Source organism: Chenopodium album, chromosome 6, assembly GCF_948465745.1.
Source record: "Chenopodium album chromosome 6, dcCheAlbu1.1, whole genome shotgun sequence".
NCBI classification, from domain to species: domain Eukaryota; kingdom Viridiplantae; phylum Streptophyta; class Magnoliopsida; order Caryophyllales; family Amaranthaceae; genus Chenopodium; species Chenopodium album.
Window position 1 is genome coordinate 68367609 of NC_137839.1, and position 61559 is coordinate 68429167.

Genomic DNA, 61559 nt, shown 5'->3' on the forward strand with positions numbered 1-61559 from the left:
TTTTCTAAAACTAGGAGTTAGGTGAGATCTCATACTAACTACGGTCACGGAGTCGCGCCCGTGGTCGTTGGATGTTTATTGATGTTTCCGAAAGGAGGCATGGGGTTTTTCTTTTATTGATGTTCCAAATGGGACATGGGTTGGACAACCTTGTCTATTGCTAAATCCAATGAATTAAATAAATGAGTCAGTCAATATCAATTAGTGAGGTCTTAATAAATTTAATAATCGAGTCATGAATTGAGTCTGTATTTAATGATGTTTGTGCTTGACTATTAGTAGCATGTTAGGTATTTTCTTAATTTATTTCGCAGCTTGTATGTACTCAGCTTTGCTGACTGCGTGCTTTTGTGTGTGTCTTTCTTTGGTCATGGCCTTCGCCTTTCAATGACCCTGTGACGATCCAATTTTTACACTTGTAATATTGGGGAGCAGAATAACCACAGGTTCTTACACATGCAGCATTCATCAGGGTTGTGGGATCTTGAGTAGAGAGTTGGTTGTTTGCATTATATTTCTTTTGCAAGTTTGAATTTATTTTAATTCGATTTTATTTGACACTATTTCTTTTGGGTTTGAATTTATTTGAACACTGAATTTAATCACTTACTACTTTTATTGGGTTTTGAATAAGGGCCTTAATGGTTCCAACTTGTAATACTTATTTTGATTTAATTCCTTTGTTTTGAGGTTTATTTAAAACTGTTTTGGTTTTCCGCTACTAATTTCTGAGATAGCCTTAACGTTTGAACACGTGGCGGTAGCACGCCAGTAATTCTCTTGAAATTGTTCAGGTTATATGCAGGTTTCTCACAGGTTTTTAAGAGAGAATTATTGGGGTGTTACAGTGAGAAAGAGAGGAGAGAGAATAATGGAGGAAGAGGGTGGGAATGGGTTTTTGGGCACCGAGAAATATGAGAGGAGAGAGAAGGAGGCTTGAGAAATAAGAGAGGAAAGACGTGAGAAATAAAAGGGAGAGTCATTTACTCATTTTGGGTTTTAAAGCTAATGGCAAGCGGTTCAATGTCCAAACCGCTTGCCATTTACAATTTTGCAAGCGGTTCACCTTAAAACCGCTTACCATTTGCTTGTTTTTAGGTTTTTTTTTGTTAGGTGTTTTTGGAAGCGGAATTTGTAAACTGCTTGCCATTTTGGGCTTTCCATTACGTTTTTTCTACTAGTGTTTAAAAGTCTATGACCATATTTATAACAATATAATCATTAACCCTATGGAAATATCTCCAAAATGTTTCATTCTCATATTGGGGAAGGGAAAAAATTGTCATTTATTTCAATGGAAAAAAAAACCCCAAAATAAATAAAAATAAAATAAAAAAAAGAGAAGAAATAAAAAAAAATATGTACAAAGACCTAGACTCATCAAATCAATACTTAGCCAATGTCAACCGAAGTCCCTGGCAACAGCGCCAAAATTTGATAGGTCGTCATCGTCAAGCCTACCAAAGATAAAAACCTAACTTGGTCTCTCTAATGGGTAGAAAGGGCAAGTAAGGGTCGATCCCGCAAGGACTAAGAGGAGAACTAACAAATATCGATTTGTGATAAGCTAAGTCAAGTCTTTTTGAGTTTTGAGTAATAAGGATCTTGGGAAGGTATTCACCAATTAAGTCATTCACAAACTACAATTTAACATACAGAACATAGCAATTTAAGGATAAATTAGGGGAAGTCATCAAAGGCACTCAACTACTCTCTCAAGCTAGAGGGATTACTTGAGTCATGAATATATCCTACTCTCGTGGTTACAAAGCATAAAACAAGTATTAAAGCATAATCACAATGACATGAACATTCCCTTGATTGGAAATTTTTATTCTCATGGCATTTGAAGTCAATTAAGTATAAGGGAGCTAACTCAAGTACATCTCTCGATCGTTCGTTGAGAAAGCTTAGATAAATAGTTCTAGCAATGGCCACTTACAAGAATTAACAATGAAACCACTTAAGCTCAACTAATTAACATCCAACAATTATCAAATTAGCACATGCAACAAATATTTGTGAATTCATCAATGGTTTAAACCATCCCAAGTAAAAGAACTACTCACAAATCATTATAAATTGCAAAACTAAAGGAGTTAACAACTAAGAACATGAAAGCAAACACTAAGGGCTTGTTTGACATCATTTTTGGTTTTCAGTTTCCTTTTTTTTTTTTTTGAAAACCAAAAATAGGAAACAAGAAAAAGGTGTTTCTACTTTTCTGTTGTCAATTTTCAAAATTATCATGATTTTAATAAGTTTATATAATTTTTTATTCATTATGGGGCATATATCATACATTTTCAAAAAAAAAACAAAAAAAATAGAAAATCACAGCAATGCCAAACAAACCCTTATTTAACATAAACAAGTAATAAAACTAACAAAGATACAAAAATAAACAGTTAAAGCAATAAAATAAGTGAGAGAGTAAGAAATTCTCATTGATATTGCAAGAAATAATCAAATCTTCAAGTCTCCTTCCTTCAATTCTTCATATTCCAAGCTTTCAACAAGCTTTTCCCACTTTCTCTCTCTAGAAAATGAGAGTTTTTCTCTTTCTAAAAACCCTAACCTAAGCTAAAACTACACTAAGAAGTCCTTCCCCCACCACAATCGGAGCTAAGAATGTATTTATATTACCCCAAATAGAAAGGACGGAGAAAACAAGAGAAAAGCCCAAAAATAGTCTTGCACTGACGTGCCAACTTTGGCACGGACGTGCAAGAGAGATAAAAATGAGGAAGAACCTACTGCCAAGTCTAGAGCAGGTCTTCACGGACGTGCATAATTTGGCACGGACGTGCAGCCTTGCACGAACGTGCCATTTTATTGCACCCCCGTGTAGAAACCCCTGCATGAACAACTTGACTTTGAGAGGCTGTAACTTATTCGTTTCTTATTGAAAATGGACTTGTGACCAGTCGTTGGAAATCTCTTAAGACGAAATTTAATCTCCAATTTTAATCACTTAAAAAAGTTGAGTAGAACAAAAGTTATGGTTTGTTGAAGTTGACTCTTGTGCAAACAACCCTTCAAGGCCTTCCAAAAGCTTTTCATTTCTCTTTAAGACACTCATCTTTCTTCCTCCGATCTATTGCTCTATCAACCAAGATTTCCCTTCTCCTTGCTCACTCATGCTTGATCACATCTATAGTGATAAAAATAGCTACATTACATCAAAAACACAAACAACCCGTGAAACATGGATGATACAATATTTGCATAAAAATAGGATAAATAATGAACTTTGATGCCGAATAATAACAAAAACAAGGTTCAAAAGTACCCTAAAATGATACCAAATAACAAGTTATCAAAAGGCGCCGCGGAAAAACCCTAAGAAAACACCGCGGCACAACACGAAGTACCGTGACACGGTGTAGCATACCATGACACGGTATATATGCCGTGACACGGCAGTCAGGTTTTCCTTAAATTGTCCAAATTCATTTATTCTTTGATTAACAATTAAGTACGTGATATTTCAAACGTCGTTTCAACTATTCCGGATTAATTTCGAGCTTAGGGTTTTTATTATTTTTTAATCGGGCATAATTAATAAATAACACGAAATGAATTAAAAGGGGTTTGGGCTAGGATATGGGTTGGACTGAGTTTGAATAAATGGTTTGATTGACTTGTTGAGTTAATATGTTTGACTGAATATGGGTTTTAAGCACTTTCAAGATTAAATACTTGACCCGACCAATAATAGCGGGGGTTGTTCATAATCCGATTTTGTTTCGGGGAAACATTTTTAGGTGTATACAATAATAAATCATTTAGGACCAAAATTAAGGTGGAATACTCATATATTATAAATTTTTATTCAATTTTTTAGCCACATATGTGCATATCTCTCTCTCTCTCTGCAGTCTGCACACACACACACACACACACACAAGATTAAGGCGGAATATTCGTACATGCATATTGTAAATTTTTATTCAATTTTTCAGTCCAAGATTGAGTATCTCTCTCTCTCTCTCTCTCTCTCTCTCTCTCCTCTCTCTCTCTCTCTCTCTCTCTCTCTCTCTCTCTCTCTCTCTCTCTCTCTCTCTCTCTCTCTCTCTCTCTCTCTCTCTCTCTCTCATTTTAAAAATACAAAGTACTACAAATCAAACAATGTCTCACGTTATTGAAATAGTATTATATGTAAAAAAAAAAATGCATACAAGATTTTAAGTGCAAACAACATAAAGCAAAAAAGGTAGTATATTATATATTTTTGACATAGGCTAGCAAAAGAGTACTCGATCGTACAAGTTATTAATGGTGTGCTACTGCATAGACCCTTGTAGCATCACTAGCATGCAAATTATACGAAATAAAATGTAACATTCAAATAGAATGCATATTAATTTCATGACATTAAGCTACTGCGAAAAGTAAGATGTAAAACTCATAAACCAAAATGAAAATTAAACCCAAATAACTATTACATATTATACTTATGAGAAAATTTTTTTCTAATTACTACCACCATTGCTCTCAATGGCTTGAATAACAATTTCAGTCAAAACACTTGAATCCATAGCTTGAGTAACTTCAATAACAGCTTCAATTTCAAAGCCTAGACAGCGTGACACATTAGCATATTTGAAACTTATCTCCTTCTCTTCTAACGCCCCCATAATAAGAGCCAAATAGTTCTTTCCGTCCTCACTGGCACTCATTACATTTAATCGAAATTGATTCATCCCTTGCTCTTCTACCTTCACTGCCTATACAAATTTTTAATTAGTTTTATTAATCACGTGAAAAAACCAATATTGATGTTTCTAAATCATTTTGAAAACTAAATAAAATAATTTTAATCACTTTACTTTTCAAATAAATAAAATCAATTTGGCTCGACTCATTATCACCTCAAAGAGACAAAAAAGAAAAAGAAGAGAGATGAGAGTCTAACAAATGAATGTGGGTGATGCTCAACATGCTGCATGTTGTTCATGGTTTCTAATTCCCTAGTAAGTTCCTCGATCTGTTGTTTAGTGGTTGATATGCAGTGGAGGGCATCACTAAGGATTGTTGTTGCATTATTCTGCATTAAATGCAATAAAAGAGCAAAAGTTAAGAAGAATAGCAAAGGAATGTAATTCTTTAATAAATAATTTGCAATAAAAAAATAATAAATAATCAAAACTATGAGATCTACAACAATTACTTTTTTAAATCATTATTTTGTTTAATGATTTAATTAGAATGTAGCAATAATTTTAGGCGAATTCTCGATCAACGAATAAAGTTTATTATATGATCCCTAAAATAAGGTGTACCGTACCCCCCCCCCCCCCCCCCACACACATGAAATACCCCACGTGCTCATTTGTAAAACATGTGAATATAGGAAATAATTGTAAAGAGGTGTATCTGGATGTAGTGGAGTGCATACTAGATTTTTCGACAAAGTGATAGCTTATATACGGATTATAAGTCATCCTCAAATTAAAAATAAAGTCCTACAAGATTTGGAGAAAGATACATAGAAATAAAATAAAAACTAAAAAGAAACTAAAAAAATAAATATATTCACCGTATCACTGTTGACAAGATTTCGAAGCTTGCGGAGATTTCTGCGCAACTCTTTCTTTTTTTGCACCTTATCAGCTTTGCTAAGACATTCCATTTTTGGGGTTGGCTTAGCTTTCTCTCTCCAGAAGAATTGTTTATGAAGTGAAAAGATGAAAATAATTGGAGATATGGGCTGCCTTTTATAGAGAAAAAAGACTAGAAAAGCATATCTTCATATATGGAAGCATATATTTGGTACATGCATAACCTGCATGTATGCTGGTGTGAGCAATGTGACTAGAGGCGTCTTATATGGAAATTAAAAAGTTTCCTTTCATTGGTCATTCAAATTTGATTTTTACCAATTTATTACTCGTGCTAATGCACAAGATGTTTACAATATTAATTTTCAAACACTTTGACTAACTAGAACACTGATGTTCATTGTGTAATTATGAAGAGTGCAATGTATTAACTAGTGTTTCCTTTCTTTAAGCTATACGAACTTTGACTAAATTTAGTTGAGTTTATCAAAACTTAATTTAGTTGTATACTTAGCTTCTTGTTCTAACTAGGGTACCTTAGCAAACTTAATTTAGTTGTATACTTAGCTTCTTGTTCTAACTAGGGTATTTCTTATTCTAACTCTATACATGAACTTATCTAATTAACTAGGGTTTTTCTTGTTTTAATTCAATATATGAACTTATCTAAATTTTTTTTTTTTTTTCTAAAACTATATCACCCTCCTAGCCTAGCTTTTCTTTTTTTTTTTTTTAAAAAAAAAAAAAAAAGTGAGACGGGTGAAATAGGGCTCAAATTACTTACAATGAATATACAAGGCTCGATCTAGTTCATAATCTGATTCGTATATTGAAAATTATTACAAAAGCATCCACATGCGTAATTGTAAAATAACCCCTATATTCATTATCTAATAAATACTTTTTTTTAACATGATATTATAACTAAATTATTTTTTGAATATTTATTTTACTTCGTATCTTGATTGTGCCATGGTCACTATTCATATTGATTGATTTAGATTTTTAAATAAAAGAAAATTCTTATAGAATAAAAATCTTAAATAGGAATTGATGAGCTCAAACTGAAAGTAATAATTTTAAAATTTATTAGAATAGTTAATTATGAAAAGATTCTTTTTTAATTTTATTTTATTAATCCTTTATTTCTAAAATATGCAAGAGTGTGTGATGAATCTAAAGAGGTAACATAGTTGTAACTCTGACATAATCTAGAATAAACATATCATTGCATTGTAAGAATTCTGATATTGCTCTGGTTGTACGACTTAAGAGTTTTGAATTCTGCTATTAGTTGTAACTCTAACATAATCTAGAATAAACATATAAAATTTAAAATATGGTTTGATCAATCATGATGATAAAAAATTTAGATACAAAATTATGTTCCCTTTTTATAAATGTTTTCCTCCTACAACTTCAAAATTTATATTTGTATAGTTTTTATTCTTCTATTTAACAAAAATTTAATACTCGTAATATATTTGTTGCCTTCATGTTTTCCAACGCGCAGCTTTGATTATTAACATATTTAATTATACATTAATTTAAAAAAATTGTAAAAGTTAATACATTGACTTTCTACATTAAGAATAACCTAACAACAACTATATATTAAAATGACATTTGTTTATCATACATATACATGTGATACACTTTGGTGAAATTTTATTTAAACATAATATACAAAATCAAAATATTGTAGGTACAGAAACAATAATGAAACTACAAGAGCGATTAAGTAACATTTTTCAAAAATTATAAGAGTGATCACATAATATTCGGAGATATTGAGCAGTGGTACGTCTAGCTTTATTTAATTCTTCCTTTTCTTGCGCACATAAGAAAGGATTTTGATGTAATGAGGGTTTGGATTGATGAGGAACTTCCTATGAGTGCCTTTGAGGATATAAACTTTGATATTTTGAACATTTCTTAATAAACTGGTTCCCGTTTTCGTCAAAAATTCTTTTTCTATTTCTTTACAAAATCCTATGTTTTATAATGGGTTGTTTATATTAAATTTTATACATTTTTTAATGTACATATTTATTCATCAAACATAATTAATAGTAAGGTTACATTTTAAACTACTTATTGAAACGGAAAAATATCTTACAAAATTGAGTAAATATTTAGGAAGTGAGAACTAACACTATCTAATAACTTTTGTCAAATCCCACCGGACCTAGTAAATTATATTATCCAGATTTGGTCTTATCCAATGCACGCACAACATGTTTTTCATTATTCTCTATCTTATGAATAAAGACCCTTTGTTAGTTGCATGATTTGCATAATATAATTTCTTTCAATGCTTATTTTTAATTGTACACACGTGACTATCAAATTATTTTTGTTTATTAACATGGTACTTACACCCTACAAAATTTATTATTCGCATGACATTTACGGTTGTATGTACATAATTTTTTTTTTTTTGAAATATTTTTTTTGTGATTTGATTTCAAAAAATATACGTATGTACCTTTTTTTTTTTTTTTTTTTTGAAATTGTTACCTCCTATTGTAGGTGGGTATATACTAATATACGTATGTACCTCATATTACTATTTGAGTTCTAGTGATGTATATTTAACGTAATAAAAATTGGCAAATAATAAAAGATATACTACCTTCGTTAATTATTATGTGCAACTTTGAAATATTTTATATTTCACAAATAATACCCCAAAGTTGCACATAATAATTAACGGAGGTAGTATATTTTTTGAGGTACATATATACGTATATTTTTTTTATGTAGTGTGTAAACATGTGAGGCAAGAAAATAAGGAGAATGTCTCTTGTGATCACTACCTACCTAAGCTAATCTATTCTTGGCTCTAACACTTTAAATTTTAATCCTCTTGTCTTATCCAATGCACATTTTTGCTTATGTATAATCTCTTAACAATAAAATCGAGCACTTTAAATCTCAGAATTTTTTGAGGATAATGTGGATTTTTGTCAAGAGCTCACATGAAAGGGGAGCATGCACCTACACATGAAAGGTGTACTAGTACGAAGGGCCTGTTATCTTCATTTTATTTTCAGTTCAGTTCAGTTAAGCTCCAATAAGTTCAATTTGGTTCACTTCAGTTCAGTTCATTTCAGTTCTTAATTTTCTTCTCTCATAAAATATTCAGTTCAGCTCCAATAAGTTAAGTTCAGTTCAATTCAGCTCAGTTCAGTTCAATTAATTAGAACATGCCTAAAATGAGCAAACAGTAGTAAAAAAAACCTGCAGATAAAAGTTGTACTAGTTCAAAATGGGCAAACAATACAATGAAAATAGTGTGAATGATTTATAAAGATGTAAGAGAAAAGTAATATAAATGTGGATTTTTGTCAAGTGCTCACGAGAGTATACATAAGCAAGAATGTGCATTGGATAAGACAAGAGAATTAAAATTTAAAGTGTTAAAGCCAAGAAGAGATTAGCTTAGGTAGGTAGTGATCACAAGAGACATTCTCCTTATTTGCTTGCCTCACATGTTTACACACTATATTAATTACTTTCACATACGTTTCTCTATTCCCTTTGGTATTGACCATTATATTGTTCACATGTAAAAGATATATCAAGTTAGTTATATGTACATAATTCTTTTTTTGAAATATTTTTTTTTATTTGATTTCAAAAAATATACGTATGTACCTCATATTACTATCCGAGTTCTAGTGATGTATATTTAACGTAATAGAAATTGGCAAACAATAAAAGATATAAAAAAAAAGGTACTAACTAAACACACTCGACTTTAATTAGATGAATTTGAGCTAAGTATGAAAGCGTTTTATAAAAAAACTATTGTGATAACAGTAAAACCTGTAACTCATTTTGCGTTGCATTGGTCATGAATTAAAACTCTACGTACAATGAGAATTTATATTATCACTATAAAAATATATTCATTATTAAATCAATGACATGACATGTTTTCAATGAATAAAAGAGATGTCACATGACATATACACCTTAGAAATGTATTTGATCATATCATAAGCAATATCATTTGTATAAATAAGGATGACACGTACATGACATGGACAACACGATTTAAATCTCGTTTGATTTTGTTTATGAAACATTGAATAACATTTATTAGCCAACTATACACACATATTTTCTCTCTCAATATTCATAATTTATTTATTATTTTTTTTTTTATGAACATCTCTACTCCTTCGATTATTAATCTTCAATATTAAACCTATTGAATCCAAATAATTTTCAATTTCTCAACTCAATTTTGTTTCATAATATATTTGAGGTTTAATTTTTAGGTTAATATAGAAAAGATTTAAAAGTTGATTTGAGGGCTTCATATACATAATATATATTTTTTATTTAATATATATAACTTAATATTATAAAGTATTTTTCATTTAAGCTATATAATTTTAACAATGGGGCCTAAATTTCATAGAGTTGTCATATTTTGCCTCATCCTCGACTCTTACCACTTGTTGTCTAACTAAAAAGTAAACACAAATACAAGGTATTGAAATTTGCTATTAATTGCAGATTATTAGATACCGAAGGTACTCGTGGTTGAAAAAAGTAAAAAAGTATTCTCCCTCGAAAGAAAGGGCTCCCTCTCTCAAAAGAAATTGTTCCCCCTATCTGCGGATAGCTTTCTCTACCGGATTCCGGTGGATTTCCGATTTCAATCGCTGCTCTTACCCTTGCTATGGCAACGGACGGAATTACTTACTTATGTTCTCACCTTAAAATTCAAGAGGAGGAGAACAATGCAATTGATTTAGGTGACATAAACCCTAACGATGAGGAGAAAAATCTGTCGTTGATGCTCATTGGCAAACTACTCACTCGTAGGTCTTACAATGTTGATGCTTTCAAGAAAACAATGACGACTGTTTGGGCGCCTTCCAATGGTGTGGCGATTAGGGTCCTTGGCCCTAATTTATATGCTTTCCAATTTTTCCATTGGAAAGACATGGAAAAGGTTTTGGCTGGTAGGCCTTGGTGTTTCGACAACATGCTTGTGATTTTGAAGGAAATAGATGGCAATGAACAACCGGAGGAAGTGGTTCTCACAAAATCGCCCTTTTGGGTAAGAATCAAGAACCTACCTTTTAACTGCAGGGCCGATGCTCATGTCAGGAAATTGGTGGAGGGGATGGGAGAAATTCTTGAGGTGGAAGAGGATGATTTAGGGATCGGACGATATCGGAGGGTGAGGGTTATGATTGACATAACTCGACCTTTGAGACGATTTCAGAAAATTAAAGATCGAAGAGGAAAGGACTTACAGGTTGATTTCGCCTATGAGCGTCTTCCGTTCTTCTGTTTTGCGTGTGGAATGATGGGACATTCCAAACGTGAGTGTCTCACTATAAGTGAGGAAGAAAAACAGGAAAATATTGGGTGGAGTACAAGTCTAAAAGCAACTTCGAGAAAAGGTCTATCAAAAGAGAAGGAGGAGATGGAAGGCCTACGTGCTGCAAGGAAGTTAACCTTCATCACAAAACAACCAGAATGTGTCAGGCTGGAGGATCAAAGGGGAGAAAACTCACATGGCTCTCTTGAGGATTCAAGTGTTGTTCCCACCGTAAATATAGAGGTACTTGCTGCTACACCTAGTACTCCTATGACCGAATCTGTTGCTATACATGGGGCACAATTGATTGAACATAACTCGTCTGTTAATACCACAAATGAGACTGGCCAGAACACTAGTATGCAACCACTTTTTTCAAGCACTTTTAATATGGGATGTATGACTGATGAGGGGCGTGGAGGTAGGAAAAAGGGGTGTGTCCCTCCTGCAAACAAACTGATCTCTATTCCTCAAGCCTCACGCAAACGTTCTTTAGAAGTTGATAACACTTCAAAAATAGAGTATGACGGGGTGGTGAAGCGCACTAGACAGGAGAATGCTTTACCTGAGGAAAGCAGTAACATGGAGACAAATATAGCGGCTGAGGTTGGCTCGGACCAACCCCGCCTCGCCCAATGATAGCTCTTGTTTGGAACTGCCGGGGATTGGGCAACTCCCGGTCAGTTCGACAGCTCCGTCGATGGAGCAATAGACATGCCCCCGACATTATTTTTGTGTCGGAGACAGTGATAAATAAGATTGAAGTTGAGAAGCTTAAGGAGCGTTTGGATTTTAAAAATGCTTTTGGAGTGTCAAGTAGAGGCAAGGCGGGCGGACTGTGTTTATACTGGAAGGATGAGGTGATGTTCAATTTAGTGTCTTATTCCCAAAACCATATTTGCGGGGATATTACAACTTCGGAGGGCACTTGGAGGTTTGTTGGTATTTATGGGTGGACTAAGGAGGGTGAGAAACATAATACTTGGAGCCTAGTTCGTCTTCTATGTAATGAATCCCTTTATCCTATTCTTTTTGGTGGTGATTTTAATGAAATTATCTCATATGGAGAAATTGAAGGGGGTGTTGATAGAAATAGGAGGAAGGTGGATAACTTTCGAGCTATGGTTGATGACTGCGAACTCAGGGACTTGGGGTATGTTGGCTGCTGGTATACTTGGGAAAGGGGAAGGACGATGGAGACTCGAGTTCGTGAACGTCTTGATCGGTTTCTAGGGTCCTCTTTGTGGTTTGGTTTATTCCCTGATATGGAAGTTGAACATCTTGTCCGATACAAATCTGATCACACTTCTTTGTTACTTAGAAGAAAGGGCGAAAGAAAAAAGAAGAAGGACAAAACAAAAAGTTTCAAATTCAAAACGAGTTGGTTATTGGAGGACTCTTGTGAAAGCAATATAAGAGAGGCTTGGGTGAAGTCCGAAGGATGCACAACTGTTGAGAGAATAGCTATTGTAGCTCGGTGTTTGGGGATGTGGAGTTCGAAAAAATTTCATAACTTGGACAAGCAGATTAATGATGCTGAATCTGCTCTCCATTCGGTCCAAGCTCAGAGGTCTTCAGTGGAGAGTGTAATTGAATGTGAAAGGCTTGAGAAGAAGCTTGATGATTTGAATGATAAATTAGAGTTGCACTGGTATATTCGGAGCAGAGTTGCGGAAGTACGAGATGGTGACAAAAACACCAAGTATTTTCACCATAAGGCTTCTCAAAGAAAAAAGAAAAATTTCATTAAGGGGATTTTTTATGACCAGGGTGTTTGGAGCTCGGATGAAGAGAAAATCGAGGGTATTATTACAAAGCATTTTGAGGCACTATTCTCATCTTCGACTCCTTCTGATCTTGACATTCGGGAGGCCCTTGAAAACATAACTCCAAGCATTACTCCGGCCATCAATGCAGAGCTCATGAAACCCTTTACAAAGGACGAGATTTTGGAAGCGCTGAACAAATGCATCCATGCAAAGCCCCAGGCCCAGATGGTATGCACGCGGTTTTCTATGAGATTTTGGCACATTATTGGCGATGAGGTGACTTCTTTTGTTACTAGTTTTACACGGTTTCTCATCTCCAAAGCCTGTTAACAATACTAACATTGTCTTGATCCCTAAAGTTACTTCTCCCACTATTACTGCTGAATATCGCCCTATTGCTCTGTGTAATGTCCTCTATAAATTGGTGTCAAAATCTATTGTTATGCGGCTAAAAAATATTCTCCCTGATATCATCTCCGAAAATCAGAGTGCTTTTATCCCGGGGTGTCTCATTACTGATAATACACTCATAGCTCTAGAAATTTTTCATACTATGAAGAATAGGAGTAAAAGTAAGAAAGGGATGATAGCGTTGAAGTTGGATATGAGCAAGGCATACGACAGAGTGGAATGGGGTTTTTTGAGAAAACTTCTTCTAACTATGGGGTTTGATGGTCAATGGGTCAATTTGGTGATGGACTGTGTATCTTCGGTTTCGTACTCCTTTGTGATTAATGGAGGAGTCTGTGGGTCGGTCTCCCCAACTAGGGGTCTCCGACAAGGGGATCCTCTATCCCCTTATTTGTTTATTCTGATGACAAATGTTTTTTCTAGTATGTTGCAGAATAAAGTTCGTGACAGGGCTCTCCATGGAGCCAAAGATAGTCGCAATGGTCCTGAGATCTCTCACCTTTTATTTGCAGATGATAGCCTTCTTTTTACAAGAGCCAACCGACAGGAATGCAAAGTTGTAGTTGAATTACTTAACCAGTATGAAAAAGCATCCGGGCAGAAAATTAATTATGAGAAGTCGGAGGTTTCTTTTAGTAAAGGTGTGTCTATCGAGCAAAGAGAAGGTTTGATGGAGATATTACATATGCGACAAGTTGACAGACATGAAAAGTACTTGGGTATCCCGACAATCGTTGGCCGATCAAAAAAAGTAATTTTTGAGGCTGTTCGCGACAGGATTTTGAAGAAATTGCAAGGGTGGAAAGAAAAGCTTCTCTCTAGAGCAGGGAAGGAAATTCTTCTAAAATTTGTAATCCAAGCCATTCCAACTTATCTGATGGGCGTCTACAAATTTCCGAATCTGATTATCCAATGCATTCATTCGGCTATGGCAAGGTTTTGGTGGGGTTCGAGTGAGGGTAAAAGGAAAATCCACTGGAAGAATTGGGATTATATGTGTACTCTGAAATGCCTTGGGGGTTTGGGATTTCGTGATTTAAGTGTGTTTAATGATGCTCTCTTGGGAAGGCAAGCTTGGAGGCTTGCAACTGCTCCTTCTTCTTTGCTTGTCGTGTATTCAAGGCAAAGTATTACCCTCATTCCGATTTCCTTGATTCATATCTCGGCTATGCAGGGAGTTATTCGTGGCGTAGTATATGGTCTTCAAAAGCTATAATCAAGGAGAGGGTTTTGTGGAAGGTTGGTAATGGTCGCAACATCAACGTGTGGTCGGATCCTTGGGTGGCCGATGAGGATGGACGATTTATTCTGAGCGAGGAATCTGATTCGCTGTCAAGAGGCTCTGATCTTATTAACGCTGATAGAAAAGAGTGGAAATATAATATTCTTGATGAGTATTTCAATGATAGAGATGTGCGATGTATTTTAGCAATTCCCCTTAGTGAAGGTGACTGTGAAGACGAAATTTCATGGGCATTTTCGAAGACAGGGGACTATACTGTCAGTTCCTCTTATTTACTCGGGAAGGGTTGTGATCTAGATCAATTCCACCACGCGTGGACTGAAATTTGGAAGGCGGATGTGACCCCAAAGGTAAAACATTTCTTCTGGAGACTATGTTCAAAGACGCTCCCTGTGAAGAGTATTCTGTTTAATCATCACCTCACCACGGATAGCTACTGCGGTACTGCCCGTGGTGCACTTCAGAATCCGAGGCTGTTTCCCACGCCTTTGTGGGCTGTAGACGAGTGCAGAGCCTTTGGGAAGACTGTCGCTGCTCTAAAATGTCGAATTGGGGGGGAGTTTGACTCCATTTGTGATCTTGTGGTCAGCTGGAAAGAATTGGGTTCAAAGGTTATTCGACGAAGTATGTTCCTTGCGTGGAGTATTTGGGTGGAAAGGACTTGCAAAGTTTTCCAGAACAAGACAACCCCAAACACATTCATTGTTAATCGAGTAACTAGGTATGTAGAAGAGCAAGGTAGTTAATTATGCCATACAGATTTATGGAACTGCTGGTTTACGTGCTCCTCCTAGTCCAAATAAATGGTGTGCTCCACCCAGGAATGTTGTGAAGATAAATGCTGATGCAAGTCTAGTTGATGTGGGTTGGGTCGGACTGGGAGCTGTAGCGAGGAACCATGAAGGCAGAGTTTTAGTGGCTGCTACAAGAAGGAGTCGCGCGTTCTGGTCTCCAGAAATCGCTGAAACAAAGGCCTTGCTATTTGCCCTGAAGCTCGGTAAGAGGTATGGTTTTTCTGAGATCATTTTGGAGTCGGACTGCAAAGTGGTTATTGATAGGCTGTCAAGGTCTTCGCAGTCAGTTGAACTTGATTCGGTTCTTGGGGATATCCTAGAGCTATGTACTTATTTTGTGTCGGTCTCTTGGTCACACGTTAAGCGTGATGGAAATTGTATTGCGCATAATCTAGCAAAATTAGTTCCTTTTGGTTATGAACAAACTTGGGAAAATCATTGTCCCCAAGATGTTTCTTCTTATGTTCTCATGGACTCTTTGTCCCTTGATTAATGAATGGAACCATTTTTGCTAAAAAAAAAAAGATACCGAAGGTAATCAAACAACCAATAACCTTTTAAAAATGGTATAAAAAAATAAAAAAAAAAATAAAAATAATTATGACATTAATAACTTAAGGTACTAAAGTTTGATTTTTTTTTTCCCAAAAATGTCTGTTATACACTAACTGTTGCGTTTCAAAAATAAAACTAATATATATTGCTCCATTACTTTATATATTCATCCTCATCAATTGCTCAGTCAAATAAGATCTTCTAACTATTATACTTGACGAAATATGATTTACATATCAGTTTTGTAACAAAAATTTAGAAATAATGGTAAATATACAAAATTGAACTGTTTCTCGTTAATTTGCATGTACAGTCTCTCGTTAAGTTGTCTTACACTAGCCTTAATTTCGTGTTAGATTATACCATAATATACTTCCTCTGTATCTTTTAGTTGTTTCAATCTTCTAAAGTGGAAATTACAAATTAATTGCATTGCTTTCTTTTTCAGTTAATAAACTCTCGATATCTCTCTCCTGTCATGAGTCCATCCTTTTTATTTTCTCTATCTCTTATCTCCAAAAATTTCTTAGGAGTTCGCACCTTACAAATTGATGCAACAAAAAAACAAAGGGAGTTACTACTTGATGAAAAAATACTCATAACGACAATGTTATTGACATAAATACCCGACCCCTGAAAATTTTCAACCCCTCACCCCTAATTCAATCAACCCTTTACTCCATACCAACAACACCAACACCTCCATAGCCACCCTCCACACCACCACCACCACTACCTTCATGAGCGCAACCACTCTGCACAATAATTCCACCTTCACGAGGGCAACCACCCGGTCCACCCTCCACAACACCACCACCACAACTGCTCGAGGACCACTGATCAGGGCAAGCATGATGCCGCCACCCCCATGCCTTGTCAAGAGAAGCACTAAGGGGGGAATCGGTGGATAGAGGGCTGATAATTTTTAATTTTTTTTTTTTAACTTTAAAGATGTCTCTTGAAGGCGCGTCACTGTAATCCCCCGTATTTTTAAATATTTTTATAAATGAAATTTTATTTTATTTATAATATTTATTTGTACTTTTCCAGAATTTAATTACAAAAGTTTCAAATTATTAATATTGGTCAAAAATTATTTTAGCACAAACTATTTTATGAACCTATGTTCTACAATTCATGATCATACGAACAAAGCCTAATTCATTTCATTTACCTAATTGGCCCAATAATTTTATGAGGCCCAATCTTCTTACTTACCCTACAACATTCTCTCCTATAAATACCCCATTGATCCCCAAAAATTTCCCACACAAAAAGGTTAGTCTTATTTTCTCTCTCCTTTGTTTTTTTAATTTGTATAATTATAATTATTGATTTATGGATTTTGATTTTATTGTTTGAAAGTAATTTAATTAGTATCAAGTTGTATTTTGATGATTAAACTTTATAATTTCAGATTTTATAAGTGTCGTAATTTTCAGATTTTGTAAATTTTATAACCTAGGGTTTTTAATTATTGAAAATCATGATTTTAGGGTTTTATGAACAATTGATTTAGGGCTTTTATAGTAATGATGTTTGGAAATTTTGGTGATTATAACTAATGATTAGGTTAACTTAATTCCAGATTATTTTGAACATGTAAATTCGTGTTTTAATTTTTAGATTTTCATTCGTTAATATTAATCCCGTTTAAATCCCGGTCAGGTTCTGAAATCATCCGGTTTTGACAAAAAAAAGTAGTGTTTTTTATGTGGAAACAACGTTTTAAGAAAGAAACACTACCTTTGGTAGTGAGTACTATCCTATCGTGGCCAAATTCAGTCTCTAAATATGATTTTCGGGCAGTTTTTGATTTTCACGAAGTTTTTTTATACTTAAAATATTATCCTTGCGTTTGATTAATAAAATTAATTATGTTTAAAGTTAATTAAGCATAAATATATGTTTTATTGAAGTTTTAAGTGCTGAAAATAGTTTCTAAGTACTACTTTTGATGTTTTATAAAGAGGGTTTAATCACCCATTAAAAAGGGAGATTATTAGGGGTTTTTAAATAATTTTAAGATTTTTATTAAACTTTAAACTTGTTGTAATTTCATGTATAATGATGTATTTTAAGGTTTTTATGAAGGAAATATAAAGAACTATATATAAGCCTATAATTTTAACTAAAGGGAAGGTTTTAAAGTGTTGTTTAATTGGATTTTGAAGGTTTTAAAGTAAGTTAGTATTGCTGTAAATTTGGTTGTTTGGGTATTGATTGAAATCTTATTGTTTGGTTTAGGAGAGGACTTTATAGAAGGTGATTTCTAGTTGGTTAAGTGACATACCAATTCGTTTATTCAAGGTACGTACAAGTTACGAAACCTTTCTTTTAGGTGCATGTTTAAGGACGGATCGAGAACTTAGTATCATGTATAGGGATGACTGGGTTAAATTGTTTGGTTATACATTGTGAATTTCATATGATGTGCACTATTTTATATTGCAATTATTATTTGTGCTCTAATTATGCAAGGTGCGCTTAGAGGCAAAGGTATGTGATTGGTGTAAAGATTAATTTATTACTCATTCATGATTATGCAAACAGGATGAGTAAAGGAAGAATTCAAGTCTTATAAGACGAGGTTAAGGTTTTGGGGTGCCTTATGCACTCAAGGTGTTAATACACCGAGGTAGTAAAGGAATAAATAATAAGTGTTGTTTGTCACTAATAAATCAAGAATTGAAATTGGAAACTTGTCTTGTTTGATTGAATTGTGTTTAGAATGTTTGTACTGTTATGCATATGAGTCATCACCAAGTCTAAACCTGTAAATCACGTAAAGTGCAAGATGGATGAGCAATAAAACTCTGGATTGGTGCACTTCTGGAGTAATGACAATCAGGGGTTGGGGTACACGGGGTATTAGCCGTGTACTTTTATCGAGGCCGTCTGATCTACGAGTCTCCTATTTCAAATATTTTTTTAAAACTAGGAGTTAGGTGAGATCTCATACTAACTACGGTCACGGAGTCGCGCCCGTGGTCGTTGGATGTTTATTGATGTTTCCGAAAGGAGGCATGGGGATTTTCTTTTATTGATGTTCCAAATGGGACATGGGTTGGACAACCTTGTCTATTGCTAAATCCAATGAAATAAATAAATGAGTTAGTTAATATTAACTAGTGAAGTCTTAATAAATTTGACGGTTGAGTCATGTGCTAAGTCTATAATTTAATGATGCTTATGCTTGATTATTAGTAGCATGTTAGGTATTTCTTAATTTATTTCGCAGCTTGTATGTACTCAGTTTTGCTGATTGCGTGCTTTATATGTCTTTATTTGGTCATGACCTTCGCCTTTCAATGACCCTGTGACGATCCAATTTTTACACTTGTAATATTGGGGAGCAGATTAACAACAGGTTCTTACACACGCAACATTCGCATCAGGGTTGTGGGATTTTGAGTGGAGAGTTGGTTATTATTCGCAGTTTATTTCTTTTCATAAGTTTGAATTTATTTAAGCTCTGGTTTTTATTTATTTATTACTTTTGTGGGGTTTTGAATAAGGGCCTTAATGGTTCCAAGTTGTATGATTTAATTTGGTTTTGGTTATTCGTTTTGAAACTTATTTATAACTGAATTAGTTTTTCCGCTGCTATTTTCTGAAAAAGCCTTAACGTTTGAACACGTGGCAGTAGCACGCCAGTAATTCTCTTGGATTTTGTTCAGGGTATTTACAGGTTCTAAGAGAGAATTATTGGGGTGTTACAGTCACGGTGGAGACACCCGTCAGCGACGTCGTACCCGTGATGGAGACATCTCCCACGGACGTCTACACTATGGACATCTGCATAAAATACGTACCATGATATGGATGGACATCTATAAGAGATGTCCATATCGCGGTATAGATGTCTTTGATAAACATCAATAAATTTTTTCGGTGATTTTTCCTACTATTTTTGGCAGCTATTCAACTAAACTCCAACGCTTCTCTTCCCCTCCCAATGGCCGTGATATATCATTTTGTCGTCGCATTGATTAGAGGGTGTTACCGTGTTAGTGCACAGTTGTGGCAATGGTACTGGCGATCGTGGTATTACTTGTGGTGGTAGTCTAGGTGATGGTGTGAGGTGGCGTGATTTTGTAGGTTGAAAGTGAGTATGAATTAGGAAATACTAACAATTTAAAATAAGAGTAAGATCGTCATTAATAATGTCGTTATAAGTAGAGCTGTCAGTTTCTGACCCGAACCGTTAAACCCGACTGTTTCGAACCGATCCGAAAAGGAACTGAACTGTTTAAAACCCGTTTTTTGGAAATCGAAAACTGACCCGACCTAATTTTTTCCAAACCGAAACTGAACTAAACCGAATTTGTGCAAACCGTTACTAACCCGACCCGTTATCAAGCCAAACCGTTACAACCCGAAACTGAAAGCAACCCAAACCGATTACGTTTAAACCCGATAGTAACCCGACCCGTTTTAAACCGAAAACCGTTAAAACCCGATAAAAATCCGATAAACCTAAATCGTTCCAACCCGTAACCCGTTGTGACCGAACCGGTTATAATCCGTAACCCGTTGTGACCGAACCGTTTACGACCCGTAGCCCGTTATGACCAAACCATTTAAAACCCGTAACCCGTTATGACTGAGTCATTTACAACCTGTTACCCAATATGTTTATGATCTAATCTGTTTCAACCCACTACTCGATAAACCCAACTTATTTATGACTTGACTTGATTATAACATGACTCGTTCCTACCCATTATCTGACTAATTCGACTCGATAATCATCCGACTCAATTTTAACCCGATATGATTTTGATTAGAAACCCGTTTCAAATTGGGTAAACTCGTTTTCAAACCAACCAAGTTCAATCTAAACCGATTATAACCGAAACAATAATGGTTGGACCCGATTTCACCCGATCTATTTTGAACCGAAACCCATTTTCGAACCGACCCAGTTAAACCCAAACTGATTATGACCCGAACCAATTACGACCCGTCCTGATTAAGACCCGAACTGTTTTTAACCGAAACCCACATTAAATGGGCTAAACCCGTTTTCAAACCGACCCAGTTCAACCCAAATTGATTATGACCCGAACCGACTAGAACCCGACCCGATAAGGACCCGATCCGAATAGAAACTGCAATTAAAAAAACCAAACCGAACTGGCCCGATAATTTTCAAAACCGACCCAAATCGACCCGTTATAACCCGAAACTGATAAACCCAACCCAAACCCGAACTGTTTAACCGAATGACACCCCTAGTTATAAGTAATATTTTGACGTCAAAATAGTCAAATAACAATTCATACGTAGTATATTTGTACCCTTAAATAAGCCTAAACACTAACACACCCCTTGGCATCTAATTGAAACCCAATTGAATTTTCACTCACTACTTCAAGTCTACAACACAAACAAACAGTCAAAATTGAAGCACACCATTACAGAGAAGAACTTCCATGGATACACTAGCAGAAGGTTTATGGGGATTAGCAGATTATCATGAGCTAAAAGGTGAATTTGCTAAGGCAATCAAATGTTTAGAAGCAATTTGCCAAAGCCCAGTTTCATTCCTCCCAATAATCGAGGTCAAAACTCGTCTTCGAATCGCCACCCTTTTGTTGCGCCATTCTCACAATGTCAATTATGCCAAATCTCACCTTGAACGTTCTGTATGTTTGTTCATCTCTCTCTTCTTTCTATTTCCTGAAAAGGGGTTTTTCATTTCGTAATTTTATCTTCATTTTTTGCAGCAATTGTTGTTGAAGTCGATTCCTTCGTGTTTCGAATTGAAATGTAGGGCGTATAGTTTGTTGAGTCAATGTTATCATCTAGTTGGGGCGATACCATCTCAGAAGCAGATTTTGAACAAGGGTTTGGAGCTTACGAAGTCGCTCGGTGATGGGTATGCTCTTTTTTGGGATTTTATGATGATTTATGTTGTTGCTGTTTTTGGGGAGTTCATGGGTTAAATTGAATTCCCTTGTTGCTAATAGTCAGTAATTGTGTTGAATGATTAAGAGGTTTTTGTCGAATTCGTGATGGGTATGCTCATTTTATTGATTTTAAGAATGAAAATGTAGGTAGTTATGATGCTGAAATCACGGGTTAGATTGAATTCCCTTGTTGCTAATAATCAGTAATTGTGTTGAATGATTAAGAGGTTTTTGTCGAATTCGCAATGGGTATGCTCATTTTGTTGTTTTTAAGAATGAAAATTTAGGTGGTTATGATGCTGAAATCGTGGGTTAGATTGAATTCCCTTGTAATTGTGTTGAATGATTAAGAGATTTTTGTTGAATTTGTGATGGGTATGCTCGTTTAGTTATTTTCAAGAATGAAATTTTAGGTTGTTATGAGGCTTAAATCATGGGTTCAATTGATCTCCTTTTGTAAACATCACTACTTACTGTATACTTTTAAGATTTTTCTTGAAATTGCGATGCGTATACTCATTTGGTTGGTTACTTGAATTGCATTTGGTTTCAAAATCATGGGATAGATTGAATTATGTTGCTAAAGAGTAAAGAACTTTAATTCTTGGTGATTATGACAGGTTTTGGACTGATACATATTGTTTGGTTGAAGTTTTGCAGCAAAGTTATGGTATTGCAATTTCAGTTCACAGCTTTCTACTGCTTTGATTATAGAAGGCGACTATCAAAATTCCCTTGCTACTCTTGAACAAGGATACAGCTGTGCTGCTGAATTATGTTATTCTGAATTGCAGGTTAGTTTTCAACTGAGTGCTGGCTATGAGACTTGGTGTTGATTGTAACTTTGTAATTTGTTACATTAGGTGAAGTGTGAGATCACTGAGATGTGATGATATGAGTGGTGATATAAGTGGTGAGATCACTGAAATGTGATGATATAAGTGGTGGCAATACCAATATTGTGTTTCATATGATTTTTCCCCCTTTATAAATGTTTCTGGATCTGCAATAAGCCTTATGTTCCCTGATTTTGTTCAAATGTGTAATCTAAGATCCCTTTGCTGCTTATGTGTCTGGTGATAGCAGTACGCTTTATTTAGGGTGTTAATTATATGTATTTGGTGGCTAATGTGTACTAAAACCATGTTTTAGGGATGCCATCCTTTATGATTGGATACATATATCAATGCTTTTTATAACTGGAATCCTAGTCCTCTTTCAGCATCGTTACAAGTACATCTCTCATAATTTTCTGGAGTGTCTCTGACAGACCTAGAATAACAGCCCTTTGCTCATGGTATGGGGAGAATATCAATGGTATAATCGAGGTGTTTGCACATTGTCTGTAATAATAGAAGTCTTGATGGTATTGATAACATCAAGGGAAGTGATTGTGAGTATCTAAGCAGGAATGACTTTTAGTAAATGGCTCCATTGTTTAAGGTTTTGGTATGGGCTTGTGTCGAAAACTAAATAGACATCTTGACTAGGCTTTGAGATTGTTAAATAATATGGTGTTGTGACTAGTGAGCTTGAGAGGATGACGCTGACAATGGTGAGTAAAGATGCGGTGTAGGTAATTATGCCATGTCTGTTGGATTATCAAAACAAACAAGCCCTAATAAGGATTTAGAGGTGTGTGGATAAAGTGATGAACTATTGCTCATAACTTTCAGCTTACTCCATGTATCCGTTAAAGCATCTTTTGTCCTATCTATTTGTTTGGGTGATCATCATCTGTGGAATTTAGGTAATAGCTTTTAAATAGAAGGTCTTTATCCTTTTGTCTGTATCAACTCACAGCCTCAAGAATTATTAGACTTGTTGTAGTTCTTAACTTCTATAGCTTTCCAGGATTTTGAGTATTTAACCAAGTTAAACTCTGTTTGCCTTTGTTGTTTGTACCTTAATGTAGGAATTAGGATTCAAGTATTCTCAAGTCCAGTTTCTGGATCCCTATCTATCTTTATCTTATCATTATGTTTGGTTGATGTGTAAGTAATCTTCTTAATAGGCGTCCTATATGATGTGGCTTGAAGTTAACTGTTTTTTAACTTTTGGTTTATGCCTTCAGATTTTCTATGATTCTTAAATAAATATTTTATGAAATGCAACTACCTCATCTTTCATATTTCAGTTCTTGAATCTTTCTTTTGAACCATTGCCCCTCTACAGCTTACCATCTACTTGAAACTTATCATTGAATATGTGAATCTTCTATTTTTTTTTATTTTTATTTTTCTTTATTTTATTTTTAATCAATGATCACTTTATGCTTTTTTTTTTTAAACACTCCTTGAGAAGTTCTTAAATCTTATTCTTGGCTCTCTTGTAAAGCTCCCTTAATTTTTCTTGGATGCTCTTCCTTTTCTCACTTTACTCACCTTTTTCAAATGATTATCCTGTTATGCCCTTTTCTTTATATCATGCAGTTCCTTATGATGATTCATGTTAGCCGACCTTAAATCATTTTGGGACTAATGCTTTTTGTTGTTGTTGTTATCCCTTTATGCTTATTCACAGCTAACAAAATATGTTGACATTCTTGTTTTCCTTGACCTATATGGTAGATCCTATGATGATAGATTATGTGTACCATATTCTTCATCCAATAACTTGTTTAGTATTTTCCTTCTTAATTTTTTTTTGTGGTGGTCAGATGTTTTTCGCGACATCGAAACTTCATGTCCACTTGATGCAATGGGATGATGTGGACATGGTGGAACGGGCTCTAGCAAAATGCGATGAGGTGTGGAACTCCTTTGAGTCGAATAAGGTATTTTAACATTTCGTTGTCACAAAAGTGCAGGGCTGCTGGATGAATCTTTTCTATTGCTTATTTAGTGTGATTACCTAGAATTCCTGCTACCTTTTTTTTGTCATAAAGTTACACTGTTCTATATTCATGCACCAAGCCAATCAAGCTGACCGTTGTGTTAAAGCATTGATTTGTTTCTCTTTAGCTAGAAAGGGGCTTAAAGGCTTTGTATGAGTAATATTTCTGTGCCTTGATGTTTAGATAGGTATTTGTGTTTGTTGTCGCCTTCTAGCTTGTTATGGTAGTGTATTCTCTGTGCTGTTTTACTAAATAGTTCATGCTCAGAATCACCTTTACAGCTCTATGTGGCTTGCTTAAAAAAAATACTGTGACCTTTCTTCTCTTTTGATTAATGGATGAAAAGAAGAATAATTAGCTTCTTATTAGTGGAGCTCCTTCCTCTTAATTAACACAACACATTCAGAAAATGTACAGGAGGTGGCCTTGAGTAATTATCAAGTGTATAGAATTTGGCTGGGATAATTTCTTTTCTTTCTAAGTTTCTAACAGATTGAAAGTGTTCAAGTTATTGGCTCATTTGATCTGGCAGCATTTATGAGTCCCTGATTCAACTGTCCCTCAGAGAAACGATCAAGAAATGCCATTAGTACCAGGGTTACCTTCATCCTTTCTTTCTCTCAGTCTCACCCAACAAGATAAACCACCTTATCAAAAGTAAGCATTTGGTTATCTCCTTCATTATTGTTTCATTCCATTTCCACCTCTCCCTTACAGATATCATAAGATTCCCTTTTTGTGGTAACTAGTTAGCTACTCCTTACAATGCAGTGCAAAGCAAGTAATTCTGAGTCTTCTCAGTTCTCACTATTCATAAGTACTGCTATCAGGCAACGTAATTCTTGGTCTTGGATCTGTGATTTTTCAATCACTCAATTGTCATCAATCTCGGTGTTACCATAAAGCTTCATTCTAAAATGTAAACAAAATCTTACTCCTTGTGTTCGATTTCAAGATTTTAAAATGCAACTCACAAATTGGTGAATTGTTTGATTTGGATTTAAACTGCCCTTGAGAAGAAGGATTTGACTGTGTTTTTAGTGAGACTCAAACCAAGAGTAGCTTTTAAAAAAAAAAAAGTTGCCTCAGTATTAATTCAAACATGTGATTACCTGAGAATCAAATCTTTGATGTATCATCGTATCTCAACCGCATTGTAAAGTTTAATGATCTTACTGCAATCACTATAGGCCGTGATTGTCACTGACCATTGACATTGGCTAGTGGTGTGTGGATGCTGTCACAACTGTGACCACATCAAAATTTAAAACCATGGTCACACTCACTACTCATGCTTTCATGTATGGCTCGCCAATTTTGTCTTCTACTTAACCAATTTGGTCCATCACAATTTAATTTCCACTTACCTTTAATGGGAAATCCACTTACCTTTTTTCTCTCTCACAATACCTACACCTTCAATCGTGAATTTGCCCATCCCCTGTTAGTTTTATAATATGTACACTGAAGCTGAATTGAAAGTTTAATTTGAGATGGGGAAAGTACATGATAGTGGATACTCTATCAGGTTCCAGGAGCCTTTTGATCTGTAATGCTAGAGGGAGTTTGTAGTTTGCTTCTCACACCGGAATTATCGCTGCTTTAAAGAAGAGGCTGTTCAAACTTCTCATATTTCCCCTGGGTGACTATATGTCCCATGTTACAAACTTCGTACTAGTAAGAAATATGTATCTTGTAGGGAAATATGCATTTCAATTACATGGGGTATAACATATCCCACATACTCGTTCTTGGGATTTGGTGATTAGTAATAGATGGTAAATGTTTATTCACTTGGAAAGGTCAAATACTTCGTTGTGCACAAACACTTACTCTATTTGTTATTTGATGCTTCAAATTTTAGATCTTAGGCTCTTTTTGATTTGGATTTTACATCTAAATTTGACTATCAAACTCTCTTAGGCAGTGTTTGGATACAAGAGTTTCTTCGGAATTATAACAATCAACTGTTAAATCTGAATTATGGAAATTCAAATCCAAATATGCTATTTGGGAAATACTCTCTCTCTCTTGACTTGAGAGAAGAGGTTGGGGTGTGGGATGTGGGTTGGGATTCTGTAATTACTAGTTATATTTCAATTTTTTTTTTTTTTTTATCCAAGTGCCTTAAGAACATCAAAGAATTTGGGCAAAACATTAGATTTGAAATTCTTTGGGCATCCAAGAACTAAATGAACCTAATTCCAGAATTTTGGGTGACATTCCTGCATCAACCCTCCTGACTCCACTATAGATGGAGTGCTTAGAGATTTTGCTACATGTAAGGATATGATTGAAAATTTGAGTATCTGGTTGCTTCTACGGATTCTGGAATATTTTATGGGACACACCAGAGAAGTGGGAGAATGAGGTAATGAGGGACCTAAAGTTGGTGTGAGCATTGGCAGCATTTACTGATTTGCTGTGATTTCTTTCTCTTGTGGTTGTGCTTAGTTTGAGTCTAGTTAAACTTTTTCTTTGGTTTCTCAACTTGGTCATCTTTCTTGAATTTTATATTCATATGGAAATAGCTCTGGCAAGGAAGGGGGGGGGGGGGGGGAGAGTGGAATAGGATTGCAATGAATGATATATCGGATGTCTTTTTCTAGAATCAAAACTCGATTTGTTTCTAGAGCTTTAGGACCTATTGGCCACACCTTATTGTTCCATCTCTCCTTGTTAATTGCTAATCCTTGAGAAGTACGAGTACAAATAAGGATGATTGTTTTTACTGCTGCACTTCTGGCCTCTTTTAATTTGATATATTTAGCTGAATAAGTCGTTCGGTTTATTTTGCAATTTGTGTTTTCCTTTGTCATCAATTTCTTATTAGAACTTTGTTCATTGATAATTAAAATTTTCTTAATGTGAAGCTGATGACCTGCTTTGTGTGCCCATCTTGATTTTGCCACTTCTTTGCAGACACAGCAATGTCTTGGTTTGCTTTTTTATAATGAGCTACTGCACATTTTCTATCGGTTTCGTATATGCGACTACAAGAATGTTGCTCAACACATTGACAAGCTTGATGCTGCTATGAAGGCTGACTTGCAGCAAACAGAGCATGTTCGTAAACTAACCAGTGAACTCAACGCTTTGAACCACTCTCTCTCCGAGCCTGCTATGAAGCAGAGGGATTGCTCACTACTGATTGAGAAACGTGCTCATCTTCAGCAGCAGCTCAGGACTATAACCACATCATTCAATTCCACAAGGTTATACTGATTCTGCTGGTGTTGATTATGAGAGGAGGCTATCTGCTGACAAGCTCGAGCTGGCACCATATCCTATTGATGGGGAGTGGTTGCCCAAGAATGCAGTTTATGCTTTGGTGGACCTTATGGTTGTAATTTTTGGGCGCCCAAAAGGACAATTTAAGGAGTGTGCAAAGCGGATTCAATCTGGAATTCAAATTATCCAAGGTTGGTTGTTTTTAATTTTTTTTTTTTATTTAATTGCGTCTTCAGGTTTCTTATTGTCAAAAATTTAGTTCTTAGTTTCATTGGTCATCTTGTCACTATGCTGCCTGTCTATATTAATTATTGTACTCTCTCCACTCCTTTTTGCCTATCCCATTTGTCTTTTTGCACAATCTCCCGTGCACATCTTTAAACATCAATATCTTTAACCAAGCGTTGTAAAAAATTATACAAATTTGATATTTGATTCTACAATACTCTACTACATATGGAGAATAATCAAACAAGATCCCACTTGAGACATGAATATGTTTTTACATCAAAGGTTCTTATTTACTCCTCAATGAAAATTCCAAATGGGGCAAACAATAAGGAACGGAGGGAGTACCTATTAAAACATCCCACTCCTTTAGTGGTAAGTGGAAAAAAAAATTCATATCTTTAATAATTTTTTCCTAAGATGTCTTGTGAAGCTTTCCCTAAGTATTTTTGCATGTTAGACATGAGACACTTAATATTTTACAGGAGTGGTTCACTATATTACCCTCTTAGCTAGGATTGTGACATGTAAGTAGTAGCAAAAGCATCATGTTTGATTCGATTGACTTTGTACAATTTGTAGTATTAATAGACTATTCTCTGACTGGATGCTTCACATGTATTTTCCTGCAGTTGAACTATTAAGGCTGGGAATCACAGATGGTGTAAGAGGTAAGTTGGATTAATCTCTGAAATAAAATCTGAATTATTGGCCAAAAAAACCAATAACTGAATTGTGTTAATAGTAACCTAAAGCATTTAAACAAATAAAAACCTGTGTATGACTTGGGTGTAGTGATTTCAGTTGAAATTTTAACTGTCATCTTACCTTGAAAACATTAGAGGGGAAATGAAAGGAACATATAAAGATTAGACAGTGCATTAAGCCTAGGCACTGAGGCACAAAGAAATAGTGGTCTTGTTAGATGCACCTAAGCGCACTAAGGCTCACAACCTTTTTTAATACCAAAGTTTAGAAATTTTATTAAGAACCACTTCAATGGAATCTCTATTCTAATGATTTATTATTTTTTTTCCCTTCATAATCTTTTTTTTATTTTTTTTTTATTTTTTTTTTATTTTTTTATTATTTTTTTAATAATTTTTAAAATATTGGATTCAATCTATGTTCATATAATGTTTTGTTAATTTATAATTATTAAATTTTTAAGTCGTTAATTTTAGTTTTAGTGCCTTTTTTTTTTTTTTTTTTTTAATTTTTTATTTTTAATTTTTTTTTTATTATTATTAATTTTTTTAATCTTTGATTCAGGACAAACCCTTCTTTAGATACCGCTTCCTTCATTTCTTATTAGTTGACACATTTTGACTTTGGGCATTATTCACGTTAGTTACTCTAATATCATTTATGATTTATACAGAAGAAAAAAATATTTATGTGGGTTCCTACTAGATACATCTCCATGTATATTTTACAAATGTCAATTTTATTTTTTAAAATAAGATTTTCCTATTAATAATTGAAGATATTGATATTTGAAACAATGCATTTCCCAATGTGCCTAAAGAAATGTGTCAACTAGAAGGAAATGGAGGAAGTATAGTTTTATGACCTATCTCTTTGCAAGCCATGGTGGAGCTGTCTCTATTACCTTTAGTCTGGTTAAATAAAATGATTTATCAGAAGTATTACCAAAATGAATGTAGCTTTATCCTTTTTTACAGAAGTAGATCTTCAACACTCCGCTATTTGGATGGCTGGTGTCTATCTGATGCTGTTGATGCAATTTCTTGAAAATAAGGTGGCAGTGGATCTCACACGAGCTGATTTTGTTGAAGCTCAAGAGGTGGGTTGTTAGCTTCCTATATGCACAAAGGAGATTTCCCCTGTTATGCTTATCTTATTGCTCCAGATTTCTTTTACCTTTGCCCATTTTTCTGTTTTGTTCTATAAATTGGACTTTGCTGATGGTAAAGCACACAATTAAACCTGATTGGGTAGGAAATACTCTTTTGGATGTTCAGCTCTTTTGAATGTAAATTTTTTGAATTAAAATGTGTAGGTAGGCTTGTCAGTTCCCATTCTAAAAAAATCTCTGCTGATAATTGGATTTAATATTGTAGTTTTTCTTCTACAGTACCTCAACTCGATATGAGGCAATCAGTAATTCATTTGTTGATTTTGAATCTTTCCATTCCAATGTTAGGTAGCTGAGTTTTATCACAGATAACAGTGTTCCATTTAGCCAGAATTCTAGGAGACTATTTGATTAGTACTGATTTAAAATCATATCTTTCAATTACCAGAAGGTTTTTCCATTTAGCCAAAAAAATCTACTTTCGCAGTTAAATATGTCTAACTTATCATTTCTTTTTCTCTTTTTTGAGTTTTTTCTGAACTGTTTTTCAGTCAATTATCCCACTTATCTTGCTATAGTATCTACAATTTCTTTATTTCTTTCCCCCAAGGACTTATAACTTTAATTCCATAAATGAAAAAGTGCATCCATAATTTTTGGGAACTCTCTACTAAAGTGGCTAGTTTAACAAAATTATATCCCATAATGGCTACTTATAAATTCTAATATTGAAACTAACCAAAGCCTTAAGTTGGAGGCATATACCACAGTTATTCTTTTTTTTTTTTTTTACTTTTCTTATGAACCAATCTAGGTTTGTTTTTCTCTTCGTAGGTTCATTTTTATTTTTTTTAAAGACAACCCACAACATTTCTTACCTATGTCTTTAAAGTATGTACTACTCCCTCCAAACCTATTTAAGTGCATCACTAGGTTGTGCATATGACTACTATGTTCTTTATATATGCTAAGTTACAACAAGACACATCCTTAAGAAATTCTATTTTCTATATATTTTGGTCAAAGTCCAAGACCTCGATAAGTTAATCAAACTTTCAATTACCAAAAGTACAAAGCTCTGAATGATATTACCAAAGCATTAAAACAGTGCAATAATTTCAACATCAATCAAGATTTAATAATAATAATTAAAAAAAAAAAACCACGCCGTAGTTTCTACTTTTGCACTATAGCCAGTCTGCCATTTTTCAAATTGTGGTTCCAAAGTAAGATCCTACGTCTATTTTGAGCAAAATTTTAAGGAACATTTTTAAATACTGGAAAAAAATATATTAGATACATTCATAAAATCCCATTCTGTTAATGTCATATTAATTTGCAATTGCGAGACCAATATTAAATGAAATTGGGTTTGATTTGAAAACTAGCTGTCATTAGTGAACAATATAAAACAATTTGAAATTTAGAATTATTAGATGAAATAATACAGAATTAGATAGAGTGTAAAGAGAGTGATGAGAACGGCTATGAAGAGTCTGTAATTTGGTTGTAATACTAAGCATAAAAAATTAACTAAAAATAAAATATTGGCTGGTTCTCAAGGAAAACAAAAAAGGAATTTTTTTTTTTGTTGTGGTTTGATGTAAATATGCCTCAATTCAATATTTTAGCTAATGTTGGTATTAAAATATGTAAATAGCCTTATTAGCAAACACTATTGCTGAACTAGCTAATTTAGTAAAAGATCCTAATTTTTAAAATTAATTACATTAATTATTACCTCCGTTTTGCTAAGTGTTACTTGCATTTGACGGGGTCTCCAATGTAATATTTTGATCATTAATTTCGTTGATTGTGCATTAGTAAAAATTATACAAAGGTGATATTTTGAAAATTCATAACAATACGAATCTAATAAAGATCAAACTTGATAATGTTTTTTTTTTTTTTTTTTTTTTTTTTTTTTTTTTTTTTTTGGTGTGTGTTTTGTATTTTTTTTTATTAAGATTTTTTGTTTTTAAAATTTTTTTTTTTTATAATATATACACAATTAGATGCGGTCAAATTTTAATACTTTGACCTTGTGAATAGTAGGTGGGTAGAACTTAGGAAAACGGAGGTATTAAAAGATAAACTATATGATATTTTAGTTTGTGTGATATTTCTCACTTAATAATAAACTTAAAGGAAACTTCGTGAAGACCCACCTTTAAATCTTAAAATTGCGAGATAATACTTTTATAATATTTTTGTTTATTTATTTTCTATTTTGTGAGAAAGTACCTTATAAAACCATATCTTTTAAGAGTTCAAATGATTGGCCCTCATTTTTCGTCCTTTGTGCGTGTTGCGCACACTTTTTTTAATTTTCTTATCAAACCTTCTCTTTGCTTTGCAGGATCTTCTTTGTTTAAAACTCTAAGCTACTTAAATTTACTAAGCAAAATAAATCATACCCATGATAGGATAAACAAGCACAAATGGTTCTATATAATGAATTTTCTTCCTCCTGTGAGGTAATATTCACTATAGTGAGCAAATCACACTTGCTCTAATTTTCGTCAATTAAAAAGATACTCCATTATCCAACAACTCGGACTTGAGGCTACTTAATTCAGTATCCATCAGTTTTTGGTAAAAATTTCAGTATCCATTTTGCTGCAATTATTTAGCAAGAATAATATCAATTTTGGATTTTGGTGCTCATTTTTACCTTTTGTTGAGCAAATATAGTTGAAGTTATGGGTTTGATTTTGACTATACATCTTATACTTTATACCAAGTCTTCATATATGTAAACAACTCTTAATTGCGAGATCTAATATTTACTTTTTAATAAATGGATTTTATATGATGGTTTACTTTGAACATCATTTAATTGCGAGATGTAATGTTTACATTTCATATGTAAGCATTTCTTAATTGCAAGATCTTAAAGCATAGTGTGAGTTTAGTTGTATATTAAATTTTGAGGAGTAAAGCTAATTTTTGGTATTGATGAACTCAAGAAGAATCTGTTCAATATTGGAGACCAATGAGTCCCATCTCCAAGTGGTCTTATGACATATTTCCAGACTTTTTGGGATGTATAAATAGATATGTTATGTTGTGTACTAAGGATTTTGTGGAGAAAAATGGGACTAGTTCTTAAGGTAGGGTGTTTGTTCTGGTTATATTTTCTATGAGGTGATACAGAGGAATGATTATGTTTTATATATGGAGAGGGGTAGAGTAGGGATTGTTTTTCCTGTTTGTGCTATATGGAGGTAGGGTAGAGTAGGAATCATTTGAGGAGATGGTCAATGGTTTCTTATGGTTTGAGTCATGAAGATTCTACTTTCTCTTTCTATTTATTATCAAGTTGGTTGATGTTTTGTCATTTGCGCAGGATTTTATTAAGGGGATAAACATGGAGTTCATAAGTAGGCTGTAGGGGGAGGGGAGAGGTGGTATCTCTTACTTGAGTTGATGGTTGATTTGGAGAAGTTTGTGAATACTTTTATTAATCTTTACATCTTGGGGGGATGATCTTGAGACTTGAGATTCAAGATCAGTTTACATATGTTTACCATGATTAGGATATTTCAGCCCCATTGATTTGAATGGGTTGATTTTCTGAGGTTGTGGCATCCAAATTCCTTACTCACTTAAGACTTCTGTGAAGGTGCATTTTAGAAACAGTTTATTGCTCAAATAGATGACTTAATTGCAATGTCCATATACTTGTCCTTTATTTTACCATATTAGGCAAGTACATCTGGTATAATTGCTCTCAAGAGCAAGTAAATGCAAACTGTTTCTAGATGCTAAGCAGTTAATCCTCTCAAAAACCTTTAATTTCTAAAAAAGAAATGAGAAGGAGATGCTATCTGGATGTTGAGTCATTTAAAAGTGTTATACAAAGAGTTATGAAAAGAAACACCAAAAACATCAACCAGCGATAGTTCTGAAACAACTCGATTCCTAAACACTCGCCTTGTTAGATTTTCAGGTTAACTTTTAGAGCCTTTCTTGTAGAACAAATATTCTATGAAGTGGACTGTCCATCTTTGAATTACTAGTGATACTAACATATGGCACAACTCAGTTGAGAGTAGTATGATTTATGTATGTGCTTAGCTGCTTACTGTGGGAAGGCAGCCGAGGGGAGGCAGATGAGAGGGTGTGCTGGAAAGCTTTTCAAAGGATGTCATATACAATAGTTAAGATCATTCAGCTAGGAAGTTTTTGTTTTCTGCTAACTGTGAGATGGGGATCAACTTGTTTCTTTGTTGTGAGCATGTACATGGCAGGGATTTCCTGATGTTAATAACTGGGTTGCTTCACTCTCTGTTTTTGTAATTTGATGTCCACCTGTATGAGTGTTGTGAAAAGGGCTGCAAAACTTTGTGGCGAACTGCTTTTTGCTTTTTAGTTGCTTTTATTTGTTTACTACCTCCATTCCTATTTTATTCTTGAAATTTTTAATCACAGCAATTTATGCAATTGGAGAGATGGTGTTGATGTGGTGACTGGATAGTAATCGGATAAGTAAGTGAGTGTAAGTGTAAATATTTTGGGTAAGAGAGGTAAGGTATTATATGGTGTGTGCCAAAAATGGAATGAAGTGAAAGTGTAAAGAACTTTAAGGAACGGACTTGTGGCGAAAGTATTAAGAACACATAGGAACGGAATTAGTACTGTATTTTTTTTCATGATTTGTCTTCTGATTGAATGTCTTTTAAATTATGGGATCAAGTGGTGTATTTGGCTTCTTCCTAGACTTACACTGGTAGAATTTGAGCTTGTTGTGTCTCATTCACCCTTTAACTTGGATTAGAGGGCTTTTTATTTATTTATTTATTTTTTATTTATTTATTTTTCATTTATATTTTATTTCTTTAATATTTATTTTTCCCTGTATTTCTTGATGATGCTGATCATCTGGTCCCCCTCTTCTAATACCTCTTCTGTTTTATTGATCTAATTTTTATTATAAAGTGTAGCTGTGTGTATCATTTTTTCAGCTTTGAACAAAAGCTAGCATATTGTTAGGCTGAATTATGTTTATGTTCAGCTTTCTTGACCCTGTTTTTTTTTTTTCTTCAAATCCTGAGCATGCACTATTGCAATTTATCAATATATGTAACTTTTGTGAGTGTCACACCTACAAATAGGGATAGGTTGGCTTGGGTACAAGTGCAGCCTCATTTCAGCTTGCTGAGATGCATGCTTTCTTTGAAATTGTAATATAAACTTCCACCGCTCTTAACAGCTATCTAGTTAGAAATTTAGACCAGGTTTTGCTTTTCAAGTGATTTTCATGTCAATTGTAAATTTGCATTACCTGCAACTTATTTTAGTTACATTGAAATTGCATTGGCCGACTGCTTTGTATGGAGAGGTTAGGCATGTATTGTAGTTTGTTATATGAACATGGTTGTCCTTGATGAGGATGACAAGTCTAATCTGAGTCCAGATATTGCCTATTATTATATGTTTAAATGTCTGAACGCTTATTCTGCTTCTTTTTATTCGTATGCCTTTACAGGCTTTGGTGCAGATGAGAAATTGGTACATTCGTTTTCCAACAATCTTACAGGCTTGTGAGAGCATTATTGAGATGCTAAGAGGACAATATGCACACTCAGTTGGCTGCTTCAATGAGGCGGCTTTCCATTTTGTTGAAGCAGCAAAGGTATATACTTTTGTATAATAATTTTGGTTTTTGGTAGATATTTAGTCATGATATACATAAGCTTAGTCTTTTTTGTTATTGGAACAACAAAAGAGAGATTGCTTTTTATGTGCTCCTGACTCTGAAATCATTTGCAGATGACAGAGAGCAAGTCAATTCAAGCTATGTGTCAAGTGTATGCAGCTGTCTCTTACATATGTAATGGTGATGCAGAATCTTCTTCACAGGTAATTAATTTTGTCATGGCATAGATAGAGTTTATTTTATTTTTTAATAGAAAGAGACATAGGTGATTTGTATACATTGTGCATAAAATACTCCACCTTTATTAATTTTGTTTCCTGGCAGGCTCTTGATTTAATAGGGCCTGTCTATAGGGTGATGGATTCTTTCATTGGAGCACGAGAGAAAACAAGTGTTCTGTTTGGTTATGGTCTTCTGTTGATGAAGCAGCACAATCTTCAGGAGGCACGGTATGCATTTAGAATCTTGATCTATCTTTTGCTTGAATTGGATTGCTACAGCCACATCAAATATTGTGGGTTACGTTTTAAATTTCATTTGAATAGCTATATTTTTATGAGAATGAGCACTTTTCAATTTTATATAGCTCAGCTCTTACACTTTTTGGCACATGAGCACATCACATCCACGGCTTTACAGAATATTTTGACTAGCCTTTAGAAATCATGGACAGGTAGCTGCAGCGAGATTTCGACTGGTTAGTGATGAGGCATTGCTATCTAGACAGGAATTTTTTATGAGATTTTTTGTTTTATTTGACTGCTTATTATGGTGTTATAATGGCCTACAATAACCATGATGATTGGACCTTGGGTACTAAGTGTTTTGTGAGGAATATGCATATGGAATTGGGAAGTAATTATCTAACCTTAGGATAACCATAATTTATGAGAGGGCTGGTTTTTTTTTTTTTTTTTTTTTGGCGGGGGGGGGGGGGGGGGGGGGGGGTGGGGGGGGGGGGGTGGGGGGGGGGGGAGCGGGAGGTTTGAGAAGATTGCATTGGTCCTATTCAAATAGGCTGTCTTTTCTCTCTTACCTCATTGTAAACCAATTCTTAAACAGGTTCAAAATACAGTAATCGGTGATTTGAATGGTGAATCTTATTTGGAGGTAGGGGATTATTGTTTCAAATATGATCAATGGTTTACAGTGGAGAATCCATGACAATGTAATGTGGACTTTAAGTGGCTTGGCTAGAGATAGGAGACACTAGGCTGGGCAGAAATTGAGAATTATACAATCAAGATAAGTGGATAATTATGTAAAATACTCCATCCGTCCCTTTTTTACATTCCTGTTTGTAAAATTACACGGGAATTAAGGAACTAAGAATAACACAAATAACAATAAAACAAAACACAATGGGAAGTACAAAACATTTAATGATGACTTTGAGTAAAACAAAGATAGATTAATATTTAATGATGCCATGTCATCAATCCTTTGCAAAAAAAAAAGGACCAATAACATGCTCCTAGTGGAACATTAAAAACCAATCATATTCAACTAAATTTAGGCACAAGGATTCTGAATTTTTTTAAGGGGAAAATAAGAGTGAGAATAGGAAAGTAAGAGTGATCATTAATTACAAAACAGAAAACAAGAGATAATTTGGGATATTTGATAAAAAAATACTTACTAAAAAAGGAAAGGAGGAATGTAGTTTTGGAATACCAAAATTTGAAAGCCGGAATGTAAAAAAGGGACGGAGGGAGTAGTAATTAGTGATCAGAGTAGAGTTGAAGATTTTACATGAGTGGAATGGTAAGATTCAGACCTTTCTGGGCTGTTAACATATGTTACAAATGTGGACGGTGGACTACATTCAAACTTCTATTGATGAGATGCAGGTGAAGACTGACGAGCTTGAACATTTGATCAGGCTAAAATTAGCGAAAAGTTACTATTTTACATTGCCGTTCTTGTGGCTGTCATGCAATGACGTTTAGCTTTTCTATTTCGTTTTGTGAACCTTATTTATGAGAATACCTCTTTGTACGTTATCTTATGTGGGATTTTGGTAAGGTAGAGAGAAATATGGGACTCAGAGAATAAAAAAGACAAGAATTCAATTCTGCTTTATAATTTATATGGTTTTGGCAATTGTTTGAGGTTTGTTAATTTCACTAATTTGCTTCTATGCTGCAGGATACGTTTGGCTACTGGATTGCAAATAACTCACAGTAATCTGGGAAATCTTCAGTTGGTTTCGCAGTATCTAACAATTCTTGGAAGTTTGGCCCTTGCTCTTCATGACACTGCACAAGCTAGAGAAATTTTGAGGTCTGCTTTGACATTGGCGAAGAAACTTAATGATATCCCAACTCAGATCTGGGTACTATCGGTTCTCTCAGGTTTGTCTAGAGCTTTAGTCTCACTTTAATAAGAACAAAATATCTCTCTAAGTTCAGCACACTTATACTGTTATAGACGTGTAATAAAGTTGGACACCTGAAATTTAACTTTCACAAATGATAGAATGCATCTGAGACCAAGCTTGCTCTAATTATGAACCAAGTAGAATACAAGAAATGGCGCTAAGGCCAAAAAAGACAAGCTATTAACTAATAATATGTACACTTGGTCAAGCCACATTCTGCCAATCTGCTGAAGCTTAAGATCACAGTGATAGCTGGAACTTTAGCATTGTCACACTGCTCTGTACCACCCAAAGCAAGTAAACATAAGCTGCACACAGAAAAATAGGACTGTTTTGAGCTTGCATTAGGGGTTCTGATGTGTTTTTAAATTAAACAAATTCATTGATGTTGAATGGTAGGTGATGTATAACATTTTATGGACCACCACACCATACATATCAGTAGGTGATTGAAACACCTGTTGTGTATTAATTGTCAACCTCTAATTGAAACACCATACATATCACTAGCCAAATGAGGTACTTATTTTTTAATTTTTTTTTTCAAACAAATTTGTGCAACTGCAGCACTGTATCAGGAGCTGGGAGAGAGGGGAAATGAATTGGAGAATTCAGAGTACCATAGAAAGAAGATAGATGATCTGCATAGAAGACTTGCAGATGCTTATGCATCAATTCACCATATTGAGCTGGTAAGCTTTCATTATGTTGCTTAGGAAAGATTTAATTTTTTTGGCCTTCGCTAACTAAAGCAAAAGCTGAAGGTTCATCCGCTCTTGTTTTACTATTGCAGATTAGCAAAGATAAAATTGAAGTTCACCAGCTGCTCAATTCTGATACTAAACGTGCTATGGCAAGTTCGTCGATGAAGGTTGATCTTGACATCCCGGAATCTATTGGTCTGGCCTCATCAATGCCCGTAACTTCATCCTCGCGGCTTGTTGACTTAGATTCTGGAAGACGCGGGAAGAGGAAAATTTAGCTTAGTGTATATATTTGTAACTGTCAGAACTTATTTATCTGTATATATTTATATGGCATGTATCTTGCTGCCAAGATTAGGAATATTTACCAGTCATATGCAATGAAATTTGCTTTTCTTTCTCATTCTCTAATTGTATTGTGTTTCGAATTGCGATCTGCATGTAGCAATTGCGTAAGCTAGGAAGCTCAGATCGCTTGGTGCTTAAGGAAGTTTGCCCTTCTAGTTTTCTGCCCAATCTTGAGCTATACTCCCGTAAGCTTCTGAACAGTATAGTTTTATTTTTAACTTAGGAATTGATTTAGTTAGGTAATGATTCTCATCTCGTTGTTCAAGTTTATTAATCAAACTCACATTCACAAACCAAGACCGGTATTGTAAATTATAGAGGCGTGTTAATCTTTTTGCGTTCACATCTTCATACCAATCTGAAATTAATAAAAATTGCAGATTCGTAAACATGTTAGAATTTCAATAGGGTTCATCAGTTTCAAGTTCCAAAAATCAAATTTTTTCATGTCAATTGACAATTTGACTTCATCAATCACCTTGACAAGGCAAATTTGGACAATCAGAACAAAGCAGCAGTTGAAAAATCACAACATAAAGTATGTTATGTACCATTTGTTCAGAATTGGATGAATAGTACAGCAATATAAGTGTTTGAATTAGTGACTTTGGAATTATTCATGAAAGTTGATATATTTTGTTGAACTCTAATTTCGGTTGAATTGATTGGCAGTTTCGAGAACAAAGATCAGGGTGCTGATACATTCATTGTTAGTTGCTGGTGCGGGAGGTATCGTAGAGAACGACTGAGCGAGGACCAAGGCGCTTGATTTACAACCCATCAATGTAATGGTAACATTTTACTACCATGAATCTTATCTACTGTTTTGTTTATATGGTTTGGTTCATGTTATATGCTTTTATTCTAGAGAAGTTTTATCAAAACCTTTTTAAGGTTCTTCAACTTCCATATATAATCTCTCATAATTAGCATATCATCAATTAAATTCTCAAGTTGATTCTTCACATAAAACAAAGCAACACTTTAAAATTCATAACATAAAATTCAGCAAACAAAATCAATTTCTGCCAAAAGAAGCAACTCATTGAAGCCAAGACATACAAATCAGTAATCCTTTCCTAAACGCCTTACCCTCAATCAAAAATCGATTTTCAATTTCTTACAATTGTATATCAAAGCCACTTCGAAAAATTTCCAAACAAACTAGTTGAAAATTTGAGAAATGTCACTGCCATGCCACCTGAAAAACATAATAACATTCATCAAAACACATATATCATTCATCATTTTAGTCTTTTATAGATATTTCATTGTTTGCACAATATCTTGAAATAGAACCCTTTTGGTTTCGAAACTCATTGAGATCCACCAAAGCTTGATTATGAGCACTTGTATGTCCACCAACATGTCTATCAAATGCATCAACCCTGTTCCAATATCTGAACCCCTTGTTAACAAAAGCATCCCCTCCTACCGCGCTATGTTTCTTGAACAAATAGCAAACAAAACAAAACGCTGCATCCTTTTCAACACTATACTCGAGCCAAGGTTTATACTTATCAAACCATTTAGAGCTAAATCGACGCATTTTGTTCCCAAAAGGTCTTTGAGGAAAGTCATGCATTTCAGGCTGATAAGGCTTTCTTCGAATATATTCCCTCCGAACTATATCTCTATCATCGGGATGAAAATCAATTATCTTTCTCCTTTTTCCGGGGTCTTGTTGTAGATTTATAACATCGGATTCACTTAATCTTCCCTTCTCAATCCGAGAATTCGAATGAGCTCCAACTTCATTAATTTTACCATCTTGAATGTTACTAATAGAATCTTCAGATTTTTGAGGTAAAGTATAGATTGACAAATCAGTACATGAAGGAGGAATTGGACTAGAAGCATCTATATGTATTCTCTTTGAGAAGAAACTTGAAATATCTCTTTCTTTTGTTCTCTTCATTCTGAAATTTTATTTGATACGTTAATCAATCAATTCAAATTCATTTAGACATTTACAATAACCCAAATCTTTATTTAAGAACTTAAACTAAAACATAATTAATATTTTTTTTTTAAAAAAAAAAATCGAAAATGTACCTTTGTTGATGAATGATGTTTGCTGCAATCGTGCTACGTCTAGTTTGTTGTCGCCGAAGCCGAGTTGTCGTGCCGGCCACCAATTGAGAGAAGAGGTAAGAAGGACTGTGGATGGCGGTAGAAGGGAAGGTGGGAGGGAAAAGGAGAGTTTTTATATTTCTTGTTTAGGGCGCGCGGGTAAAACGCGGGAGATGTTCAATTTTTTTTTTTACTTTCAATTTTCGAATTTTATGATTTTTATTTACAGAGGGTAAAAATTAAATGCAAAATTAAAGAAGACAATGTACTATTACTAAAAAAAACATTTTAATTTGCCTCAAAAAAAAAAAAAAAAAAAAAAAATTACAGTCGACTCAGATTGGTTGGACAGGCAGCAGAACCTTCACTGATGTCACTTCACTACGTAAGTTAAATTTCGCAGGAATTGTTTTTATATTTTACTGTATTATTTGATTTTTATTTTTGTGATAATGACTTGTTTAAGGTAACAACATATACTATAAAATATTTGTATTAAATATTTTAAAATTAAGGCTCTTACATTTCTGGAGTAAAAATCAACAAAAATTCATTTGAAGCAAACGCGTGTATATTGAAATGGTTTGTTGAAGGGAATATGTAGGCTAATGACATTATCCATGACTAATTTTTGGTGCCAAATTTATGTGGTGCGCTTTAAGGATTAATTGATTAAACAAATTGTATGACTATAGCAAAAAATTAAAAATTTGTTTGAACACAAAATGTAAATGAGCTTTTGGAGATATCTTACAGACAGTTATACATTGAACATTTGCACGAGCTAAAAGAGTACTTAAATTGTGTCTGGCCAAACCATCTTCAATGCTTATGATAAAGTTCAGAGTTCATAAATGTGTCTGGTCGAACCATTTGCTATGCTTCGATGTGCTGCAATTCAATCATTTTTAGGTATGTAATGAAAGAGAGGTATTACTGTATTACGGAAAAATAATGTAAGTAGCAACTTACCTTGCTTAATTTGTGCAAGCACACTAATTTCTGTAATTGTCTTACTGAAGTGTCATGCACAATATAGTCCTTGGAAATTTTCCTGCAAAAGCTAACCAATAAAAACAAAAGAAAAGAAAAATGAATTTTAATGGAGGAAGAAGTATGTGATCCGATTTCATATGCCTAAATAGATTGTTAAGCGATAGAACAATTGAATGGCAGGGCAAGTCTCCCTTGGCAGAAAGACGCGTTTTGTTCTGCTTTTTTTTTTTCTGCCAAAGGAGTAATGCCCTGTTATTCCTCTCTATTGTTATTCCTGAATGCCTTATTATTTACTTCTTCACAAAAAACTGCTATTTATACAGCAGTTCTTAATTATATGCTAATAATTCTTTTGGAATATTTCAAGCATTATCCTGTTTTTGAGATGTCGTGGGCCGCTTCTATTGGTTTATGCTTTATGTTCTTGCTATTTGGCAAGTCATTGGAATCAAATCTGCTAAAAAACCTTCCTCTATGATATCCAAATAATTCATTGCCTTTTCAGGTTAGGAAAAAAAAGAATAATATTAGAATGGTTTTCTTGAAAATCTATTCAGGACAATGTATCATAACTTGGATTAAATGTCTCAAATACATGGCGAAAATAAAATGTTTACAATAATTTTCTTACTACCTCTTTAGAAAATTCATTGTAGTTTATTGTACTTTCATCGCCTCATCAGTTTTGCATCACTTCATATATCTACATTTTTTTTCTTTAATATTTTTTTTTGGTGAGGATGTTTTTAAAGAGAGGATCCATTAACTCCAGAAGCGCGCTCTGAACATGTTTAATCGTGACTGGTTTAATTCCCAATGAATGTAAAATTACGCTCAACAGGCTCACAATCTTGTGCATTCTGAAGTAACAATTGCAGGTTTAAACATTAGATGTTGGCCCTATTTGAAGCAGCTAGCAAAGATTTTACATTACCTTAGCTTATATTTTTCATTCCATATGTTTAAGATGATTAGATTTCTTGACATTTTCATCACTTCAGTTTTCTTCGTTCTTACACCAATGCCTCAAATAAGGTTCCCAAGTCCCAACTATGATGTATTAGGGCGATTAAAGATAAATATACATAAATACATACCAACATAAAACTATTGAATAGAGAATAGTTGGTAAGTAATACATTTATAGTCTGTTCTAATTAAAAGCTGCAAAGTTGTGCAAATTTTAGTGTTAGCAGAATATAATTTGCACCATATGTATCATGAAGGCTCAGTCTTGAAAGTTTTTCAAATGTTAGCGCAACCAGATATTCATCTCTTGCTCCAAGGGAATTGCTTAACTCGAAAGCTGCAGTTGCAAATCTGTAATGCCTTATAAGAACTTTTGTCAGGATTACTTGCTTCATGATACGAATACTGCAAATTATATTAGAGATGCCTGTCAAAAGGAACAAGAAATATAAACATAAGACGAGTAATAAAAAAATGATAAATTACTTCCTTTTCATATAGGTAGAGGGGTCGAAATAACAATGCTGATGAATAGCAGGGCAATTCTCCTTTGGCACAACAGATTTTATGCAGTTGCATTGTCTGTATGCCCAAGGAGAATCGCTCTGTTATTCACTGGCCTGGCCTATAGTATCAAAATTTTTCATCTCGGATCCTATGTTTCTTGTCAAGGTAACCTTGAAAATCATTATATATGCTAAAATCAAATTGACTCTAGATTGGATATGCCGTCAAGGGGTGGCATATGCTTAGCAAATAGCAGTATTTTTATCTTTGGAATCATGGTCCCGAAACTATCTTAGTATAGTATTGTTTTCGTTTCATTTTAGTTACAACATTTGCTCTTTAGGAATCAAACTTTAGAAACTTTGACCTTAGGATGTTGTTGAATTGTTTCAATGCAATCTGATGAAGTACACGTTGTAACTTGTAACTGAAGAGAACCGGTTTGGAGGAAGTATAATTTCATTGTTTCAACCTGTGTTCCACAGCAATATATTGGTCTTTAGGTGTACACTGAGGCAAGAGTGAAAACTTGCTTCATTTAACGAAAGTGTATCTTAATCCTACTGGTTTTCTTAACAGGTAAGCTTGATTTTGTAAATCAGAATCTCAGAAACAAGAAAAAATTTCACTGAAATGATAACTTATATTCAATATGGCATGCTACTTTTTCATAATTATATTTTATAATAACTTCAGAATTAAAAAAATTCATGTTGTCTTATAGGTCAGCCTTTCTAAATTAGGAACTAATAAGAGGAGAGAAATGGAATGCTGAAGTTTTAATTCTAGATAGTAAACTATAGCTGGACAAATTTTGGGCATCATAGAACATGCCATTGGATCTTCTTATTCTAATACTAAAAGTTACTATAAAATGGATTTGTAGGGCTGGAGGCAGATGCCTTTACAGTAGTCCTTTGCCGAAATTACTACTTCTGGCCTTTGAAGGGCAAGAGCTGCATATGCAAGGGTCGTCAAATTATAAGCTAAAGGTTAGAATCCTTTTCAAAGATTGTGGCACTTTAAGGGATTTTGTTTGAAATTTGATTATCTAATGTAACTTCCATCCATCATGGAAAGATGGGTTTATAAAGCTTGCACAGGACTAACAGTATTTAGAAACTTTTTTTCTTCCTTATCCTATAAATAATCTTCATTATTATTCTTATTCTTTGTCTAACAAAGTACTAAGATCAAGATGTGAATAGCAGTGAGTTCTTTTTCCTGAGTGTGGTTGGATTATTGGCCGTAGCAGCTATGTAAATGTAGTGTAGGGGATTCAACTCGATACCTCTTACAAGTCCTCAACCTTAAGCAATAAGCCGAGTCTCATAATATATGTTAAGGGAATGTGAAACTGTATGATATTCCTAAAAAGAAAAATAAAAAATTGTAAGGTGTATGTTATACATATATGACCTTAATGTTTGCTTAGAATTGGTAAACATAGACATTATGTAGTTAAACGAAAAGGAAATCATCTCTCTGGAAACAGAATCCTGCCTCTGCATAAACTTAAATTACTTGCAATGAGTAGATATAATTCCATTTCATTGGGGATCCAAACTCGAGTTGTCACAAAAATAGAAAATTTGTTTACTGAATCAGAGCTTCAATTGGATATGCCAAAGCAAGGTACAGCATATGCTTGGGACAGTCTAGGTCCTTTTGTTATCTATGGACTTTTGTTTCTGATTCTTCCACTACAGGTTTATGCTGGAAGCCTGAAAAGGCCAGAATCTTGTGTTACAAAATCCCCTTTTAGGATTTAGATATGATTTTTGTAACAGACTGACATTTTTAATCTGTCTTTTCATTTGTTGCTTTTCTTCTTTTCTGATTTACGACTATGTACATCAAAGCGTGTGCTTAAGAAGGCAGGTCATTGAACACACACAGAACAAGGAAAATTTCATAAATTCATAATAGATGTCTATAAATTAGTAATTGGCAAAAACTGTGATTTTGTAATTAACTAAAGCATCCGTAGAGCTGATTCATTTTCCTGCGGCCAGAATGTTAAGGCTTAGATTGTATGCCTTGGCCTGATTCTGTAATAAGGTCATCACGTAATAGAGCTGTGCGAGCTGCACACTTGTCTCATTGTGATGAAAGACTCAAAGTGAACTTTGGATTGATAATATTTGTACATTGTAGATACAGGATGTACCTGAAATGCTATTCCACGACAACAAATGCTCAAAAGGGTCACAACTGCACCTCTATTTTATAGTGTAATTTCATGCTTCAAAAGTGAGCTATTTGAGTAGCTCACTAACAAAGGACTTTTTCCTGGTAATTTGGCCACGCGAAACATAGATCACAAGCTTTACAATGGCCCCTCCACATTGCATGATGCAACGCAACTCAGGCTTTTCTGCTTATGATGAAGTTCCTGCCTTCAAAAATCTTTTGATTGTCGGGTGTATAATTTTAAGATAGTAATACACAGTAAATGGCTCCTGAGGTATATGGTCATGACTTGAAGAGTTAAAAGTTTGTGAGATTTTTTCATGCAAGTACCATATGGATTTTCATGCCCTTTATAGTAATGCATAAATTTTCACCCCCAAAATGGGCTATCTTCCTAAATTTTCATTACCATTCCATCAAAAGACATAGTTGAAAGTGCCTCGGTCATTTTGGACATCCCCATGGAACTTTTCATGTAATATTTATTTTATTTACCATTACCTCAGGAAATGAACATATATAGTCCAGTGAAATGGGTGTGCTGTTTGTATACATTGTACATTTGTACTTTCGATGAGAAAGATCACAAAAATATGTAGTGAGGCTTCTTGTTTCCATCTATATTGTTCCAACAAAGTATCTTGAGAATGTAGGAAGCATATTTGATGATAATGGTTTAGCTAAGAATTTAAGATACTGAGAGTTGGCGCAATAGGGCATATTTAGAGAATGAATTCATGAGATGAAACCGAGCTTAACCTTAAAGTTAGTAACTATGATTGGCTTACAGTAAGCTCCTGCTTAGCACATTCATCATGTTATAGACCTTACAGCAAGTCAGCAACTGCAAAATCATGATTTTCTATGTACTTTCAGAAAAGTTTATTTTTTATTTCTGAAACTTTTGAAAGCAAAAATTGAGAACTAATACAATAAACCTGATTCTGGAGTAATATGATCCTTGTAGAATCTGTATTTCATCAACTGATTTACTATAATGATATTTTGAGATACAAAGCTGCATTATATCTTTGTGCACAATCAAACACATGCCTTGATGAAGTTTGCATCCACTTCTTTACATACACCCTGCTGTTCGAAGAAGTAGCTTGATTGATGATGAGAAATCAGAGAGACTGATCAGAAACCGAAAAAGGTAAATCTAATTAGTGCTTGGTATTTGATTTCAGACATCATAGAGAAGCTGAATTAGTGCTTGGATGCTAAGAGAAGATTAGTCCAAAGTGATTAACCTGCTCAAGGGAAAACAATTAAAGAGCAAATTAGCATCAAAGTATCATAATTCATAATGCAAAACTTTATATACTATTAACCTTTATAAATGTTTCTTGCTTCCACAGTGAGGACTTTTGCAACTTGCTTTGAACATTCAGTTGCAGACTTCAAACAGCCTGAATAATATCCTGAATGACTAGAAATTAGCCCGGTTTTTATTTAGCTCCAATGAATAATGTACCTACACTGGATTGTTTTTATTGTTAACGAGACTATAAAAGATAATTGTAGTGGTGAATGGCAGGGCAAGTCTCCTTTGGCATGGCAGCAACTATAGTTAATTTTCTGCATGCCAAAGGAGAATCGCTCTGTAATTCACCAATCCCACGTTTTCTATTTTAGCTCTTGGTTTAAGAAGGATATCAAAGAGGAGTGCTATTTAAGCTACACATCTTGCTCCTTTTATTGGAATGTGCCAATTTTGAGGAGCATATTGTCACGTGCTGACTGATCCCCTTAGTCTTTTGCACGCGCGCCTACTAACTTCCTTCCCTAAGGTTGCTAGTCAAGGCTTTCCCCCGAGTATTGCTTATAGCAACTATGGCAACGAAAGCTAAAGTAAGTGAGTAAGTAAAGCACAAGTGAGAGGATGATTAAGAGAACTTTGTATTGCTTGAGAAAGAGTGTTTTTCAAATGCTTGGATGATCTACAAAATGAGGGGAAGGACCCTATTTATAGTCCTCCCAAGTAGCTAGAATGTTCTATTCTAGAGCTTTCTAACCTCCTTAAAATGGAGAGTCCTAGAAGCTTACTTTCTCTAGAGACTTCTATACATTTCTGAGTCCCTACTCATATGTACAAGTTTCCGGAGTATTCTACATTACTCTAGAGGTTACAAGTGTGTACAAGAGCAACCTAGATACTTCTAGAAGCTCCCGGACTCATCCCGAGCCTTGTAGTACGTTCTGGAAGGTTCCGGACCTTTCCTCGAAATTCTGGTTGCACCATTGTGTTCATTGGGTCCAAAAACGGTGGACCACCAAGTTTGGGTTCATTTGGATTCCATTTGGTCACCCAAATGACCCATTATTGTGTTACTGTCACTTGAGTGTTCACTAGGTTTATAAGCAGGTTGCTATTTAAAGCTCTTTAGGGGAGAGGTGCTTCCTAGCACCCATGGGCAACTCCCTTGGCCCGATTTGTTGCCTAGTGCCCAAGTGACGTTGCTTGCTGCCATTGTGGGTGTAGGGCTTGAGTTGTGACATGCTCCCCCACCCAAGTCTTGACGACCCCGTCAAGGCCGCCCCTCGAACTCCAAGATCTTGTCCTTGAACTGCCACAAGTCTTCCTCTCGTTCCCATGATGCTTCACTGTCCGGAAGACCTTTCCATCGGACCAGATATTCGTTATAGCTTGGCACACCTCTTTTCCTTATGGCCCTCTTGGCCTCAATGACCTCGATGTCCCGATCATACGAAGTTACTACCGCTGTCGGTGCTCGGTGTGACTCACCCCTTGATGGATCTTCCTTGTCTTCATGATAGGGTTTGAGCATACTCACATGGAACACCGGGTGGATTTTGATCTTTGGTGGTAGCTCAAGCTTATAGGAGACCTTCCCAACCTTCTTGATTACCGGAAAAGGTCCCTCGTACTTCCGCACAAGGCCTTTGTGTACCTTGCGGAAGACTTTAAATTGCTGAGGTAGCAGCTTGACCATGACTAAGTCGCCCTCCATGAATTCCAACGGGCGTCTATGCTTGTCCGCCCACTTCTTCATCTTCTTGGCGGCTTTGTCAAGATAAGCCTTCGTTATGTCCAACTGCTCGTGCCACCCCTTGGCTAACTTGTAGGCGGCTGGGCTGCTACCCGTGTAGCCCGATGCAACGGCTTGTGGTGTCAAAGGTTGTTGCCCCATGACTATCTCGAAAGGACTTTGTTGTGTTGCCTCGGACCTTTGTAAATTGAAAGAGAATTGGGCTATGTCCATGAACTTTGCCCAATCTCGCTGATTGGCACTCACATAGTGCCTCAGATACAACTCGAGCAAAGCATTCACCCTCTCCGTCTGCCCATCTGATTGTGGGTGAAAGCTTGTTGAGAAATGAAGCCCTGACCCAAGGAGCTTGAACAACTCCGTCCAGAATTTGGCGGTGAACCTCGGGTCCCTATCACTGATGATACTCCGCGGTAAACCCCAATACTTCACCACATGCTTGAAGAACAACTTGGCGGCTTGCTCCGCGGTGCAATCCTTTGGTGCCGGTATGAAAGTGCCATACTTGGAAAAGCGATCGACGACCACCATTATTGAACCACACCCATCTGACTTGGGCAAGGCTGATATGAAATCCATTGAGACGCTTTCCCAAGGCTTCTCTGGAATTGGCAATGGCTGCAACAGACCCGCCGGCACTCGTTGCTCCACCTTGTCTTGCTGGCACACAAGACAAGTCTTGACATATGCCTCAATATCGTCTCGCATATGAGGCCAATAGTAGATCTCCTCCAAGAGTGCCATGGTGCGTTGGATGCCTGGGTGTCCCGCCCATAAGGAATCATGACACTCCTTTAACACATCACGTCTAAGATTGTCCCACTTAGGCACGTAGATGCGTCTTCCGACGGTGAAGAGTATCCCATCCTCTACCCAGAACCGTCGAGTCTTCCCTTCTTTGGCCAAGTTAACAAGCCCTTTGGTCATTGAATCATGCTCTAATCCCTCCTTGATCCGTCCAAGGACGTTGCTAGCGACACTGCTAACACTAGCAAAGATGGCCTTTCGACTAAGAGCGTCAGCAACCACATTGACCCTTCCTGGCTTGTACTCCATCACATAATCAAAATCGGCCAAGAAGTCTTGCCACCGAGCTTGTTTGGGACTTAACTTCTTCTGATTTTGAAAATAGCTTGTTGCTATATTGTCGGTCATGATGGTGAACCGACTCCCCAAGAGATAGTGCCTCCATATTCGCAAACAATGAATGATCGCCGTCATTTCCTTATCATGCACCGGGTACCTCTTCTCGGTGTCATTCAGCTTGCGAGACTCATAGGCAATTGGATGCCCCTCTTGCATGAGAACTCCTCCAATAGCAAAATCGGAGGCATCCGTATGTAGCTCAAATGGCTTAGAGTAGTCTGGCAAGGCCAAGACAGGCTCTTTAGTGACCGCCTTTTTCAAGTCATCAAAGGCTGCCTGGCATTTGTCATTCCAGCACCATTGCACCTTCTTCTTTAAGAGATCGGTCAGTGGTGCTGCTCGTGCTGAATAGCTCTTAATGAATCGCCTGTAGTAGTTTGCAAGCCCAAGGAAAGAACGTAATTCTGAGACGTTCTTGGGCTCCTCCCATTCATTGATGGAGCGCACCTTGTCATGCTCCATCATGATCTTTCCAGCCTTGATTCGATGTCCTAGGAAAGACACCTCTTCTTGGGCGAACGAGCACTTCTCTTGCTTCACGTAGAGCTCGTTCTCCCGGAGTACTTGGAACACCTGTCTCAAATGCTCCAAGTGGCTTGTTAGATCGTTGCTATACACGACGATATCGTCGAGATAGACAACGACAAATTTATCGAGAAAAGGCTGGAAAATTCTATTCATCAAAGTACAAAATGTGGCCGGGGCGTTGGTGAGACCGAAAGGCATCACCAAGAATTCAAAAGACCCGTAGCGAGTGACGCACGTCGTTTTAGGCTCGTCGCCTTCGGCGATGCGCACTTGCCAATAGCCCGACCTAAGATCAAGTTTTGAGAAGTACCTGGCTTTTCCAAGTCGGTCAAAGAGATCAGCGACCAGCGGGATTGGATATTTGTTCTTCACCGTTATCTTATTCAAAGCCCGGTAGTCGATACACATTCGCATGCTCCCATCATGCTTGCGTTGGAAGAGCACAGGTGCTCCAAACGGTGCTTTGGATGGCCTGATGAACCCTGCATCTAGCAATTCCTTAAGCTGCTTCCTTAACTCTTCAAGCTCTGGCGGTGCCATCCGATAGGGCGCCATGGCTGGAGGCCTAGCCCCTGGCTCCAGCTCGATCTCATGATCCACTTCCCTCCGAGGGGGAAGCCTTTTGGGTAGCTCCGGAGGCATCACATCCTTAAATTCCTCGAGCACTCCGGTAACTTCTGTTGGAATCTTGCCCCCACAAGGTTCCTCTTCGACCAGTGTGGCCAAGAATGTTTCTTGGCCCTTCTTGACGCCTTTCTCCAGCTGAATGGCCGAGATTATCTTAGCCTCGACTTCCTCCCGAGCAATAGGGACGGACCATGCTCCCTGGTCCTTCACAATAGTCATCGACCCGTCCCTTTCAAATGAGAACGGCCTCACCGAGTCCATGAATTCTAGACCCAACACAAGAGAGAAGTCGTCCATGTTGACGACGGTGAGGTCGACGGTGCCACTCCATTCTCCCAAACAAAGAGGCACCTTTCTAGCAACACCAAGGATGGGCACTGGTGAGGTATTCACGGTCTTCAATGTGCCTAGTTCCTTGGTATACTTGACCCCCAATCTACTCGCCTCCTCCTTGGCGATGAAATTGTGGGAGGCACCCGTGTCAACAAGTGCCCTAGAAGTCCTGCCATTCACTAATGTTTCAACAAACATTATTTTTCCCTTTGGGCGAGGAAGTGTGCTCACCTTGACAACATCGATGCTCCCCTTGGCCTCGAATGTAGCCTTGACACTTCCCATGATGCGCAACGACCCCATCTGCGCTTCTTCTCCCGTCGACTCGCCACCCGAAGAGATAATGGCATTGAGCCTTTGTCGTCCTGGGCACTCCCTAGCCCAATGCGGCCCTCCGCATAGGAAGCAGTCGCGGTGCTTGCTTTTATCCGACGAGGAAGAAGTAGACGTTTGGCCCTTGCCCTTGTCTTTGTCCCTCCTCTCGAACCGATTGTTGCTGCTGCTACTGCTTCGGTCGGTGGGTTTAGCTCCCCCACCTTTTCCCCTGTTGCTGCCACCCTTGTTATCCCTCTTGGAATCCTTGAACTCAAGCAAGGACTCGGCCACGGCAATGGCTTCAGCAAGTGTCTGTACGTTCCTCCTTTCAACCTCTTGCTGGGCCCAACGTTGTAGCCCTCCGATGAAGTAGATGAGTTGATTCTCCTCTGAGAGATCGTCAATCTCGAGCATCAATGTGGAGAATTGCTTAATGTACTCCTTGATGGTACTGTTGTGCTTGAGATCCCGCAGCTTCATCATCGAGAGCTTCTTGGCATTCTCTGGATAGAATTGCCGTTTGAAATCCTTCTTGAACTCGTCCCAAGTGCTAATGGAGCAATTTCCCTTCTTGATATCTAGCTCGCGGCGCCTCCACCAGAGTATGGCATCATCTCCAAGATACATGGTGGCAGCATTGATCTTGGAATCGTCGCTCTCCAAGCGCATAGCGTCGAAGTATTTTTCGACGCCCCATAGGAAGTTATCGATTTCCCGTGCATCTCGCTTCCCATGGAATTTTTGTGGCTTGGGAACCTCCATCTTGGGTCCCGTGCTAATGGTAAATCCCCCGGTTACCGCTGCCTTACGGCAAAGAGCGAGTTCCTCCTTGAGAACCTCGTTCTCCTTCTTTAAAGCGAGGAGTTCCCCTGAGAACTCCTCCCGTAGCTTGGTTAGCTCGCACATCAACTTCTCCACGGCTTGATTAGCGAGTGTGTGAGCCTCCGTCGTGCGTTCCAAGCCCAACTCCTCAAGTCGGTTGTCCAAGTCAACCACTTGATCTTTGAGCGCGGACACGTCAAGCTCTACCTTTCCAATGGCGTCGGACAAGCCCCCCATGGCTAGCTCGAGCTTGGCGGTCTTCTCATCGCCTTTATGCACTCGCTTCTCAAGCTTTTGGAAGGCCTGAGGCATGGCCTCAGCCTCTCCTTCGAACACCTGTGATGCGCTGGCCTCCTTGTTCTTGCCCATCGTCCAACACTTACCCCTCTTTCGTAGTCTATTATGCTAGCTAAGCCAACAGAACGTCGCCCTTCACGATCGTTGCTGCTCTGATACCACGTTGTCACGTGCTGACTGATCCCCTTAGTCTTTTGCACGCGCGCCTACTAACTTCCTTCCCTAAGGTTGCTAGTCAAGGCTTTCCCCCGAGTATTGCTTATAGCAACTATGGCAACGAAAGCTAAAGTAAGTGAGTAAGTAAAGCACAAGTGAGAGGATGATTAAGAGAACTTTGTATTGCTTGAGAAAGAGTGTTTTTCAAATGCTTGGATGATCTACAAAATGAGGGGAAGGACCCTATTTATAGTCCTCCCAAGTAGCTAGAATGTTCTATTCTAGAGCTTTCTAACCTCCTTAAAATGGAGAGTCCTAGAAGCTTACTTTCTCTAGAGACTTCTATACATTTCTGAGTCCCTACTCATATGTACAAGTTTCCGGAGTATTCTACATTACTCTAGAGGTTACAAGTGTGTACAAGAGCAACCTAGATACTTCTAGAAGCTCCCGGACTCATCCCGAGCCTTGTAGTACGTTCTGGAAGGTTCCGGACCTTTCCTCGAAATTCTGGTTGCACCATTGTGTTCATTGGGTCCAAAAACGGTGGACCACCAAGTTTGGGTTCATTTGGATTCCATTTGGTCACCCAAATGACCCATTATTGTGTTACTGTCACTTGAGTGTTCACTAGGTTTATAAGCAGGTTGCTATTTAAAGCTCTTTAGGGGAGAGGTGCTTCCTAGCACCCATGGGCAACTCCCTTGGCCCGATTTGTTGCCTAGTGCCCAAGTGACGTTGCTTGCTGCCATTGTGGGTGTAGGGCTTGAGTTGTGACAATATGCTGCAAAAATGCCAAGCATCTTCCTTCCCCTTTAACTCCAATATCTCCTTATGTTCATGTAGTCTTTATTGTGACACATAATGTGCTTAATCTTGTGAGGCGGTGATCCTTACATACCCTTGTTTCAGATATAGATATTAGAATCCAAAAACTTCCCTTCCTACTTTTCCGAACACCTTTTGTTTAATTGAATTCAAACACAGAGTTTAATGTTGGCATGCTACATCCTAAAAGTTAACCTTGTGATCAAACATTTGGAAGGACACATATATTTCTACTACGTTGATTACATGTTTGCAATTTGCGTCACTAAAGAGGCTAAGATCATCAAACTTGGAAATGTATATATATTTTTTCAATTATTTGATTACTTGACAAAGATCATGAAGTCTTGATTACTGCATTAGTCGCATCAGAAGAAAACTATTACAAGGAAAGTAAGTGTGAAGATTATGTAAGATTAAATTTACAGAACTAAAGATGAAAACAGAACCAGAAATTTAGTTTACATTTGACAGAAGATTGCTTTAAGTGGAGTGGCATAGAGATTTAGCCGTACACTAACCACAGGTGAATCAAAAGAAAAGACTTTAAACCAGTGTCCAAAATTTCTCATACACTATGATAGGATGTCCTTTTGATTCTCATACACTAGATCATTTGTTCATCTGCATGCTATTCTTACTTTCCATTGTCCTAACTCATTTACTTTGTTGTGTGCTTCACCCTCGTCTTCTCTAATGCAAAGCTTTAAACAGATTAGCTCGATCTGCATGTACATTTTCAAAGTCAAATGTGAGAGAATGGAAATGAATTATATTCATGTACATTGCCTTTATTTTTTGTAAAATTTCCTTCATCCTCAATAGGCAGGTTTCTTGTAAAATTTCCTTGTAAATTTGTTAGCCTATCAAAGTGACATCCAAAAAACTAGTTTCATACAGCAACAACAACAATTAAAAAGAAGAAAAAAGTTCATAAAAAAATTTTAAAAATCAAAGTTATATTGCTGATTTAGCTGGTTTATCCTATACTAATGACAACTTATCATTTTGGCCTTTTTTGTATTTCTTGTTCAAGCAAAAGCAGGCTGGTCACTGGGCAAATACCCCTCAGTCAATCAAAAACAGAGGCAGTTGCAAAACTGAGGTTTAGATTGTTCCTTAACCTCTCATCTGCTGTCATATTCTCTTTTTACATGCTTGGTTTGCCACGAAGTTCAGATGCAAATTTTATGCTGATTTATATGCTGCCTTGTTTTAATATATGCCGGAGAAAGTCATAGCATATGCTAAGAGATAATTTCTATTGAGGACTTCTTATCTCATTACCTGATATGAAAAGTTGGAACTGTTGTTACCAAGTCGAGAATACTGTGCTAATAGCTGTATTATACACATTCATCAAAATCTAATTACTACTAGCCTTTGCCCTTTGGTGTCTATTTAGTTGTCTTTGTTGCTTGTATAGCCTTTCATGATTCCTCTGTATTCACTTCATTTACCTCTTTTCAGTCATTTTTCTTCTGTACTTGAACATATCTATGGATTTCTTAGGCATGAAGTTTTGATAAATCTAATTCGCCAAGTTTTAACCAAGATATTAACAGCAACAAGTAGTTTTCAAGTCATTGAATAAGTCTACTCAATTATTGGTTTACATCATGTGTAGTGGAGAAGCAATGGCAGAATGGTGTGCTGAAGAACTATTAGCTAACATTTGCAGTAATCTTAATAATGTATACCTTGCTCAAAAGAAAACTTTGTTATGACAAGTTGGAACAATGCATACTCAACTTGACCTCTCTGAACCCGAGCAACACCCACAGCAGTATTGATGGTGAATGGCAGGGCAAGTCTCCTTTGGCATGGCAGTAATTATACTACACATTAATTGTCTGCATGCCAAAGGAGAATCGCACTGTAATTCACCAAGCAAATATTTTCAACCTTTGCTCTTGGTCTGTTGGAGATCAAAAATGAATGAGAGCGCGCTATTTAAGCAACTCAACTTGCTCTCTTTACCGGGAATGTGCTAATGTAAGAAGCATATGCTGAAAACATGCCAAGGATGTTCTTTCTACTTCAACTCGTGACACACTGAGACTTAATGTTCTTTAACTCGTAACGACATTGTGGTCCGAACCCTTGATTCAAAATGTATGAGTTGGATCTTTGTAATTGGATTATGTCCAAGCCAGTACAAAACCTATACCCATATGACCATATCGGCCTACACTACCATCCATATGAAACCTGCTTTTGGCCACGTGGACACTTACTCTTCACTTGACAAGACATCCACATGAACATATACACGTGGCACTTGCTTGGGGATTTTTACAAATACCCCAACATATTTTACTTCTAAGGTATTTTCCACTCTGAAATTACTTTCTTAATCATTCCAAACAATACTAATTTTAATAACTGAGTGGTTATCCTCAGAAATAACCTTGAGGGCAGCTAACCTACGTTGACTGTGCAGGTACCCAGTTAGACAATAAACTATTACTAACCCAGATACAAGTTCAAGATCATACCTACAACACATAACTAGTAGGTTGCCTTACTACATGTTTTAATTCCTTTTGTGTATAACTTAAAGAGTAACAAAGGATGATGTTGCATGTTTAATGTTGAACTTGTGATTTATTAGTATATTTGATAAAATATGAAGGGTGTGAACAATATATATATATATATATATATATATATATATATATATATATATATATATATATATATATATATATAATGTGTTAGTAAAAAACACAATCACGGAAATGAGGTTAAGAATGTGATTCTTTTACTTATACTCTACCCACATATAGTGGAGGCAGACCAGGCAATCAGCCTGATTGGCAAAATTTTGTCAATCAGCCGCTGGTGTGGGCCATACACCGTACTTGCGATTAATATTATATTCATTTGTATGGGTTTTTTTAACAGATGCAAAATTCTCATTAGTGACGGTGGTAAGTAACGAAACAACCACCGCCACCATCTTCTTCTCAATCGCCATCACCATCACAGTCCATCCCAACCACCACGCACCATCTTCGCGTCCATCACCATCACAGCCCCGTGATTCTCTTCGCAACAACGATCCCAACACCACTTAATGTTGTTAATGTTCCCTTTCTGACTTTCTTTTGTTCGTCTAGACTATGGGTTAGACTTAATGTTGGTCCCTAACATGGATTCAGGGCTAGATATATATCATATTCTGCTGTCAAATTCCCTTTTACATGCTCGACTAGCCAAAGTTGCAACAATATTCAGAAAGCTAGTTTATGCTGAATAATATGCTGCCTTGTTGAAATATAAGTGTAATAATGGCATAGCATATGCTAGGAAACAATTCCAATTGAGGAGCACTTTCTCATTTCCTGTTTTTTAATTTTATTTAGAAGTTGACTGTACAATTGTATCTTTTTAAGTCTGCACTTTATCATTTATTGATGGTGAAATGATCAAACAAGTCAAGCTGTTAATTGTTAAATTATCATATACTTTGGATATACCAATAACATAAATAAAGAATAAATTGAGTAAATAAAGAGTATCTTGGGACTAAGGCTTTGTTGTTGTTGTTGTTGTTGTTGTTGTTGTTGTCGTTGTCGTTGTCGTTGTTGCTGTTATTGAGTAAATAAACAACTGTCCTCAGGAAATTATTGCATTCCAAGTTCATATCTTAGATAAACTGACATTAACAATTGAATTACTCCTTGAAGCCGATGATTAATTAACACTTGTGATCAATACGTTGCTACTGTGCTGTGAAAGGTTAATAAAAAGAAAAGGTAAATTATGTATAGCTGAAATAATAACTTTGATAAGCTGAAAATAGACTTGGCCATCATTTCATTGCCTGAGAACTGACGTGATTCATCTAAATCAAATGTTATTACAATAAAATGACAGGGTTTTAGTTGGTCTCTTAGATAATCCAGCATGTTATATAGAATTGCTTCTTGAAGATGTTGATCTCGTGAACAATTGTGATCAATAGTGTATTGTGAAAGGGCCATAAAAGAGTCCCTTAAAGCCTTAGATAAACCAGCATGTTATATATTGATAGGTTATATGTAGGGAACAGATCATGTAGATAATAATAATTATTACTATCACATTGAAATTGAAGCTTTAGGAAAGCGAATGCTATACAAAAAATTCTATAAACCAAGACGATTACAGTAACTGCCTCTTGTTCAAACACGAATTTGGCCAACTACTTTCATTTCTCGAACAATGTGATTATCCATTTCAACAAGTTTTATGAGCTGAACTGATGTAGAGTATCAGGATTGAAAGAGAGGAATATACAACATTATGTCTCAAACTATTGCAATAGACAATGGTGGCTGGATCTGAGAACTGCACAATAATGCCACTGAAAGAGTAATTTATGAAGCTAAGTAGTCTTGGCAACATTGTTAGCAAATCCAAACTATACAGCTTTACCACTTGAAGTCTTGAACTGGAAAATTTATTCCAATTAGCGCCTGTCCAAGTCAAAAGAAAAGAAAAGAAAATATTATGCAGAGTAACTAACAGTCTAGCATGATTAGAATCAGTGTGTAAGGAGTAACTATCTGCCTTCTCTAGTACTATCGAAAAGTTGGGGTAAGGCATATACATCTTGACTTCCCCGGACTTTAAAAACACCCGCAACAATGATGGTAAATGGCAGGGCAAGTCTCCTTTGGCATGACAGTAATCATGCATAGGCATTGTCTGCATGCCAAAGGAGAATCGCTCTGTAATTCACCAACCAAACATACATTTTCTATCTTTGCTCTTGCTCTGTGTTGGAGATCAAATGAGAACGCGCTATTTAAGCAACTCTGCTTGTTCCCTTAACTGGGAATGTGCTAAAATGAGGAGTATATGCTGAAAATATACCAAGGATGTTCTTTCTCAGGTTCTCCCTCAACTTTTTTTTCCCCCCTTTGGTGCATCTAGGCTTTAGTGTGAGAATTAATGCTCTTTTAGTAGTGGCGTGGTTATCCCCATCATTGATTCACAGCTAGTAGATTCCCTTCCTACAGGTCTGATTTCGAAATAACAAATGTATATCACATATTGTACATTAAATCTCAAACAATGTACGGACTAATTATTTTGAAATAAGTGTATGTGGTATGACTAAGCGAGTATAATTATTTGACAATCAAAAGCAGTCGTGAAAATGAGATTAAGAATGGGATTCTTTTAATCCCTATTCCCTACACCACCCCACATACACACTTTTGCTGTCTTATTCTCTTTTCACAAGATCGATTTTCCACAAAAAAAAATCGAGTAGCTAGTTTATGCTATATAATATGCCACCTTGTTCTAGATTTCGTAGAGAAATGTTATAGCATATGCTTAGAGACAATTCCAATTGAGGATCCCTTTTGTCATTCCTTGGTCTATAAAAGGTGCAACTGTTTTTTTCCTTTAGCATTGTATCAGATTTACTGATTTAGATGTCTCTTTATGATCAAAATATATGTACTCTTATTTAAGATGGTTAAAGAAGATCAAACAAGTTAACCGAACACTAATTTATAAATCGGATGTGCTTAGGAAAATATGAGGAATCTAGGATAAATCTTTAGGAAAAGTTTGCAAAAGTGACTCAATTTTGAGCATTTAGGATTTAAAAATAATGACCAAGTTTGTTTGAAGTGTTGACGTATGTTAAATGAATGATGCAAAATTAGATAGTCTGATCCTTTAGCAGAGATGAAAATGTTATGTACGATTTAGTAACTAGAGTGTATTAATTTATCTGCTTAGGAAATTTTGCATTTCGTTATTGTTTTGCATTATTTATGAAATTTTACAGACAATTTTAATGCAGGATGATTTCGAAACAGAAGGAGAAAAGGTATATATAGTCAGTGTAAGAGAAAGTAAGAGATAAAATCGAACAATAATGCTAGAGCATGAAGTGGGATCTTCTTGTTTGTGCTCCTTATGGATTTAGATCTCATGTGTTAAAATCTAAATCTTTCGAGTTCTGAAATACTGATGAATCGATCATGAGTGAAAGCGCTGAAACAAAAAATAGAATTTACCACTGCAGTAGCAAGATTTGAATATAAGAACATCTGAACTAATGTACTGATTAGAAAATAGAGATTAGAGAAGTAGAGATTAGAGAAAAAAAAATAATTTAGAGAGAATAGATTAGGGTTTAAAGTATAGAGGCTCTGATACCATGTCAAAATAGAGTGAATAGAATTTTCTGTATTTCGTTAGAGTGTAGAGTAGGGTATTTATACAAGAAATTAGGGCTCATGAAATAGGCCCGTAAGTTATACAATATATACACTAAATATAGGCCCTAACAGGAGCTGCTCTGCTCCTGCCAGCAGGATTTTATCAGGAGTATTATCGCATGGTCATGGACCATGCAATGATTTTTTCTTCATCCAATTGGAAGCACATATTCACCTTAAAACAACCTGTTATGATGTGTATAAAACCAATTTCTGCTTCTGCTTGATGAAACCAGCATTGAGTTAAATAAACTTTGTTTTAGCCATATTTGCTTCTACTGTCATATGTCATGTAGGTAGTGAGAGATGTAGCATTACAATTACGATATGGAATGTCTTGAATTGATTGGTGTTTTTTTTTTTTAATAAGAATTGCTTGAAATAGTATAGCTAATTTGTGCAAAGAGTGCCTGTTTAAGAACCTTATAATACATGAATTGTGTATTATATAATCCAATAGATTTAAAGGTTACAGCTTATAATACATGAAATCTATGTGTATTTACCAAAAAAAAAAAGAAAAAGTCATGCATTAGTCTACTATCACTCTCTTGCAGGCTGTAGTCGAAGCTTAAGGAAATCAAATGTTCAGACTTAGTAGAAGCCTTGCTTTGAGCTTGGGATATTGCATATTTGCAGATGATCAGGATTTTGGTGAATTTCCTGTACACTGCTTTCCTTAGAGCTTTACCTATCTGAAAAAGTAACTTGAATGCATGATGAAACATTTGACTCTGATGAAAAGTTGAAGAAGGTATTTCTTAGTTATACTTTCTATGCTTCACTACATTCCCTTAACAAGGTACTACTTCAGTTCCAGGCTTCAATTCGCCGAGAAGCTGAGCAACTACTTGAATACCAAGAGAAAATAAGTCCAAATTGACCTGTTCAATGAAAAGGAAAGAGTAAATTCATGGAAAAAAAAAATAGTATAAAAATGATCATAGAGGGATACTATCCAAACCTGTATCAAACTATCGATTCCCTAAAGTTCTTGGATCATTTTAAACTAAGTAGTTGGAATTGCACTTGGTTGTTAAGGCTACAAACAAATAGTTGCAGTGGTGAATGGCAGGGCAAGTCTCCTTTGGCATGGCGGAAATTATGCAGGGCATTGTCCGCATGCCAAAGGAGAATCGCACTGTAATTCACCAAACTCACATTTCTTATCTTTGCTCTTACTTTGGTTAAGAGATTTAGTGAGACCGCTATATAAGCTACTCAAAATGTTCCCTTAAATGGGATTGTGCCAAAATTGAGGAGCATATGCTGAAAATTATGCTATGAATGTTCCTTTTCCTTTTATTCCATTTTCTATCTCCTTTTGTGTGCCTAGACTTTATGGTCGTGAGATTATATGTTAGTCCCTAATTTGAATTCAGAGCTAGATATACATCAGATTCTTCTGTCTTATTCCCTTTTACATGCTCGACTTGCCACAAAATACAGAAGCTAGTTTATGCTGAATAATATGCTGAGAAAGACATATCATATGCTAGTAATTAATTTCAATTGAGGAGCTCTTTCTCATCTTATGGTATTTTAAAGTTTCATCAACTATTGCTGACTACACAATTGCTTCTTTTTTTTTTGTTTGTAATCTATCATTTAAGTGTACTTGTAATACTTTTACTAATTGTTGATCATAAAATAAAGACCAAATAAGTCAAGCCTAATCTGACTTATTATTAGATTATCAATCATATCAATAGCATAAAG

General features: G+C 35.8%; 1 protein-coding gene, 1 long non-coding RNA gene and 1 pseudogene across 3 annotated transcripts; 1 reads left to right on the forward strand and 2 right to left on the reverse strand.

The window, feature by feature from the left end:
* Positions 1 to 21033: 21033 nt before the first annotated feature.
* Positions 21034 to 39056, forward strand: LOC145635067 (sister chromatid cohesion protein SCC4-like; annotated as a pseudogene). The gene is made up of 13 exons (XR_014113768.1): positions 21034 to 21334; positions 21416 to 21567; positions 22251 to 22392; positions 24258 to 24374; positions 27357 to 27856; positions 28526 to 28564; positions 29579 to 29700; positions 35204 to 35350; positions 35488 to 35577; positions 35699 to 35823; positions 37523 to 37728; positions 38322 to 38446; positions 38548 to 39056. The product of XR_014113768.1 is annotated as a sister chromatid cohesion protein SCC4-like (transcript).
* A 781-nt stretch (positions 39057 to 39837) lies between these two features.
* LOC145635068 (uncharacterized) lies at positions 39838 to 41009 on the reverse strand. Its single transcript, XM_081686361.1, has 2 exons — positions 40862 to 41009; positions 39838 to 40725 (listed from the first exon to the last, which is right to left on the reverse strand). Exon 2 carries the CDS (start codon positions 40722 to 40724, stop codon positions 40056 to 40058), a length of 669 nt encoding a protein of 222 aa, XP_081542487.1. The 5' UTR covers position 40725; positions 40862 to 41009; the 3' UTR covers positions 39838 to 40055.
* A 521-nt stretch (positions 41010 to 41530) lies between these two features.
* Positions 41531 to 42082, reverse strand: LOC145635069 (uncharacterized). Its single transcript, XR_014113769.1, has 2 exons — positions 41852 to 42082; positions 41531 to 41770 (listed from the first exon to the last, which is right to left on the reverse strand). It is a non-coding gene; the product is annotated as an uncharacterized LOC145635069 (long non-coding RNA).
* Between the last annotated feature and the right edge of the window lie 19477 nt (positions 42083 to 61559).

What these genes read in the sequence shown, in the direction of transcription:
- LOC145635068 (XM_081686361.1), bottom strand. Translation starts at nt 40,724, where the DNA reads ATGAAGAGAACAAAAGAAAGAGATATTTCAAGTTTCTTCTCAAAGAGA.